The sequence below is a fragment of the Homarus americanus genome, unplaced genomic scaffold, assembly GCF_018991925.1.
Source record: "Homarus americanus isolate GMGI-L3 unplaced genomic scaffold, GMGI_Hamer_2.0 scaffold16007, whole genome shotgun sequence".
Taxonomy (NCBI): domain Eukaryota; kingdom Metazoa; phylum Arthropoda; class Malacostraca; order Decapoda; family Nephropidae; genus Homarus; species Homarus americanus.
The window spans coordinates 174,389-246,477 of NW_024751249.1; the positions used below are offsets into that span (position 1 = coordinate 174,389).

Below are 72,089 nucleotides of genomic sequence, written 5' to 3' on the forward strand. Positions count from 1 at the left end.
CTGTGCTGTAATACTGTACTGTAATACTGTAGCGTAATACTGTGCTGTAATACTGTGTAATACTGTACTGTAATACTGTGCTGTAATACTGTACTGTAATACTGCGCTGTAATACTGTGCTGTAATACTGTACTGTAATACTGTACTGTAATACTGTGCTGTAATATTGTGCTGTAATAACTGTACTGTAATACTGTGCTGTATACAGTACTGTAATACTGTACTGTAATACTGTGTATATACACAGTAATACTGTACTGTAATACTGTACTGTAATACTGTGCTGTAATACTGTACTGTAATACTGTACTGTAATACTGTGCTGTAATACTGTGCTGTAATACTGTACTGTAATACTGTACTGTAATACTGTGTCTGTAATACTGTGCTGTAATACTGTGCTGTAATACTGTGCTGTAATACTGTACTGTAATACTGTACTGTAATACTGTGCTGTAATACTGTGCTGTAATACTGTACTGTAATACTGTACTGTAATACTGTGCCGTAATACTGTGCTGTAATACTGTACCGTAATACTGTGCTGTAATACTATGTAATATCAATACTGTAATACTGTGACTGTAATACTGTGCTGTAATACTGTGCTGTAATACTGTGCTGTAATACTGTACTGGCAATACTGTGCTGTAATACTGTGCTGTAATACTGTACCAATACTGTACTGTAATACTGTGCTGTAATACTGTACTGTAATACTGTGCTGTATCTGTGCTGTAATACTGTTACAATACTGTACTGTAATACTGTGCTGTAATACTGTGCTGTAATACTGTACTGTAATACTGTGCTGTAATACTGTACTGTAATACTGTATACTGTAATACTGTACTGTAATACTGTGCTGTAATACTGTGCTGTAATACTGTGCTGTAATACTGTACTGTAATACTGTGCTGTAATACTGTAGCAATACTGCGCTGTAATACTGTACTGTAATACTGTGCTGTAATACTGTGCTGTAATACTGTACTGTAATACTGTACTGTAATACTGAACTGTAATACTGTGCTGTAATACTGTACTGTAATACTGTGCTGTAATACTGTGCTGTAATATTTACTGTAATACTGTACTGTAATACTGTACTGTAATACTGTGCTGTAATACTGTACTGTAATACTGTGCTGTAATACTGTGCTAATACTGTACTGTAATACTGTACTGTAATACTGTACTGTAATACAGTACCGTAATACTGTGCTGTAATACTGTACTGTAATACTGTACTAATGCTGTGCTGTAATACTGTACTGTAATACTGTACTGTAATACTGTGCTGTAATACTGTACTGTAATACTGTACTGTAATACTGTGCTGTAATACTGTGCTGTAATACTGTGCTGTAATACTGTACTGTAATACTGTACTGTAATACTGTGTCTTAATACTGTACTGTAATACTGTACTGTAATACTGTGCTGTAATACTGTACTGTAATACTGTGCTGTAATACTGCTGTAATACTGTACTGTAATACTGTGCTGTAACTGTGCTGTAATACTGTGCTGTAATACTGTACTGTAATACTGTACTGTAATACTGTGCTGTAATACTGTGCTGTAATACTGTACTGTAATACTGTACTGTAATACTGTATAATACTGTACTGTAATACTGTGCTGTAATACTGTACTGTAATACTGTGCTGTAATACTGTACTGTAATACTGTACTGTAATACTGTACTGTAATACTGTACTGTAATACTGTGCTGTACAATACTGTACTATGTCGTACTGTAATACTGTGCTGTAATACTGTACTAATACTGTACTGTAATACTGTGCTGTAATACTGTACTGTAATACTGTACTGTAATACTGTACTGTAATACTGTGCTGTAATACTGTACTGTAATACTGTACAACCAATACTGTACTGTAATACTGTGCTGTAATACTGTACTGTAATACTGTGCTGTAATACTGTGCTGTAATACTGTACTGTAATACTGTACTGTAATACTGTACTGTAATACTGTGCTGTAATACTGTACCGTAATACTGTGCTGTAATACTGTGCTGTAATACTGTACTGTAATACTGTGCTGTAATACTGTACTGTAATACTGTGCTGTAATACTTATCGCAATACTGTACTGTAATACTGTACTGTAATACTGTACTGTAATACTGTGCTGTAATACTGTACTGTAATACTGTGCTGTAATACTGTGCTGTAATACTGTACTGTAATACGTGCTGTAATACTAACGAAAGTTTTTAATAACTTCTGGAGGTGTTATTTAACCTCAGGTTATATGGAGGAGAGGGGTGGGGGGGGGGTGAGGTGGGGTGGGGGTGAGGTGAGGGTGGGGTGAGGGGGGGGGGTGAGGTGAGGTGAGGGGAGGGTGGGGTGAGGTGGGGGTGAGGCGAGGGGAGGAGGGAAGGGGATGGTGTGAGGGGAGGGAGATGGTGGAAGGGGTGAGTGAAGGAAGGGGATGGTGTGAGGGAGGGGAGGTGGGGAAGGGTGGTGAAGGAAGGGATGGTGTGAGGGAGGGGAGGTGGTGGGAAGGGTAGTGAAGGAAGGGGCAGGTGGAGGGGAGGAGGTGGTGGAAGGGTAGTGAAGGAAGGATGGTGTGAGGGAGGGAGGTGGTGGAAGGGTAGTGAAGGGGGATGGTGTGAGGGAGGGGAGGTGGTGGGGAAGGGTAGGAAGGAAGGGGGATGGTGTGTGAGGGAGGGAGATGGTGGAAGGTAGTGAAGGAAGGGGATGGTGTGAGGGAGGGGAGGTGGTGGAAGGTGTGGGGGTGTGGGGGGGGGGGTGGGGGTGTGGGGGGGGGGGGGGGTGGTGGGGGTGGGGGGTGTGTGGGGGGGGGGGGTGGTGGGGGTAGTGAAGGAAGAGGAGGGGGGGTGAGGGTCGCTGTTATAATGGGAGTGAGGAGAAATAAAGATTGTTATCGTTCTTCGTATAGTTGTCCTCTTTCTTTCTCTTCTTCTCTTCTTCTCCTCTTATCCCTCTCTTCTTCTCGTTCCACCATCATCCCTTCTTCCTTATTATTCCCTTCTCCTTTCCCGTATCGTCCTTCCTACATCTTCCTGTTCAATTCTTCTCCTTTCTAACCTCCTTTTCCTTCTCCTCTCTTATCCTCCTCCTCCTCCATTAGTTCGGGGAGGTTAAGGCAGTGGATGAGACGGAAGCGGCTTTAGCTTGACTGTTGCCTCTAGGTGTACTTGTTCGTGTGACCCCTGTATAAAGGATCTGATGTAAGAGGTTTCATTGCTTCAGTGATTCTGTTGCTTCAGTGGTTCGTTGCTTCAGTGATTCGTTGTTTAAGTGGTTCGTTGCTTCGGTGGTTCGTTGCTTCAGTGGTTCGTTGCTTGTGATTCGGTTGCTTAAGTGGTTCGTTGTCGGTGGTTCGTTGCTTCAGTGGTTCGTTGCTTCAGTGATTCGTTGCTTAAGTGATTCGTTGCTTCGGTGGTTCGTTGCTTCAGTGGTTCGTTGCCTGTGATTCGTTGCTTAAGTGGTTCGTTGTCAGTGGTTTGTTGCTTCAGTGGTTTGTTGCTTCAGTGGTTGTTGCTTCAGTGATTCGTGCTCCAGCTGTCCATTGTTGTGATCAGTTAGGTGGTTAAATTAGGTCCTTGGTTAGGTTAGGTTAGGTTAGATTAGGTCCTTCTTTAGGTTAGGTTAGATTAGGTCCTTCTTATTAGGTTAGGTTAGATTAGGTCTTTGTTTAGGTTAGGTTAAGTTTCAGGCCGGATTCGGGTACAAGGGCATAGTGTTGCTCATTAACCAGAAGAATTAGTTCCGTGTCATGCTGTCGTGCCACGCCCCAAACATGCCTGGGAGAGTGTGAAGAGAAACGAAAAGAGAAGAAGAAGAAAGAATGATAGGGGGTGGAAGAAAGGTGAGAAAAAGGTGCATAAAGATAGGGGATTAAGGGGGAGGTAAGGGAAGAGATAAGGTGATAGTGAATAATTACTAGAATGAGGATAAATAATAAAGGCAGGAAGAGAGAGAGAGAGAGAGAGAGAGGGGGGTAAGATAATTAGGGTGAGAGAGAGAGGGGGTGGGCTGAGGGTGGGTCAGGGTGGGCTAGGGGTAAGGGTGGGTATCTGGGCACTGGGTATGACCGCTGAAAGACCTTGAGGCCCCAAATATGCTATTATTGGATCTCGGACTTGCTGCCAGGCACTTAGTTGTGTTGCTGCAGGTAGTAGTGGTAGGTGTTGCAGTAATTGTGGGTAGTGGTGGTTGTAATAGTGGTGGTGGTGGTGGGTGTTGGGGGTGTTGCAGGTAGTAGTGGTGGTGGTAGCAGGTGTTAGTGGTGTTGTAGGTGAATTGTGTGGTGATTGTAATAGTGGTGTGTGGGTGGTGGGGTGTTAGAGGGTGTTGCAGGTAGTAGTGTGGTGGTGGGGTGTTAGAGGGTGTTTCAGATAGTAGTGGTGGTGGTGGTAGCAGGTGTTAGTGGGTGTTGTAGGTTGTATGAGGTAGTAGTAGATGGCCTTAAAGGAACAAACCCAAATACTACCACTACCACCCTCCTATAACCACAACCACCCCTACCACCATCACCACCACACCACTACCACCCTCCATCACCACCAACCCTCTACCACCATCATCACCACCACCACTCTACCACCATAAACCCCTACCACAACCACTCCCAACCACCACCACAACCACTCCCCACCACAACCACCACCATACACAACATGAACCAGACACTCTAATAAGCTTATAGAAACCAACCATTAGCGAAGAACCAGACCAGGAAACGCCCCCCATCTTACGCCTTATAATTGTCTAATACCCTATGCATGTTTTAAAGACGACGATTAGCGCAGAATTACGTCCCGGGTTCAAGCATTTTAATCTTAATAGCAACAACACATAAGTTTGGTAAAGATAACATCGAGAAAAAATTTACTTCAAAGATATTCCAGAGACTTTAAGTTGGTTGGGTTGTGGTTGGGTTTTGCTGGGTTGGGTTGCGTATGATTAGGTTAGGTTAGGTTAAGTTGGTTAGATTAAATTGGGGTTAAGGTAGGTTAGGTTTAGATTAAGGCAGAATCGCTTACTGCCGGATGCAAAGTTGTATTTACGGGTGTGAAGTGGACGGCCGGCCGGAGTAGCCAGGTAGCCGGCAGGTCATTCTGATGTAAGGCGTTGGAATTGTGAGAGGTGTGGGTTTATTGACATCCGGCTTCAGTGACGAGCCGGATTTTTGTCTGTGTGTTGGTAGGGTCGTCCTCAAACAGTAGCAGGCACGACGAGTATTAGTAAGGTCGTCCTCAAGCAGAACACCCAAGCAGAAGTAGGCACAAAGCTCGAGTATTAAGGAGATCACCAGCAGAAGTAGGCAAGAAACTCAAGTATTAGTAGGGTCGTTCTCAAGCAGTAGCAGGCACGACGCTCGAATATTAGTAGGGTCGTCCTACAGTAGCAGCAGGTGCGCAGGAGAAGCAGGTGACAGAAAGTAGAGTGGTGATGCAGCGGAGAGTGAAGCCCCGACATTACCCAGACGACGCTGGGAATGTGAACAGGTTTGCAGGACGCTGGTGTGACCTGCCCCCGGCCTGCAGGTTAAGCTGGGCTACCTGGCCAAGTCTCCAGGTTATTTTTGGGTTACCTGGCCAAGTTTTCAGGGTAAGCTGGAGTACCTGGACAATACAGATTAAGCTGAGGTACCTAGACAATACGGATTAAGCTGAGGTGAACAATACAGATTAAGCTGAGGTACCTAGACAATGCAAATCAAGCTGGGGTATACCTGTCCAAGCCTTGAGGTCATTAAGAGAGTAAACACCCGGATGTTCCCTGTACTACCACGACACCTTAACGCCTCAACTATCTGTAATCACCTCATTGTAGTGTAATTTGCGGGTAGTTTACTTATCGATTCGAGATTACTTTACTATTTTGTTGTTGTTGTTGTTGTTTTACTGTGTTTTGTTTGTCCGTGACCGTCTTTTCTGACCTGACTGGTAATGTGTTTAGCGTGAGGGAGGTTTTATTATTATTTTTGTTTTTATTTATTTGGGTGGATTGGGTTAGATTAGGTTATATTAGTTAGGTCAGGGTTTGGCTTGGGTTAGGTTAAGGTTAGATTAGGTCAAGGTTTGGTTAGGTTAGGTTATACTCGTGTGTGGCTCAGTTACAAATAGGTTAAGGTCAGTGGTAATTGTTTGGGCGTTTCCCTTATTGTATTGGTTATAATGTGAAGGAGGGAAAACAGGGAAGAAGGGGAGAGAAAGAGAGGGAAGAGGGAGGAGGAAGAAGAGAAAGGAGGAGAGGGAGAGGAGGAAGGAAGAGAAAAACATGGAAGAGGACGAGGAAGAAGAGGAAGAGGAGGAAGCAAGAGGAGGAAGCAGGAGGAGGAAGAGGAGGAAGCCACCTAACGAGTAACAAGATATTTATAATTACATTCAAACGGCATAAAATAGTTTAACCTGATCAGGAAGGTAAGATTAGATTAGATAAACATTTAGACAGATTAAGTTAAGTTAGGTTGGCGTTAGGACAGGTTAAGTTTAGTTACGTTATCTTTACAGTAGGTCCGAGTAAGGTTAGGTTAGGTTAGGTTAGGTTAGGTTAGGTTAGGTTAGGTTAGGTTAGGTTAGGTTAGATAATGTATGGTTAGGTTAGGTAATGTATGGTTAGGTTAGGTTAGGTTAGGTTAGGTTAGGTTAGGTTAGGTAATGTATGGTTAGGAGGTACCCTGAGGTCATAGCATCTCTCACCTGTAGTGAAGATAGTGACAATATAATCATCTCGGTGAGGCAATTTTCGTGATGTTTTCCTCACCTGTTCGTTGTTATGGTAACCCCAGGTGATTATAAATTGAATGAACTGTCGGATACCTGGTGAAACTGTCCTTGTGTGTGTGTGTGTGTGTGTGTGTGTGTGTGTGTGTGTGTGTGTGTGTGTGTGTGTGTGTGTGTGTGTGTGTGTGTGTGTGTGTGTGTGTGTGTGTGTGTTTGTCGTGTCGCCTCCTGATCATTTCACCTCTTTCACCTGTTTAATACTCACCTGTTGTCTCTACCTTGATCACCTCTTTCACCTGTTTAATACTCACCTGTTGTCTCTACCTTGATCACCACCTAATACTAACACGTCTTTACCTGGTGACGTCATTCTACCTGGTGACGTCATTCTACCTGGTGAGGTCATTCTACCTGGTGACGTCATTCTACCTGGTGACGTCATTCTACTTGGTGAAGTGTTTGTTACCTGGTGAGTATGAGAGAGAGAGAGAGAGAGATTTTAATTTGAAAGAAGGAAAGAAATGTGACAGACAGACAGACAGACACAGACAGACAGACAGACAGACACAATACAATTTAATTCAATAATTGCGAAAATCAATTAATGGTAATACAAGTCCAGTATAACTCGCTGGCTGGACTCACAATACAATATGGATACAATTTGATTGTATTTTATCAATTTAATTTGCATAATTTATTGCAATTTGACTAAGTGATAATATATTCAGGACTTAATAGGTATTTGGTGTCAGTTCATTTTATTGTTTTTTTACTCACACACACACACACACACACACACACACACACACACACACACACACACACACACACACACACCAGAAGAGCAAGAAAATACAGAAAAACATTACATATATTAAGATGAAAAGGATAGAGAGAGAGAGAGAGAGAGAGAGAGAGAGAGAGAGAGAGAGAGAGAGACGTGTTTGAGAAGGCCTCAGGAACGCTTACAGTAAAAGCAATTAGGAGCCAGTGTGATGGAGAGCTGCCAGCCACAGTACTTTGTTGCTTCTCTGGGGTGGGGAGGTGTAATAGGAAAAATAGGGTAGACTTAAGGTCGTGTAATAGGGAAAATAGGGTAACACATGATAAATGTAATAGGGTAATATAATGGACGAAATAGGGTGAAATACCTGGAGAAAGTAATCCTGACGAGAATTTGGATGTAATAGAATAAACGAGTGTTAAATAAGGGTAATTGGGATAGATATGAGATGTAATAGGTAGGATAGGAAGATACGGTAGGTGTAATGGGGGAGGAATTGGGTTGGAAACGAGGAAAATGAAATAGGGGAAATGCCTGAGGTGGGCCATGTCCACTTTAATCTCTGGGGAATGTGAAGGAGGAAGGGGAGGGAGGGAGGGAATGTGGTAGAGGAGGCAAGGGTGTGAGAGAGTAAGAATGGAGAGAGAAGAGAGAAAGGGGGAAGGAGGAGGAGAGGGGAAGGGAGAGGGAGGGAGGGAAGGAGGAGGAGAGAGGGAGAGGGAGGGAGGGGAAGGAGGAGGAGAGGGAAGGGGAGAGAGGGAGGGAGGGGGAAGGAGGAGGAGGGAAAGGAGAGAGACAGGAGGGGCATCTAAGTAGCAGTGAGAGGTTAGATTTAATTGATCCTCTATTCCATAGGTCCCAGTCTAAATCTCCCCAACCCCCCACCTAACCTAACCTAACCTAACAAACCATCTAATCATCCCCAGTTTTAGGGATCATCGTCTTTAAAAGGTTAAACCAATAATCTTCAAGGGTTAAACCACAATCCTCAAAATATTCAATAACATTACACATAAACAGTCCCAGTTAAACCCACCTGAAAAACAAACAAAAACAAGAACATAATTGTATACACCTGCGAATAACAAGGACTCTTAATTAACTCCTTACACCTGTACTTAACTCAGTCTACTAGTAACAGTCAATTGATGATGAATCTTTAGTTAATACCTTGATGTAATTACTCAGGTGTTTGTAATTTATTGAAGATTAACCTAACCATGTTAACTAACCCCCCTGTGTACCGTAATCTAAAACCCCCAGCACCGTAATCTAACCCCTGTACCGTAATCTAAAACCACTGTGTACCATGATCCAAATCCCTAGGTAACGTGATTCAAACCCTTGTGTACCGTGATTCAAACCCCGTGTACCGTGATCTAAACCTCTGCGTACCGTGATCCAAACTCGTGTACCGTGAGATTCAAAACCCTGTGTACCGTAATCCAAACCCCCAGTACCGTGATCTAAACCCCTGTGTACCATGATCTAAAACCCCTGTGTACTGTGATCTGGAAATCCCTGTGTATCAGATCTAAAACCCTGTGTACCGTGATCCAACCTTGTGTACCTCGTGATCTAAACCCCAGTACCGAATTCAAACCCCTGTGTACCGTGATTCAAACCCTGTGTACCGTAATCTAAACCCCTGTGTACTGTGATCTAAACCGTACCGTGATTCAAACCCCCTGTACCGTGATCTAACCCCAGGCACTGTGATTCAAACCCTGTACCGTGATCTAAACCCTGTGTACCATGATCTAAACCCCGTGTACCATGATCTAAAACCCCTGTGTACCATGATCTAAACCCCTAGGTACCGTAATTCAAACCCCCAAAACAGATTAAACCCCTGTACTGTGATCTAAAACCTCTGTGTACCAGATCTAAACTTCAAATGTAATCTAACCCCAAAATGTGATCTAAACTCTGTGTACCGTGATTCAAACCCCCCCTGTGTACCGTGATCTAAACCCCTGTGTACCGTGATCTAAAACCCCTGTGTACCGTGATTCAAACCCCCTGTGCACCGTGATCCAAACTCTGTACCATGATCTAAACCCCTGTGTACATGATTCAAAACCCTGTGTACCGTGATTCAAACCCCTGTGTACCGTGATTCAAACTCTGTGTACCGTGATCTAAACCCCGCGGTACCGTGATCTAAACCCCCGTGTACCGTATCCACAAATCCCTTGTGTACCAGATCTAGAACCCTGTGTACCGTGATCTAAAACCCCGTGTACCGTGATCTAAACCCCTGAGTACCGTGATTCAAAACCCCCGTGTACTGCAGATCTAAACCCCAAATGTGATCTAAACCCCTGTGTACCGTAACTAAACCCCTGTGTACCGTGATTCACCCTGTGTACCGTGAGATTCAAACCCCTGCACTGTGATTCAAACCCCTGTGTACCGTGATCTAAACCCCTGTACCATGATTCAAACCCTGTGTAACGTGATCTAAACCCTGTAAATTATGATCTAAACCCTGTGTACCGTGATTTAAAACCCCTTGTGTACCGTGATCTAAACCCCTGTGTGTACTGTGATTCAAACCTCTGTGTACCGTGATTCAAACTCTTTGTGTACCGTGATCTGAAAACTCCCCCAGGTACCGTGATCTTAAACCCTGTGTACCGTGATTCAAACCCCTGTGTACCGTGATCTAAACCCTGTGCACTGTGATCTAAACCCAAAATTTGATCTAAACCCTGTGTACCGTGATCTAAACCTTGTGTACCGTGATCTAAATCCCCTGTAAAATGTGATTCAAACCCTGTGTACCGTGATCTAAACCCTTGAAACAGATTCAAACCCCCTGTGTACCATGATCCAAACTCTGTGTACCGTGATTCAAACCCTGTGTACTGTGATTCAAACCCCTGTGCACCATGATCCAAATCCTTTGTGTACCGTGATCTAAACCCTGTGTACCGTGATCCAAATCCCCAGGCACCGTGATCTAAACCCTGTACCGTGATCTAAACCCCCACCGTGATCTAAACCCCTGTGTACCGTGATTCAAACTGTGTACCGTGATCTAAACTCTGTGTACCTCAGATCTAAACCCTGTGTACCGTGATCTAAACCCCTCAGGTACCGTGATCTAAACCCCCTGTGTACCGTGATCTAAACCCCTGTACCGTGATCTAAACCCTGTGTACCGTGATCTAAAACCCCTGTACCGTGATCTAAACCCCTGTGTACCATGATTCAAACCCCACCAGACTAAACCTTTGTGTACTGTGATTCAAACCCTTGTGTACCGTGATCTAAACCCTGTGTACCATGATCTAAACTCCTGTGTACCGTGACCAAACCCTCAGTATCAAAAGATCTAAAACCTCTTGTGTACCGTGATTCAAACCCCGTACCGTCAGATCTAAACCCTTGTGTACCGTGATCTAAACCCCTGTGTACCGTGATCTAAACCCTCAGTACTGTGATCCAAACCTCTGTGTATCAGATCTAAACCCCTGTGTACCGTGATCTAAACTTGTACCATGATCTAACCCCCTGTGTACCGTGATTCAAACCCTTAGGTACTGTGATCTAACCCTTGTATCAGGATCTAAACCCCTGTGTACCATGATCCAAATCCCTGTGTACCGATTCAAAACCCCAGGTACTGTGATCTAAAACCCCTCAGGTAATGATTCAAACTCTTGTGGCCTGTGATTCAAACCTCAGGCATCAAGATTCAAACCCTTGTGTACTGTGATCTAAACTCCTTTGTGTACTGTGATTCAAACCCCTGTGTACTGTGATCTAAACCCCTGTGTACCGTGATCAAACCCCTGTGTACCGTAATCTAAACCCCTGTGTACCGTGATTCAACCTCAGTACTGTAATCTAAAACCCTGGGGTACCGTGATCTAAAACCCCTGTGTACCACATGATCCAAACCGTACCGTGATCTAAACCCCTGTACCGTGATCTAAACCCCTCAGTACTGTGATCTAAACCCTGTACTGTGATCTAAACCCTTGTGTACCGTGATCTAAACTTGTGTACTGTGATTCAAACCTTGTGTACTGTGATCAAAACCCCTGTGCACCATGATCCAAATCCTGTGTACCGTGATTCAAACCCCTGTGTACCGTGATCTAAAACCCCTGTACCGTGATCTAAACCCCTGTGTACCGTGATCTAACCCTTGTGTGTACCGTGATCTAAACCCCTGTGTACCGTGATCTAAACCTTGTGTACTGTGATTCAAACCCCTGTGTACCATGATCCAAACTCCCTGTGTACCGTGATTCAAACCCCTGTGTACCGTGATCTAAACCCCTGTGTACCGTGATTCAAACCCTTGTGTACCGTGATCTAAAACCCCTGTGGCAACGTGATCTAAACCCCTTGTGTACTGTGATTCAAAACCCTTGTGTAACGATCTAAAACCCTGTGTACCGTGATCTAAACCCCCCTGTGTACCGTGATTCAAAACCCTTGTGTACTGTGATCTAAACCCTGTGTACCATGATCCAAATCCCTTGTGTACCGTGATCTAAAACCCCTGTGTACCGTGATCTAAAACCCCTGTGTACCGTGATCTAAAACCCCTGTGTACCGTGATTCAAACCCTGTGTACCATGATCTAAACTCCCCTGTACCGTGATCTAAACTTGCATCAGATTCAAACCCCTGTGTACCGTGATCTAAACCCCTGTGTACCGTGATCTAAACCCTGTGTACCGTGATTCAAACCCTGTGTACCGTGATCCAAATCCCTAAACAGATCTAACCTGTACCAGATCCAAACCTTTGTACCATGATCTAAACCCTGTGTACCATGATCTAAACCCCAAAATGTGATCCAACCTCAAATGTGATCTAAACCCCTGTACCGTGATTCAAACCCCTGTGTACCAAGAACCCCTGTGTACCGTGGATCCAAATCCCTTGTGTACCAAGTGACTCCAAACCCGTACTATGATCTAAACCCTGTGTACCGTGATCCAAACTCGTGTACCGTGACTAAAACCCTCGTAGATCTAAACCCCAGTACTGTGATCTAAAACCCCCTGTGTACCGTGATCTAAACTTCTGTGTACCGTGATCCAAATCCCTTGTGTAACGTGATTCAAACCCCTGTGTACCGTGATCCAAATCCCTTGTGTACCATGAGATCTAAACCTCAAACCATGATCTAAACTCTGTGTACCGTGATCCAACCTTGTGTACCGTGATCTAAAACCTCAGGTACTGTGATCTAAACTCTGTGTACCAGATCCAAACTCTTTGTGTACTGCATCCAAACTCAGTAATCAGATCTGGGAACCCCTGTGTACCATGATCTAAACCTGTGCAATGATCTAAAACCCTGTGTATCGTGATCCAACTTTGTGCAATTGTGATCTAAACCCCTGTGTACCATGATTCAAACCCCTGTGTACCGTGATCTAAAACCTGTGCACCATGATCCAAACTTTGTGTGTACCGTAATCTAAACCCCTGCACCATGATCCAAATCCCTTGTGTACTGTGATCTAAACCCCTGTGGTACCGTGATTCAAAAACCCCTGTGTATCGTGATCTAAACCCCTGTGTACCGTGATCCAAATCCCTGTGTACCGTGATCCAAACCCCTTGTGCACTGTGATCTAAAACCCCGTGTACCATGATCCAAATCCCTTGTGTACTGTGATTCCAAACTCTGTGTACTGTGATCCAACCCCTCTGTGTACCGTGATCCAACTTTGTACTGTGATTCAAACCCCTGTGTACTCATGATCTAAAACCCCTGTGTACTGTGATCTAAACTCTCAGGTACCATGATCCAAATCCCTTGTGGTACTGTGATCTAAATCCCTTTGTGTAATGTGATCTAAAACCCCCTGTACCGTGATCTAAACCCTGTGTACCGTGATCCAAATCCCTTGTGTACCGTGGATTCAAAACCCCGTGTACCATGATCTAAAACCCCTTGTGTACTGTGATTCAACCCCTGTACCATGATCCAAACCCTGTGTACCATGGTCTAAAACCCTTGTGTACCGTGATTCAAACCCCTGTACCATGATTCAAACCCCTGTACTGTGACCCAAACCCCTGTGTACCATGATCCAAATCCTTGTGTACCGTGGGACCAACTTTAGGTCAGATCTAAACCCCTGTACCATGATCTAAACCCCTGTGTAACGATCAAACCCTGTAAAATTATGATCCAAATCCCTGTGTACCGTGATTCAACCGTGTACTGTGGATCTAAACCCCAGGTACCGTGATTCAAACCCTGTGTACCACGATCCAAACTCTTGTGTACCGTGATCCAAACCCCGTGTACCATCCAAATCCCTTGTGTACCGTAATTCAAACCCCGTACCACAAGATCCAACCTTGTGTACCGTAATCTGAAAACCCTGTACTGTAAATTAAACCCCTGTGTACCATGATCCAAATCTGTGTACCGTAATCTAAACCTCAGGTACCATGATCCAACCCTTGTGTACTGTAGATCTAAACCCTGTGTACCATGATCCAAATCCTTGTGTGTACCGTGATCTAAACCCCTGTGTACCATGATCCAAATCCTCGTACTATGATCTAAAAACCCCTGTGTACCATGGGATCCAAATCCCTTTGTGTAACGATTCAAACCTTGTGTACTGTGATCTAAACCCCGTACCGTGATCTAAACCCCTTGTGTACCGTGATCTAACCCTCAGGTACTGTGATCTAAACCCTGTGTAACGATTCAAACCCTAGGTACCGTGATCTAAACCCCGTGTACCGTGATCTAAAACCCTGTGTACCGTGATTCAAACCCCTGTACCGTGATCTAAACCCTCAGGTACCAGATTCAAAACCCTGTGTGTACCATGATCTAAAACCCCTGTGTACCGTGATTCAAACTTTGTGTACCGAGATCTAAACCTTTGTGTACCGTGATCTAAACCCCTGTACCGTGATTCAAACCCCCTGTGTACCATGATTCAAAACCCCTGTGTACCATGATCTAAACCCTGTACCGTGATCTAAACCCTTTGTGTACTGTGATTCAAACCCTCTTGTGTACCATGATCTAAACTCCCCAGTACCGTGATCTAAACCCCTGGTAATCGTGATCTAAAAACTTGTGTACCATGATTCAAACCCCTGTGTACCGTGATTCAAACCCTGTGTACCATGATCTAAACCCTGTGTACTGTGATTCAAACTCTGTGTACCGTGATCTAAACCCCTGTGTACCATGATCAAACCCTCAGGTACCGTGATCTAAACCCTGTGTACTGTGATCTAAACCCCTGTACTGTGATCTAAACCCCCAGGTACTGTGATCTAAAACCCGTACTGTGATTCTAACCCTGTGTACCATATCTAAACCCTGTGTACCATGATCTAAACCCCCTGTGTACCGTGATCTAAAACCCCCTGTGTACCGTGATCTAAACCCCTGTGTACTGTGATTCAAACCCCTGTACCGTGATCTAAACCCCTGCGTACCGTGATCTAAACCCCCTGTAGCCCAGATCTAAACCCCTGTACCGATCTAAACCCTGTGGCACTGTGATCTAAACCCCTGTACCGTGATCTAAACCCCTGTGTACCGTGATCTAAACCCCTGTGTACCATGATCTAAAACTCTGTGTACCGTGATTCAAACTCTGTGTACTGTGATCTAAACCCCTGTGTACCGTGATCTAAACCCTGTGTACCGATCTAAAACCCCTGTGTACTGTGATCTAAACCCTGTGTACCGTGATCTAAAACTCTGTGTACTGCGGATCTAAACCCCCCTGTGTACCGTGATTTAAAACCCCTGTGTACCAAAGATCTAAACCCCTGTGTACCGTGATTCCAAACCCTGTGTACCGTAATCTAAAACCCTGTGTACCATGATCTAAACCCCTGTGTACTGTGATCTAAACCCTGTACCGTGATCTACACCCTGTACCATGATCTAAACCCCTGTACCGTGATTCACACCCCTGCACCGTGATCTAAACCCCTGTGTACTGTGATCTAAACCCCTGTGTACCGTGATTCAAACCCCTGTGTACCGTGATCTAAAACCCTGTGTACCACATGATCTAAACCCCTGTGTACCGTGATCTAAACCCCTGTGTACCATGATTCAAACCCTGTGTACCATGATTCAACCCTGTGTACCGTGATCTAAACCCCTGTGTACCGTGATCTAAACCCTGTGTACCAGATCTAAACTTCGTGTACCGTGATCTAAACCCTGTGTAATCAGACTGAACCCCAGGTACTGTGATTCAAACACCTGTGTACTGTGATCTAAACTCAGTACTGTGATTCTGAAACCTCTGTGTACCGTGATCTAAAACCCCCCAAACCGTGGATTTAAACCCCGTACCGTGATCTAAACCCCTGTGCACTGTGATCTAAACCCCCTGTGTACTGTGATTCAAAACCCTGTGTACCGTGATTCAAACCCCAGTACCGTAATTCAAACCCTGTGTACCGTGATTCAAACCCCTCAGGCACCGTGATTCACACCCTGTGTACCGTGATCTAAATCCCTGTACCAGATCTAAACCCTGTGTGTACCATGATTCAAACCCTGTGTACCGGTGATCAAACCCCTGTGTACTGTGATCAAAACCCCTGTGTACCATGATCTAAAACCCCTGTGTACCATGATTCAAACCCTGTGTACCTGTGATCTAAAACCCCCTGTGTACTGTGATCTAACCCCTGTACTGTGATCTAAACCCCTGTGTACCTCGTGATCTAAACCCTGTACCGTGATCTAAACCTGTGTACCCAGACTCAAAACCCTGTGTACCGTGATTCAAACCCCAGGTACCGTGATCAAAACCCTGTGTACCGTGATTCACACCCCTGTGTACCGTGATTCAAACCCTGCAACAATCTAAACCCTGTGTACTGTGATTCAAACCCTGTGTACTGTAATCTAAACCCCGTACCGATCTAAATCCCTCAGGTACCGTGATTCAAACCCCGTGTACCGTGATCTAAACCTCTGTGTACCGTGATTCAAACCTCAGGTACTGTGATCTAAACTCTGTACCGTAATCTAAACCCCAGCCTGTGATTTCAAACCCCTGTGTACTGTGATTCACACTCCCCTGCAGTATCAGATCTAAACCTGTGTACTGTGATCTAAACCCCCTGTGTACTGTGATCTACACCCTGTGTACCGTGATCACCCTGTACCGTGATTCACACCTGTGTACCGTGATTCAAAACTTGTACCCGTATCCCTTGTGTATTAAAGTTAAACAAACAAGTGTGCTAGTTAATTATTCGGTAACTACTAGACGACTTCATGTACGGCAGTGGCTGGTGGGTTACTAGTGGTGGCTGTTAAGGTTAGTGGCTGGTGGGTTACTAGTGGTGGCTGTTAAGGTCAGTGGCTGGTGGGTTACTAGTGGTGGCTGTTAAGGTCAGTGGCTGGTGGGTTACTAGTGGTGGCTGTTAAGGTCAGTGGCTGGTGGGTTACTAGTGGTGGCTGTTAAGGTCAGTGGCTGGTGGGTTACTAGTGGTGGCTGTTAAGGTCAGTGGCTGGTGGGTTACTAGTGGTGGCTGTTAGGTCAGTGGCTGGTGGGTTACTAGTGGTGGCTATGAGTCAGTGGCTGGTGGGTTACTAGTGGTGGCTGTTAAGGTCAGTGGCTGGTGGGTTACTAGTGGTGGCTGTTAAGGTCAGTGGCTGGTGGGTTACTAGTGGTGGCTGTTAGGTCAGTGGCTGGTGGGTTACTAGTGGTGGCTGTTAAGGTCAGTGGCTGGTGGGTTACTAGTGGTGGCTGAAGGTCAGTGGCTGGTGGGTTACTAGTGGTGGCTGTTAGGTCAGTGGCTGGTGGGTTACTAGTGGTGGCTGTTAAGGTCAGTGGCTGGTGGTTACTAGTGGTGGCTGTTAAGGTCAGTGGCTGGTGGGTTACTAGTGGTGGCTGTTAAGGTCAGTGGCTGGTGGGTTACTAGTGGTGGCTGTTAAGGTCAGTGGCTGGTGGGTTACTAGTGGTGGCTGTTAAGGTGTTCGTTGATCGTGACTTCTTTATTCTAACATTTTTATTATTATTATTATTTTTATTATTTTTTATTTTTTTGTTGTTGTTATTGTTATTATCATTATTATTATTGTTATTATTACTCACTTACGTTACAGGTTACACGAAGGGCTAATTTAACCTCACCTGTTCTCACCTGAGGGATTTAAATATAGTATCTGGAGCTTGTTTTGTAGGGATTTTTTTTGATTTTGTGATTTATTGTTGTATTTTGCTGATATTTTGTGATTTATTGTTGTATTTTGCTGTGATTTTGTGGTTGTTGTATTTTGCTGTGATTTTGTGATTTATTGTTGTATTTTGCTGTGATTTTGTGGTTGTTGTATTTTGCTGTGATTTTGTGATTTATTGTTGTATTTTGCTGGGATTTTGTAGCTTGTTATATTTTACTGTATTTACAACTGTAACCTAAACTCCCGGGATTACTTCTTATAGTAATCCCCCCTAGACCTGTTATTATTACATACGGATTTATCATATACAAAAATCTCCCATTATTATAATTACCTTCAAATGTAATCCCCTTCTGATTACAAATGGTCGACAAATGAAGAAAAAAAAATCCCGTTTTATACAAGAGTAAAAGTCATGCAATCTCCGTTCGTGTAATAAGTGGATTTATGGCTTAGTCGACCGGGGATTAATTGGGGGAAATGAAAAGTCACTGTATGTGTTGCGTTTAACCGAACCCAACAGAACCGAACCGAACCGAACCGAACCGAACCGAACCGAACCGAACCGAACCGAACCGAACCGAACTGAACCCAACAGAACTGAACCGAACCGATTTTTTTTATATTCTGGTTAAGTTCAGATATATTAAAGGTCTTTGATGTTGGAGAGAGAGAGATAGAAGTGGAAATGGGTGAAGAGAGAGATAAACAAAAGAAAAGAAGAGGAGATGAAGAAAAGAGAATTTAGCCCAAGGGAAGAAAAGACTCAGAAACAACAGAAACAGACCAAAGAGAAAGGGGCCACACACACACACACACACACACACACACACACACACACACACACACACACACACACACACACACACACACACACACACACACACACACCATCATATGTATGTATATAACAAGCACACAGGGTCAAAGGTTACTGTGACAACTCATGCACCAACTAACTATAAGTGAAACGACATGCCGACATAACGTGACCCTCCCGGGGCTGTGTAGTGCGGTACTGATCAGAAAGAACACACTCCTCTCTCTCTCTCTCTCTCTCTCTCTCTCTCTCTCTCTCTCTCTCTCATGACCTCTCAACTCACCGCACTCAACTATTGGGGTATTAATGAGTGTGTTGGATTGTGTCTGTCTCAAGTGAAAGGGCGGCGTCTAGGAGTGATTTTTTTTTCCTTTATTTATCTCTGTTTTATTTTCTTTGTCTGTGTCTGTGTGTGTGTGTGTGTGTGTGTGTGTATGTGTGTGTGTGTGTCTCTCACTGGTAATTAGCGCAACCTATAGTTAAATACACAACATTAATTAAGTATTATACCTGTTATTAAAACTTGATACATTTAATTTAGAATGATACTTTTATTTAAGCGTAACTACACACACACACACACACACACACACACACACACACACACACACACACACACACATACACACACACACACACACACACACACACACACACACACACACACACACACACACACACACACACACACACACACTCTCTTCTCAGTAACACTAATTAATATCCTCAGGTAAGGAAGGAATATAACCGTTCTGGCACTAGTTATTTAAGGTGATATTGGCTTGAATTAAAGATCAAACTTCCTCCTTTCTCCCTCCAAAATAAAAATAAATTATATTAAAAAAATACAACAGGTAAGACTATTTACCTGTATTAAATGAAGAAAATATATTCCTTCAAACTACTAATACAAAATAATACAAGTTTATCCTTTATCATACACAATGTATCATAATTTATCATCATTTTAATTACGTGTCATCGTATCCAAGGGACCACTTTTAGCCACTGCGACAAAGTTCAAGAGTAAAAAATAATTTATGATAGTTTATGCTGCAAGGATCAGGTTGTGGCATTTCCGTTTTCTTTCATTGAACGTCAGGGTGATGGTGGATAATGTAAGGGTTTTGACGGAGTGGTGTGTAATTATCTCTCTCTCTCTCTCTCTCTCTCTCTCTCTCTCTCTCTCTCTCTCTCTCTCTCTCTCTCTCTTTCTTTCTTTCTTTCTTTCTTTCCACTACTTGTCGTTAGCAATTGTATAATGTGAAAGAGGGGGGAATGGAATGTGAGAAATATTGGTTTGGGTAGGTCAGGTCAGGTCAGGCTAGGTCAGGTTAGATCAGGTTAGGTTAGGTTAGGTCAGGTTAGGTTAGGTTAGGTCAGGTCAGGTCAGGCTAGGTCAGGTTAAGTCAGGTTAGGTCAGGTTAGGTCAGGTTAGGTTAGGTTAGGTTACTGTTATTATTTTTCCATGGCAAAATATCTGTTTAGGGAAAAACGCCAACTTGACCCTTAAGGCGGAGGTCCTGGCCAGTTGGAATAGGATGTGACCTTCCCGTAGAGTTGGTAGGACTCCCAGTAGGATTCTCCACTATAGAATTCTCTAAATAGGACCCCCTCATCCCTCATTCACTCCTTCTGGCAACACGTCAACCACTTCTGCCTCTCTCTCTCTCTCTCTCTCTCTCTCTCTCTCTCTCTCTCTCTCTCTCTCTCTCTCTCTCTCTCTCTCTCTCTCCAGCCTCTGCATCATCAGAATTGTGTCCACTCTCAGCCAAGACCTTACCTGCCTTGGGACCTTTTTCTCATACCTTCTCTCTCCCAATACCTGAGAGGGCGGCCACGTACAGTATCTCACCTGCTGAGCGTATATGGGCTCAGTCACTTACACCCCCTCTCCATCCCCCCACCCCCCACCCCCCACCCCCACCACCCCCTCTGCGTGCATGTTCCTCCCCAGTTTCTCCAATGCCTACAACTGCTTGCTTGCCTTGTGCTGGGCCGGAACTCTTCATTTTACCAAGTGACAGGTCAATGTTGAGGGGTGTTGAGGGAGGAAGGGAGTAGGGAGGAGGAGAGAGGGGTAAAGAAGTAGGGGGTGTTTAAAATTACGACTGTTCTAAAAGATGTTGACGTTTCTGTTTACCTGTGTTGGTTGTTACTCACCTGTTATTACCTGCCGTTATGGTTCACGATTGGTCAGGTGTTGTGAGTGTGTGTTATTTTTTTTTGGGGGGGGGGTTTTATCTTCCTTGTCTTTTCTCCTTCTATATATTCCTCTTCTCCTCTTCTCCCCTTTCTTTCTTGTCCCCTCTCCTCCTCTTGTTGTCATTCCCTTCTTCTCCCCACTTGTCCTCCTCCTCTCCCCATTACTCTCCCCTCCTGACGACACCCATCATTACTAAACTCATCCCTTCGTCGTGTATACTTCTTCAGGTTATGTTGTTTATGTCGTTCGTTGTACCTTCAGTAGCAAGTTCCTTCAGATTGAGGTGATACAACTCTTACCTTCATAACGTCTTTGATAATTTTAATACACTAAAAGAAAATAAATAAATACCAGTTTTTTTTTTCAGTGTTTGGGATCACACACACACACACACACACACACACACATACACACACACACACTATTTATCACCGTTATTATTTCCCCATTTGCTCCCATTATCCTCCCAATTTCTCCCCATTACCGTAATATATTCCTCTATTTCTCTTCATTAATTATCCGAGTTTATCTTAATTGGTTTTTGTCATTTTATTATGATATTTTTTTCAACATTTTTATTCAAGAGAGAGAGAGAGAGAGAGAGAGAGAGAGAGAGAGAGAGAGAGAGAGAGAGAGAGAGACGTGAGAAACAATAATATAACTTAGTTCCTGTAACTCTGGTTGTTGTTGTTGTTGTTGTTGTTGGGTTCGTTAAGGCCAATTACCTCGTTGTATTGAGAGCTACTTTGTGTCTCTTGGGAGGATTTGGTGGTGAAGGGTGTGGTGAGTGGTGATGATGGTGGTGGAGGGTGTGGAGAGTGGTGGTGATGGTGGTGGAGGGTGTGGAGAGTGGTGGAGGGTGTGGAGAGTGGTGGAGGGTGGTGGTGGTGATGGTGAAAACGGTGGAGAGTGGTGGTGATGATGGTGGTGGTGGGTGGTGATGTAGGATAAGGGTGACGGGGGTGATAGTGAATGATGGTGATGAGTGTTATTGGTGGGCTGTGGTGATGTGGTGGTGGAGGGTGTGTTGGGTCATGAAGGGTGTGGTGGTGGTGTGGTGAAGGGTGTGGTGAAGGGTGTGGTGATGGGTGTGGTGATGTGGTGGTGGAGGAGGTGTGGGGGGGTCATAGAAGGTGGTGGTGGGTGTGGTGGTGGGTGTGGTGAAGGGTGTGGTGGTGGGTGTGGTGAAGGTGTGGTGGTGGGTGTGTGGAAGGGGTGTGGTGAAGGGTGTGTGGTGAAGGGTGTGGTGAAGGGTGTGGTGGTGGGTGTGGTGAAGGGTGTGGTGAGGTGGTGTGGTGAGGGTGTGGTGAGAGGGTGTGTGATGGTTGTGGTGATGGTTGTGGTGAGTCATGAAGGGTGTGGTGATGGTTGTGGTGGTGAAGGGTGTGGTGGTGATGGTTGTGGTGATGGTTGTGGTGGGTCATGAAGGGTGTGGTGATGGGTGTGGTGATGGGTGTGGTGAAGGGTGTGGTGGTGATGGTGTAATAATCATCTCATAACCTTCCTGAGTTCCTTATGTCCATCACTGTTACCTATACTGTTGTTACTGTTGTTCCTCTTACTGTTACTGCTACTTTCTTCAACATAGGTCACAGGAAAACGGCGTTAACCTAACCTAATCTACCACTAACCATACTTAACCTAACCTAACCTTACCGCTAACCATACTTAACCTAACCTAACCTACCGCTAACTTAACCTAATCATACTTTACCTTACCTAACCTTACCTTACCTTGCCTTACCTTACCTTACCTTAGCTAACCTTACCTTACCTTACCTTACCTTACCTTAGCTAACCTTACCTTACCTTACCTTACCTTAGCTAACCTTACCTTACCTTACCTTACCTTACCTAATCCCTACAGGTATCGCTAGGATATTTAATCAACAGGTACAAATAACAGTGAGTTAATCTTCAAATAATCCTAAAAAAAAAAATAATAATAATTAAAAGATGAATATAATTTTTTATCCCAATGTCTACCTAGATTATCTCGCTCGACAGGTGAGGCAGGTGAACATGGACAGGTGTAGACAATTGACTGACATAATCAACAGGTGACGGAATGAGCAGGTATCGTGCTTTGGGTGACAGGGAGAGTGACAGACAGTGTGTGTGTGTGTGTAAAAAAAATCTGGGTTTACGACTTTCTATATCCGGCTCGACAAACTACATATAACTGGCCTACTCAAACCATCGCCTATTCATGACGGGTAGCCGGATCACCGCCCTGGCCCGCTCCTCTATACGGCCGAGCCAGCCAGCCAGCCAGGTCCACATTCTTGCCCCCCCCGACACATGCATATTCACCAACGCACCTGGCCTGTTGGTTGAGGCCCTCGAGTGAGAGAATGCGTCAGTGTGCTGCTTGTGTGTTGTAGTGTGTGTGTGTGTGTGTGTGTGTGTGTGTGTGTGTGTGTGTGTGTGTGTGTGTGTGTGTGTGTGTGTGTGTGAGAGAGAGGAGAAGGTGTACATAAGGCGGATGAATGAAGGATCAATGTTATGTATAGACTGGTGGAGAGAGAGAGAGAGAGAGAGAGAGAGAGAGAGAGAGAGAGAGAGAGAGAGAGAGAGAGATTAGCATTCTTCACCTGCCAGACAAAACATATATGGAGAAAAGTTACGACCTACCTTCGTTTTACTAACTACTACTACTACTACTACTACTACTACTACTACTACTACTACTACTACTACAGTGATTGAGTATAATGAGTACGGTTTCTTTACCCCATGAGTACGTTACCAACCCCCTTGAGTACAATTAGTAAGATATCTTAACTCCTTGAGCATCCATTCACCCTTTGAGTACGATGCGGGTTAACCCTTTCAATCCGATGAGCTACTCCCCTTGACATAAGTTGACATTGTACTCGGAAAGTTTTGTAATTCGAGTCCTACCTTTGGATTTAGAGTCCCAGGTGTACCGTTGATGAACCGTGTTAGGTGTACCGTTGGATGGATGAACCTGTGGCGTGTACCGTTGGATGGATGAACCGTGTTAGATGTACCATTGGATGGATGAACCGTGTTAGGTGTACAGTTGGATGGATGAACCGTGTTAGGTGTACCATTGGATGGATGAACCGTGTTAGGTGTACCATTGGATGGATGAACCGTGTTAGGTGTACCACTGGATGGATGAACCGTGCTAGGTGCACCGTTGGATGGATGAACCTGTGCCGTGTACCGTTGGATGGATGAACCGTGTTGCCCGTGTGCCGTTGGATGGATGAACCGTGTTAGGTGTGCCATTGGATGGATGAACCTGTGGCGTGTACCCGTTGGATGGATGAACCTGTGCCGTGTACCGTTGAATTGGAGGAACCGTGTTAGGTGTACCGTTGGATGGATGAACCGTGTTAGGTGTACCGTTGGATGGATGAACCGTGTTAGGTGTACCGTTGGATGGATGAACCGTGTTAGATGTACCGTTGGATGGATGAACCGTGTTAGGTGTACCGTTGGATGGATGAACCGTGTTAGGTGTACCGTTGGATGGATGAACCGTGCTAGATGTACCGTTGTAAGGTGTACCATCCCCAGCCTGCACCCTGGTGAGTCAGCCTGTAGCCCCGGGCAGTGGTCAAGTAACCTACTGCCATTGCCTCCTTCCCTCCCTCTTTTTCTTCCTCCCTCTCTTCCTGTTCCCTCTCCTTCCTCCTTCCTCTCTTTTCCTCTCCCTCTTTTCCTCCCTCCCCATCCTCCTTCATCCCTCTCTCGCCCTCTCTTCTTCCCCTCCCTCCCTCCCTCCCTCCTCCTTCTCCCTCCTTCACCCCCTCCCCCTCCCCTCACCCGCCCCCCCTCTCCCTCCATCCCCTCCCCACCCCCTTCTTCCCTCCCTCCCTCCCCTCCCTCCCTCCCCCTCCTCCTCCCCCCTCCCTCCCTCCCCTCCTTCCCTCCCTTCACCCCTTCCTTCCTCCCTCCATCCCTCCTTCCTCCCATCCCTCCCTCCTTCACCCTCCCTCCTTCACCCTTCCTTCCTCCCTCCATGACTTGCCTGTGCTTTAGCAGGCGAAGTGTTGCTTCCTCCATGACCTTTGTGTGTTGCTTCCCGTTATTAATTTCTCTCTCTCTCTCTCTCTCTCTCTCTCTCTCTCTCTCTCTCTCTCTCATGTGACCCCACCCCTAGGCCAGTATTGTCCTTCAGTCTCCCTTAAGACTAAACCTCCCCTCCTTCTCTCCTCCCTCTCTCCCTCCCCTCCCTCTCTCCCCCCACCACTCCCTCTCTCCCCCCCACCACTCTCTCTCCCCCCCCTCCCTCCCCTCACTCCCTCGAGCCAACTTTGTGCCCGTAAATAAATCAAGTCAGTCTTTCAATCTATGTTCTTGAAACTTCCTCCCTCTCCCTCTCTCCCCGTCACCTCCTCCCTCTCCCCCCTCTCTCCTCTCCCTCCCTCCCTCCCTCCCTCTCCCTCGTCTTAAATCACCCCGCCAGGCCCGTCCTGCTACCAGTTGTTCGTACCATCTTAATGACCTTTATAACCTCAGTACATTAAGGTCAGTACCAGGTAACGAGGGAGGGTGTGGGTTACGTGTGTTTGGTCACTGTCTTGAGGCAGTGGCGTGAAGATGACGATTGGACGCGACGGACAATGAGGTGGAGGTTTAAATGTTACGTGTGTCTGTACCTCCGACCTCCTGACCTCCTCTGTACCTCCTTCCCTCTTCTATACCTCCTCTGCCCTCCATAACCCCCCCCCCTCCAGCTCTCCCCCCCACCAGCTCTCCCCCCCCCTCACCATACCTCCGTCTTTCCTTCCTTTATGAAATCGAAATATTCCTCGCCTCATCCGGCCACGGTGAGGGAGGAGGGAGGGAAGGGGGAGAGGGAGGGGAGAGGGGGGAACAGGGGAGGGAGAGGGAGGGAACATGAGAGGAGAGTGGAGAAGGCCAAGGGGGAGGGAGAGGGAGGGAACAAGGCCAGTGGAGGGAGGGAAAAAAACCAGGGAGGAGGGAGAGAGAGCGAACAATGCTAGGGGAGGGAGAGGGAGGGAACAAAGCCAGGGAGAAGAGCCAAAGGAGGGAGAGAGAGGGAAGAAGGCCAAGGGAGAGGGGAGGGAGGAAACAGGGCCAGAGGGGAGGGAAGGGAGAGGGGAGAAAAAAGAACAGGCAAGGGAATAAAACGACAGAGGATTGGATGGAAGCTCCCCAGCCTATGTTTTGATCATTGAATCTGTCGCACTCACTTGGCCTCTCTCTCTCTCTCTCTCTCTCTCTCTCTCTCTCTCTCTCTCTCTCTTGTGACATCAGTTGCCCCCCCCCCACCCTCCTCCCAGGTGATCGAAAAGTCACTGTTCACCTGTAATACTCAACCAGTACAGTTATTTACCTCGATAATTATAACAGGTTGCACAGAGACTTTTCAATCACCTTGCAATACCACCTTTACTTAAAATACCCTATGAATATATCTCTATCTCTCTCTATATATATATCTATCTCTCTCTATATATCTATATCTCTCTATATATATATATATATATCTCTATCTCTCTATATATATATCTCTATCTATATATGTTTTATTTATATATGTTTCATGGTTTTTTTTTACCTGGGTTAATTAAGTTAGAGTGAGGGAGAGTACCTGAACAATGGCACCATCCCGCCGGTCCTTACAAAGGTATTCCAAAGGTATAAATGGAACCTATTATAACCTGAACCTATTGAAACTGAACCTTCCCCTCTCTCCCCTCACCCCCTCCTCTCACCCTCTCCCCCCTCCTCTCTCACCCTCACCCCTCTCTCTCACCCCTCACCCCCCTCCTCTCTCACCCTCACCCCCCTCCTCTCACCCCTCACCCCCCCTCCTCTCTCACCCCTCACCCCCCCTCCTCTCTCACCCTCACCCCTCCTCTCACCCTCACCCCCCCCTCCTCTCTCCCCTCACCCCTCCTCTCTCACCCTCACCCCCCTCCTCTCTCACCCTCACCCCCTCCTCTCTCCCCCCTCCCCCCTCCCTCTTTCCCCTCACCCCCCTCCTCTCTCACCCTCACCCCCTCCTCTCTCCACCACCTCTTTCTCCCTCTCGCCCTTTCCTCTAACCTCTGTCAACCCACTATTCCTCCACGCTCCTTCCTCTCACCCCACCCCCCTCTCACCCCTCCCCTCTCACCCCTATCCCACTCCCTCCACTCCCTCTCCCACCCCTACCCCTCCTGACCCCACCTCCCTCTCACCCCCTCCCCTACCCCCTCTCACCCACCACTCCCTCTCACCCCCTACCCCTCTCTCACCACTCCCTCTCACCCCTACCCCTTTCACCCCCTCCCCTCTCACCCCTACCCCCTTCTCACCCCCCCTCCTCTCACCCACCCTCTCTCACCCCCTCTCACCCCCCCACCCCCTCTCTCACCCCTCCCCCTCTCACCCCTCCCTTTCTCACCCCACCCCCTCTCACCCCCACTCGCTCGTCGCCTTCCCTAAAAGCCCTTTGAAATAATCTGCTTCTTTGTAAGTTATCTTGGCTTATGTCACCCCCTCCCTCAGCTTCTGTCAGTCTGTCTGCCTGTCTAATCTGTCTGTCTGTCTCTCTGTTTGTCTGTCTGCCTGTCTCTCTTCGTTGGTTGGTTCCTTATTATGTCTGTTGGTTAGTTGCATTCTGTTTGTGTTGCTTTTCTGTCTGTCTGTCTGTCTGTCTGTCTGTCTGTCTGTACGTTGGTTAGCTCATTATTTATGCTTGTTGATTGGTTGCATTCTGTCTGTCTCTCTGTCTGTCTGTCTGTCTCTCTGTCTGTCTGTCTGTCTGTCTGTCTGTACGTTGGTTAGCTCATTATTTATGCTTGTTGATTGGTTGCATTCTGTCTGTCTGTCTGTCTGTCTGTCTGTCTCTGTCTGTGTCTTTCTGTCTGTCAGTGTTGCTGTTCTGTGTGTCTGACTGTTTTTTAGCTGCTCACTGTCAGTCGTGTTTTTGTTCAAGTTTCACCATTTTCACTCGTTTATTTTGCTCAATTGTGTTTGTTTTTACGTGTGTTTTTTGTTCCTGTGTGTTTGTTTTTTGTTCAAGTGTTTGTTTTTTTGTCCAAATTTCTCCATTTTCACTCGTTTTTCTTTGCTCAATTCTGTTTGGTCTTGACGAGTGTTTTGTTTTGTGTGGTTTGCTTTTAACGTGTTTGTTTTTGTTTGAGTGTGTTTGTTCTACTGTCAACACCACACACACCAAACTCACTTTCTCTCTCGCTAGGAAAGTTGAGGGAGAGTTAAACAGAAAGAAAGTTGACTTGTGTTACTTTTTAATGCTTCAGATAGTGGTACTGGTAGTGGTGATAGTGGTGGTGGTAGTAGTGATGGTAGTAATAGTAGTGGTGGTTGTAGTAGTGATAGTAGTTGTTATAATAGTAGTAGTAGATGTAGTAGTGATGGTAGTTTTAATAAGTATTTTTTTCCTATACTAAATAAGGTTAATGAACTGCACCGTGTCAGCCATACTGGGTTTAAAATGAATCCCAAATATAAATAATCATAAATTACCTCTTAAATAACTCAACAAAATCACCACGTACCGATTAATGTCAACATAATTAATGACGTCATATCACCCCTAACACCTGTGCAGTCAATCTCTCCGCCCACCACAGGTAGTAGGTATAACCCAAACACACCTGATAATATGAGAAAAAGTCACGTGTGTGTGTGTGTGTGTGTGTGTGTGTGTGTGTGTGTGTGTGTGTGTGTGTGTGTGTGTGTGTGTGTGTGTGTGTGTGTGTGTGTGTGTGTGTGTGTGTTTTACCTGCGTACACCTGACAGAGAACACAATACTAGAAACAATTTAGTTATGTTTTCTAAAAAGCTCACCTGCCTGTGTTGTGAGCTGAGGGAAAAGTAGGGTTTGTGTGTGTGTGTGTGTGTGTGTGTGTGTGTGTGTGTCTGTCTCTGTCTGTCTGTCTGTCTGTCTGTCCTCAAGTATTTAAACCATCGTCCTCAAAGATTAAACAGTTAAACCACCGTCTTCGAAGGTTAACCAACATCCTAAAGGGTTAAACCATCATCCTAAGTTAAACCATCATCCTCAAATGTTTAAACCATCATCCTCAAGAGGTTAAACCAACATCCTGGGGTTGATACCGAGGTTAAACCATCATCCTCAAGGGTTAACCCATCATCCTCAAAGGGGTTAAACCATCATTCTCAAGGGGTTAAACAACACTAAACATACACACATCAAAACTTAACCAAGATTTAAATAGTTTTAACTCTTACTCAGGTGTGTGGACCGTAGGGGAGGGTTGACTACATAGAGAAGAACCTGTTGGACCATTTAAAGAACGTCCACTCCTACCTTGTTGTTCTTTGGTGGGCGTCTGCTAACTGCTGAGTGTCACCCCACCTTCTAGGATCATGTTGGGTTATGGGTGAGAAAAGAGAGAGAGAAGAGAGAGAGAGAGAGAGAGACAGAAGAAAAGAGAGAGATAGATCGACTGAAATCTTTAAAGTCAATGGGGATATTATGGGCAGCACCCTATCTTGAGACTGTCATTATCCACCTGCCCACCCACCCACTAGCCCACCCACCCACAAGCCTACTCACCCACTATCCCACCCACAAGCCACCCACTTTTATTACGCTCCTACCACCTGACAACTTGCCCACCCACCCACCCACTGACTGTCAATGTCATGCCTCACCTTCTCACCTTGTCTGACTAATACCCCTCCACCCTCTCCTCCTCCTCCTCTCCCTCCTCTCCTCTCCTCCTCCTCCTTCTCCTCCTCCCCCTCACAACCACAACCACCACCACTTCCTCACAACCACAACTTCCTCCAACCCCATCCCCTCCTCCACCTCTCCCACCCCCTCCCACCTCCCACCCCCCCTCCACCCCTCCCCCTCTCCCACAAATTACCAACTAAACTCAAATGAATTTATCACTCATCAGTTTTGGACATTTTCTATGCAGGGTGTTTTGTTGTTGTTGTTGTTTTGTTTTGTTTTTGTTTAGCTGTGGAATATTTATGGAGTTCAGTCAGGATGTGGAGGAGGAGAGATACAGTGGATGAGGGTGGAAGGAAAACTATATGTATGGGGGGTGTGTGTGTGTGTGTGTGTGTGTGTGTGTGTGTGTGTGTGTGTGTTTACAAGTGTTTTATGTTTTCTATATTTACAAAGTTTTTAGATTATTTCATTGAAGTCTTGGAGTCGTCAGGTAACACCACCACTAATCAGCTTCTTTCATCTGACACAGGTGCTGAAGAGTCTTAACCCACCTTCAGGAGTTAACACCATGCTTACCTGTCACTCTCAGCACCTAATTAACTTCACCTACACACCTGGTGGCCGTAGTGTCTCCTCCCGTTATTACGAGCTACTTTACCTGTGCTCCCTCACGTGTGTTGTATCGTACAGGTGTCTTAATTAGTCCTCAAGGGAGAAGTATTTGAGTTACCTGAGGAATTGCTTTTGATTTTTTTTTTAATGTTTTGGGGTAAAAGATGAAAAAGAAAAAATAGGTCTTTAATCTTTTTTTTTTCTCAAGTTCCTTCTCCTGAGGTGGTCGTTGGCTGCTGGTCTGGGGAAGAACAAAAGGAAGGTTGTTTTGTCATTGTTTAGTGAGCTAACCGCAACTCACAGAGAGAGGTGGTCAGGGAGGAAAAAAAGAAAAAGATGAATCGTTTTCTACTTGTGTGTTTCTGTGTGTTTTACTTCTGCAGACACAGTTGGGGGAGGGTTGTTTGTGTTGTTTGTGTTGTTGTTGCTGCTTGTGATGTTGCCACTGTAAAGCCTGCCGTGTTTGTACCTTGATGACGTCAGAGTTTGTGTTTACATTCGTCGTGGTAGAGAATAACTTGGTTGGCCGAGGAGTTATGTGGGACAGATTACCTAACCTAACCTAACCTAACCTAACCTAACCTAACCTAACCTAACCTAACCTAACCAAACCTCACCTTACCCCAACTGACCTATCGCCATCTAACCTAACTCAAACCAAACCTTCCTGACCTAACTGATGGATGTATTTCTCTAGCTCGTTAAGGAGGGTTTGTTTGTAGTTTACCGCCACCTAGGACCAATTCTCTGTGTTTGTTTGTGTTTGTTTGATTGTTTTGTTTGTTTTAGCATAGAAGGAAGACAAAGAAGAGGAGGAGGAGGAGGAGGGGAAGATGTTAACACTGTGAGGAGTCCTTGTCTTCCTCGTGATAGTGTATAGGTCAGGAATGTGTTTGTTTTTTGCTGGGTGTAGAATGAGGGTTAAGTGAGAGAGAGAGAAGACAGAGAGAGAGAGAGAGAAATTGAGAAAGAAATAAAAAGAAAGAGAAACAAATGAAGAGAGAGAAAACCGCCAGCAGGGTTCCCGTTATTTTCGTACTTGTGATGTTGTATTGGCGTGACCTACCAGTTCTCTCTCTCTCTCTCTCTCTCTCTCTCTCTCTCTCTCTCTCTCTCTCTCACCTTTCATCCACCCACCCACCTTCCTGCCACCCACCCTCCCCGCTTCCTCCTTCCACCACCCTCCCTCATCCCCTCCCCTCCCTTCTTCCTTCCTTCCTTCTTATTTCCCTCCCTTCTTTCCTTCCTTCCTTCCTTCCTTCTTATTTCCCTCCCTTCTTTCCTTCCTTCCTTCCTTCCTTCCTTCCTTCCTTCCTTCTCATCCATCCATCCACTCATCCTTCCTTCCTTCCCTCTCTCTACACATCATCATCACTAGCACACTCTACTAGCCCTGCCACACACTATTGCATACTCTACGGGCCACTACACACGGACCCGGGAGAGCTAGTGGTCAGAATCCACGCTGATGAGGGCGTGACCTGTGTTAGTGGTCAGGGCCCACCAAAGCGCTCTCTGATTGGTCATTAATACACTCCATAACGTACAGAGGCTGGTTCAATTTGGTTGGTTATTTAGTAATGTCGTTTAGTAGTATAAATAATAGTATATAATTCTTGATCATTATTTTGGAGACAGACAGAAAACAGACAGAGATAAACAGATAGACGGAGAGTTAAATAGATAGAAAAGTGGATAGATAGATAAACAGACAGACAGACAGACAGACAGACAGACAGAGACTCCCCCTGGGTATAATTAATTAGGTAGACTCAACCATTGGTATATAATGAGACTTCTGTTCCTACTGATAATCATTAACTTTTTCTGCTGCAAGAGGAGGAGGAGGAGGAGGAGGAGGAGGAGGAGGAAGGAGGAGGAAAAAGAGGAAAGAAGAGAAGGAGATCGAAAAGAAGAAGAAAGAAGTAGAAGAGGAGGAAGAGGAGGAGGCGGCAGCTTACTCGAGGAGGAGGTGGAGAAAGAGAAGGAAGGCATAAATGGAAGAGAAGAAGAAGAAGAAGAAGAAGAAGAAGAAGAAGAAGAAAAGAAGAAAGAAAGAAGAAGAAGAAGAAAGAAAAGAAGAAGAAGAAGAAGAAGAAGAAGAAGAAGAAGAAGACTCACACTACTCCTACTCCCTACTCCACCTTCGTCTCATTTAATTATTTACAAATTAATTTTTCTTTTTCGTTTCTTATTTTGGTGTGTGTGTGTGTGTGTGTGTGTGTGTGTGTGTGTGTGTGTGTGTGTGTGTGTGTAACTGAAATATCTCTAAAAATATTATAGACAAAATCGAAAATCAGCTGTCTCCTGTTAAAATTGTAGCAGTAGTAGTAGTAGTAATAGTAGTAGTAAGTAGTAGTAGAAATAGTAGTGGTAGTGAGGAGAGGGAGAGACAACTCCTCTCTCTCTCTCTCTCTCTCTCTCTCTCTCTCTCTTTTCTTTCTCTCACCTGGACGCTAATACACCCTAACGCGATTGTCGTTAGAAGCGACATTTAATCCCCTTCTTAGGCCGGGGACACGATGCTCCCTTAACCTTGGCAGCAAGGAGGAAGATCAAGGGAGATAAGGGAGAAAGGAAGATCAAGGGAGAGATGGCCAGTGTGTATTAAGAACCATTAAATGATTTCTAGATTTAATGGGTAGCCTTTCCTCACTGACTTCCTGGTGGATAAATTTCCCCATTTGTTTTGTCTTGTTCGTGTGCGGTGTTGCCAGACGTATGGTTTTGTTTTTGTTCTGTATATATCTTACGTAATTGAAGCTATCCAGTGTATTCGAGTTAATGATGATATTTGGTAACTTGTTCCACTAGTCCACTACTCTATTTCCAAACCAATGTTACGAGTTACGAGTTCGCTCCTGGTTGGATAGTTTGAGTACCTTGGTAATGTCCCCTTTGTAAGCCCTGACTTCCATTTATACACCTCTATCATGTCGCCCCTCACTCTACGTCTCTCGAGGGAATGCAAATTAAGATGCTTTAACCCGTCTCTGTACTCAAGGTTCCTAATGCCCGGGATAAGTCTCGTGAGGATGTTAGGATGATACCAAGAACAGTGACCATCTTGAAGGGTCTGGTCATAATGTTGTCACAGTCCACCCATTCATAATCCCATCCCCATTGCCATCATCCGTCATTATCCCCATCATCCGTCATCATCCCCATCATCCGCCATCATCCCCATCATCCCCATCATCCCCATCATCCGTCAATCCCCATCATCCGCCATCATCCCCATCATCCGTCATCATCCCGCCATCATCCCCATCATCCGTCATCATCCCCATCATCGCCATCATCCCCATCATCCCCCATCATCCGTCATCATCCGCCATCATCCCCATCATCCGTCATCACCCCCCATCATCCTCCATCATCCCTGACACGCCCATATTTATAAGCTTAACCACTATATAATTTTATGTTTTGTGTATGACTAAATAGGTCTTTCTTTCTCCCCGTCAGGTAAGTCCCGAGGCGGCCTTTCCCTGCTGTTTTGCTCCCTCCTTTCCCGACAGGTGAGTCCCGAGGCGGCCCTTACCGGCTCCCTCCTTCCCTTCCCGACAGGTAAGTCCCGAGGCGACATTTACCTGCTACTTTCCTTCCTCCCTTCCCGACAGGTGAGTCCCGAGGCGGCCCTTCCCTCCCTCCCTATACAAACAACCCCTAACTAAGGACCTTCACCATAGCTGTGTATGTATGTATGTTTGTATGTATGTGGTATAATGGTCAGCATCCTCGCTTCGCAAGCGAGTGGACCTTTCGATCCCCGGGCAGAGTGAAACTATGGACAAGTTTCTTTACGCCATTTGCCTCTGTCTACCCAGCAGTAGTGGGGACCTGGATGTTAATCAATTTGTGGATCGTGTTCCAGGGTAATGGTTAGCCAGTGCAGTTGGCTAGTTGTCCGGTCTTCTCGGACTATTCCTTAACACTGGTTCATGCAGCTCGTTAACTCAGGGTGTGGTTGTTGTGTTGGCGACAGCTTCTACACCTTAAACAAATTCACGCCATCCTCGTTACACGGAGGGCAACCATTATGTATGTATGTATGTATGTATGTATGTATGTATGTATGTGCTCGAATCTAAACACACACACACGCACATACGTTAATCCTCTCACCCTTACTTGATTTACCTCACATAAACCCGACCATAAAACACCTGGAGTTGATAAATAAAACTGGTTTATATTCACCTGTTTACAGAAGATCCGTCAAGGTGTTTTTGGTTTTAATTCGGTTTAATATACTTTCGCCATACTGTATTTTTGTAGAGGTTAATTGCATCATTGTATTGTATTATTTGTATCGTTATCTTATTGTATTTTGTGTAGCATTGTAGTGTTGTATTTGGTCATTGTATTTTTGTGGTGTATTTATCATTGTATTTTTGTGTTGTATTACTATGTTGTATTACTGCATTTTCATTGTATTACTGTGTCGTATTACCATTGTATTATCACCATTGTATCATTGTATCTCGTGAAGGGAAAGCGCATCATAAAGGGGTCGGGGTCATAAGCCATAAGAACACATTAACACGAGGGGTGAAAATTGTGTAAATAAAGAGAGGATGATCGACCATGAGGAGGTAGTGGGTTACCTTATTCTGCAGTCTTCAGTATCAGGGGGAGGGAGGGAGGGAGGAGGATTATGCTCAAATATGGGTGAAAGTCTCTCTCTCTCTCTCTCTCTCTCTCTCTCTCTCTCTCTCTCTCTCTCTCTCTCTCTCTCTCTCTCTCTCTCTCTCTCTCTCTCTCTCTCTCTCTCTTTATTGTCTTTTCGTTTGCTCCTCCTTTTCTCTCCCCTCCTCCTACACACACCACTCCTCCCTCTCTCTCTCTCTCTCTCCTCTCTCTTCCCCCCTCTCTCCTCCCCTCTCTCTTCTCCCCTCTCCTTTCCTCCTCCCCTCTCTCCCCCTCTCCTCCTCCCCTTCCCCTCCCCGTATATGGATAAATTCTATTACTAGTGAATTAGAGGCTGCAGTCACCCCCCCCTAGATGAGCTGACCCTGGGTGTGGTTAGGGTGTAGTTGGTGTATTACGACTCTGGGTGTAGTTGGTGTATTGTACGACCCTGGGTGTAGTTAGGGTGTGGTTGGGTGTATTGTACGACCCTGGGTGTAGATGGGGTGTGTTGTATGACCGTGGGTGTAGATGGGTGTGTGTAGGTTCTTATGCGATAGAGACCCACGGACACTAGGGCCTCTTCGGGCCACTAGGGGACCTCAGGGCCACTAGGGAGCCGCTCAGGGCCACTAGAGCCGCTCGGGGAGCCACTAGGAGCCGCTCGGGCACTAGAGACCGCTCAGGGCCACTAGAGACCGCTCAGGGGCCACTACTGCTCAGGGGCCACTAGAGACCGCTCAGGGGCCACTAGAGGAGCCGCTCGGGGCCACTAGGGGACCGCTCAGGGCCACTAGAGGCACTCAGGGGCCACTAGAGACTGCTCAGGGCACTGAGAGACTCCGGCCACTAGAGACTGCTCAGGGGCCACTAGAGACTGCTCAGGGGCCACTAGAGACCGCTCGGGGCCACTAGAGACTGCTCGGGGCCACTAGAGACCGCTCGGGGCCACTAGAGACTGCTCAGGGCCACTAGAGACTGCTCGGGACTAGAGACCGCTCAGGGCCACTAGAGACCGCTCAGCCACTAGAGACTGCTCAGGGGCCACTAGAGACCGCTCGGGTCACTGGAGACCGCTCGGGGCCTAGAGACCGCTCGGGGCCACTAGGGACTGCTCGGGCACTAGAGACCGCTCAGGGGCACTAGAGACTGCTCCAGGGCCACTAGAGACTGCTCGGGGCCACTAGAGACTGCTCAGGGTCCACTAGAGACCCTCAGGGTCACTAGAGACCGCTCGGGGTCACTAGAGACCGCTCGGGACCACTAGAGACCGCTCGGGGCCACTAGATACCGCTCGGGGCCACCCACCCGTATTCCGCCGACAACAATAACAACTTCCGATCAATAAAAGCCGACTTGATCCCCAACTGACATCTGGTCCGATTTATCAGCCGAGATTAGAGCCGTGGAGCGAGGAGGAGGCCCCCCTCTCTCTCTCTCTCTCTCTCTCTCTCTCTCACCTTACCTTAATCTTCCCTATCTTTACCTTGCTTACTACCTACCCACCCTAACCTACCCCTACCCCTACCCTACCCTACCACCCTACCCCTCACCTACCCTACCCCTACCCCTACCCTCACCCTACCCTCACCTACCCTACCCCACCCCTACACCTCACCTACTACCCCACCTAACCCTAACCTAACCTCCCCTACCTACCTAACCTAACCTAACCTAACCTAACAAGACAAGACCCCATTATCACTGAACCATCCTGAACTATTAAAGAGTTAGAAGAGACTAGAGGTTTTATACAGCTAGGAGCTAATTGCACCTGTCGTTCTATACACTAAAGCTAATCTATTTTACATAATATTTGTATTTTGATGTTTCTATTTGGATTAAGGTGTAGCTGTGGTAGTGAGCTTAGTTGTGGCAGTGAGCTTAGCTGTGGCAGTGAGCTTAGCTGTGTTTGCTTTTTACTGTGTTAGCTTTTACTGTTATTTTTTTTATATTTGTTGGTGAATGTGTATAGCTGTGTTAAGAAGCTAATGTATATTAGTCTTTGCTGTGTTTTGAGCTGTGGGCAGATTTTATGTTAGTTTTAGCTGTGTTTTAAGTGAGAAACTGTGGTAGAAGCTAATTTATGATAGTTTAGTGTTAGTTTATGTTAGTTTTAGCTGTGTTTTTAAAATGGAGAGCTGTAGTATTGAATTTACCAGTGTTTTAGCTTTTGTTGCTGTGTTATTTAGCGTTTAGCCTTCGTCAGGGACACACCAAAGCTATAATTATCTCCTCCTCGTTATTGTCGTGTTTCTACCCTGTTATTATCTCTGTTCCTTACTGTTCCTTCGTTGCTGTGTTTGTCAGTTTCTCTTTCCTGGTGACTTTTATGGTTCTGGCGTCTCTACCTGGTGTCTCTTCCATCTCTCCTCCCTCCCTTCCTTCTTCCTTTCTCCCCTTTCCTTCTTTCCTTTCATCCTTCCTTCTTCCCCGTTCATTCTCTCTTTCCTCTTCCTCTCTCCTCTTCTTCTATCTCCCCTTTCCTGTTTCCAGGCTCCTTCTTCCTCTCCCCTTTTCTCTTCCCTCACCCATTCCTTCTTCCCTCTCCCATTCCTACTTCCATCTTTCCCTTCCACCTCCACGTTCCCCACCTTCCTCCACCCCCTCAATAGGCCCCTTCCTCCACCCCCCCATTAAAGTCATCAGGTACCCTCACCTCCTCACCCCTTTCCCTCACCACCTCCTTCCTCCTTTATCACCCTTCACCGCATCTGGTAAGGTAGAATGTCGTGTTAACTGTTAATTTATATCTTAGTTAACATTCTCTGTTAACATTTGTGTGGCAGATGGCATTCTTTAGTGTGTGTGTGTGTGTGTGTGTGTGTGTGTGTGTGTGTGTGTGTGTGTGTGTGTGTGTGTGTGTGTGTGTGTGTGTGTGTATTTTGACTACATGCCAACGACAGATTGAGGGAGGGGGTGCACGTTGGGGATTTAAGGGTCAAGGTCAGGCGCCTCTGGGTATTGGTGGCACTTGAGGGGGAGGTGCCACCTGCGTGACCTCCAACAGTGACCATCTTGATCCACTTGAGGGCCAGCTACGTCTTATATTCATCCTCACTGCCCCTGTCACTCACCGTCACTGTCATTCACTGTCACTCACCATCACTGTCATTTACCCTCACTGTTGCTTTCACTCCTGTCACTTACCCTCTCTGCCACTGTCACTCACCCTCACTGTCACTCGCCCACTCTGTCACTCACTCACCCTCACTGTCTCTCGCCCACTCTTTCACTGTCACTCACTCACCCCTCACTATTTGGTACTCCCGTGGTATCTTGTACCTGGTGTCATATATCCGGTATTGTGATATCTGGTTTCATTGTATATTCACCCTTATGACACCTCTGACACGCCTTTAATAACACCTGACACAACTTTATGACACCTGACGTACCCCTATGACACCTGACACACTTATAACACCTGGCACCCCCCTTAATGACACCGTACGTACCATTATGACACCTGACACGCTTCTATGGCACCTGGCACTACTATTTTGGCCCTAATCGCAGAAACAAAACACCATCATCTGTTCCTGGTGTGTGATTATCGACTATCTGAACCCGAGGAGGAGAGCCGTAGCTGCTAATCACTCAGGTTGTATTACAAAAATCTCCCTCAAGTCGTGTAATATGTAACGTCAGAGCTCCTCCTTCTTCAGTAGAGACTCGACTTCTCCCCCCCCACCCCACCTCCTCCTCCTGCCCAATCGTCAGGTACTTCACTACGCAGAGCAGGGCACTCAAGAGCCCTTTGGCGTTCGAGAATCCCCCTTCAGAATGAGGACACCTTCTGCAGGAGATGACAATTATTCCTCACTAACTCTCTCAGTGGGCTTCCTATAGACCAGGAGTGGAGAAATAGGTGGTGAGGAGTGGAGGGGTAGGTGTGGAGGGGTGGGAGTGGAGGGGTAGGAGGGTTGAAGGGCCCCCTGGTGACTTCTCTTGGGGGGGGGACCTCCTGTGGTAGGGATGAAGGGCCTTGTTGTCTCCTCTTGCAGGGTGCTGGAGAAACTGTTGCCTCAGCGGCTCTCAAGTGAACACTATAGCTTACCTGTCACCTGCATCCTCACGCACACTAAACGCCCTAACCTGAGTGTCTCTCTCTCTCTCTCTCTCTCTCTCTCTCTCTCTCTCTCTCTCTCTCTCTCTCTCTCTCTCTCTCTCTCTCTCTCTCTCTCTCTCCACCTCTTTTTCTCAATCATCAAACAGATCAGAAGACATTGAAGTCACCTTACTCGAGGGTCAGGTTGGAGGGTTGGACTCGAGCCCCCCAAACTCCAGGTTAACCTTCACTTAAGCCTCTAATGGACATCTGCCATAAATCTTCAAGTCCGTCTCGCCTCTGACCGTAACCCAGAAGAGAGAGAGAGAGAACTTTAAAAAGATATCTGTCTGTGGTAAATGTTTGAGTTGATCTATCTATCTATCTATCTATCTATCTATCTTATCTATCTATCTATCTAAGTTAAAGACTCAACGTTTCTTTGGCTCTAGACAGCTCAGTCGACCTACCTCCAAGCCCGACCTACCCTCAGCTCGACCTACCTCAGTCCGACCTACCTCAGCTCGACCTACCTCAGTCCAGACCTACCTTAGCCTGACTACCCTCAGCTCGACCTACCTCAGTCCGACCTACCCTCAGTCCGCTCACCTCAGCCCGACCTACCCTCAGCTCATTCCTCAGCCGGCCCTCCCTCAGCTCGACCTACCTCAGTCCGACCTACCTCCGGCCGACCTACCTCAGCTCGACCTACCTCAGCCCGACCACCCTCAGCTCGACCTGCCTCAGTCCGACCTACCTCAGCCTGACCTACCCCGGTTCTGTGTTGGATGAAATTACATCTCCTGTTGGTGGGTTTTAAAGGCCTCTCTGCCCCCCCACACATTAACCCCCGCGACTAAGCCTCCTTTCCTCATCTCGAGTAACTCTTCTCTCCTCCCCGACTAACCCTCCTCTCCTCCCCCGACTAACCCTCCTCTCCTCCCCGACTAACCCTCCTCTCCTCCCCGACTAACCCTCTTCTCCTCCCCCGACTAACCCTCCTCTCCTCCCCTCTCCTCCTCCCCACTAACCCTCCTCTCCTCCCCCGACTAACCCTCCTCTCCTCCCGACTAACCCTCCTCTCCTCCCCGACTAACCTCCCTCCTCTCCCCGACCAACCCTCCTCTCCTCCCCATTCTTCCTCCTATCCTCCCCCGACAACACTTCGACACACAATATATTTAAATCCCCGAAATACCTAACCCTTTAAAAATCTAACACAGCAACACCCAACACAGCAACACCCAACACAGCACTACCCAACACAGCAACACCCAACACAGCAACACCCAACACAGCAACACCCAACACAGCAACACCCAACACAGCAACACCCAACACAGCAACACCCAACACAGCAACATAACACAGCAACACCCAACAGCACCTAGTTTGTTACTTGTTGTCCACACCTGAACATAAACGTATTCTGATCCTCTTGTAAGGTAATTTAACTCTCTCTCTCTCTTTCTCTCTCTCTCTCTCTCTCTCTCTCTCTCTCTCTCTCTCTCTCTCTCTCTCTCTCTCTCCTCCACGGACTTAATTATCCTTGGAGGTGTTGTTTCTCCTCCATGGTAGACAGACTATACTATAATTACTTCTACCTCCTCCAATACCTCCTACATCTCCTCCATTCCTTCTACCTTTTCTCCAATGATTGTCTCTCTTCCTCACCTCCCCACTCTTTAAATACACCCCCTCCACTCCCTCCCCTCCCTCCCTCCGTAAGAAGACCCTCACCTGTCCTCACTCCCTCCTCCACCTTTTTCCCCAAGCATTCTCACCTTGCCACCAAGAGGGCCAACACCCCGTGAAAATGCCTTCGTCTCCTTCCCCCTCCTTCCCCCTCCTTCCCCCCTCCTTCGTCCAAATATCCTATCTATCCTTCAGATATCCTTACTACTATTTCAAGGACTCCCAGACACTTTTATCTTCCTATCAAGCATTCCATCCTCCAAATACTCCCAGACCACCCACCTCCTCCTCCAAGAACCTCTCCACACTCCCAGACCACCCATACCTCCCTCCTCCAAGAACCTCTCAACACTCCCAGACCACCCACACACCTCCCCTCCTCCAGAACCTCTCAACACTCCCAGACCACCCCACCTCCTCCTCCAAGAACCTCTCAACACTCCCCAGACCACCCACCTCCCTCCTCCAGAACCTCTCCAACACTCCCAGACCACCACACTCCCTCCTCCAAGAACCTCTCAACACTCTGGACCACCCACACCTCCCTCCTCCAAGAACCTCTCAACACTCCCAGACCACCCATACCTCCCTACTCCAAGAAACCACCCAGAACATTATCACCTCAGCAGCCTCCACGCCTCCCCTCCAAGCACCCTCATCCTGCCAATCACCTAGAAGGGCGCCAACACCCCAGCGAGGAATGTAAGAGGCTCCAACTCCTCCTCACGCTACAAACCCCTAAGCAGTCAGCCTCTCGCCTCATCACCCTCCCGTATATGGCCGGACAGTCCACCTAGACCTGGCCTGATATTTACAACCGCTGGCGGGTAGGTGAGGGTGTTGTCCCGACCACCACACACACACCCACACCGAGGGACACGCCCGCCCGTACCCTCGCCATTTGCCTTCCTACCCTTTGCTTGCCTTTTTCCTGCACCCCCTTTCCTCTCTCTCTCTCTCTCTCTCTCTCTCTCTCTCTCTCTCTCTCTCTCTCTCCCTCTCCCTCTCCCTCTCCCTTTCCCTTTCCCTTCCTCCCTAGATCTCCCTCCCTCCGTTTTCCTTTCATTACTCCATCCTCTCTTCCTTGTCCCATTTCTCCCCCACCCTCCTTCACTTTTCCTCGTTTCCTCAATTCCTCCCTCATCTTCCTCAATTCCTCCTCCTCTCCATCTTCTTAGCCTCCTCCTACTTCCTCTTCCTCTCTTAGTACTCACGCCCCTACTCACCCTCACCTAGGGAAGGAATGTGACTTTTTCCATATAATTGTGTGTGTGTGTGTGTGTGTGTGTGTGTGTGTGTGGGTGTGTGGGTGGGTGTGTGTGTGTGTGTGTGTGTGTGTGTGTGTAATAATAATAATAATAATAATTAACGGTTTATTGAAAAAGTTCTGCAGCCCGAACCTGAAAATATACATTGGACAAAAATGACTTATTACATGCAAAGACATGGGGTGGGTGGGTCGTTTAACGAAAGCTTTCATTACTAAAAGAAGAAGGAACATGAATGGAACATACTAATTATTATAGTTTACAGTTGATGGCCCGGACCTCACGTGGTCAGGGAGACATCAGGTGGTGTGGTGTTCACGTGGTGTAGTAACTCGTCCTCAGGTGTTGATATTGAAGGACCTCACGTGGTCAGGGAGACATCGTGTGTGTGTGTGTGTGTGTCCCCGTTATGAGGTGCCGGTGGCGTTTTTTGGATAAGGTGAGGTGTTGGGTATTGGTTATTGGCAGGATTTGGAGGACTTGTTTGTCTCTTGTTTTTTGTAAGTGTGTGTGTGTGTGTTTGTAAGTGTGTGTGTGTGTTTGTGTGTTTGTGTGTGTGTGTGTGTGTGTGTGTGTGGGTGCCTGTAATAAAGGGGTGTTATATTATTAAGGAGTTTGTTCAGTAAGTACCTAGTGGTCACCTGTCCTCACCACACCTGTCAGGAGGCCAAGGTGTGGTAACTCATTCCTCACCTTCCTCACACCTTCCCTCTCCCATCGTCACCCCTCCCTTCCTACCATACCTTCCTCACACCCCTTCACTCTCCCCCCTCCCTCCCTCCCTCCCTCCACTCTCCTCCCTCCCCCCTCCTCCTCTCCCTCCCTCCACTCTCCCTCCCTCTCCCTCCCTCCCTCCCCCCCTCCTCTCCCTCCCTCCCTCCCTCCCTCCTCTCCCTCCCTCCTCCCCTCCCCTCCCTCCTCCCTCCCTCCCTCCCCTCAATACATCCTACGTCCTCCAACATTTAATAAAACTAGACTTTAGTTAAATAAAATCCAATCACACAACTTACTTAACATTACAAAGTTAATGACTCACTCAGACAACAGAGCACAATGACGGAAACAGTGAAGAGATACAGTTACAGTGACAGATACAGTGAAGAGATACAGTTACAGTGACGGATACAGCGAAGCGATACAGTTACAGTGACGGATACAGCGAAGCGATACAGTTACAGTGAAGAGAGACAGTTACAGTGACGGATACAGCGAAGAGATACAGTTACAGTGACGGATACAGCGAAGAGATGAACCCAGTTACAAAAGATACTGAAAGAAGCCTTATTTACAGTCACTCCTGTAATAGGTTACCTGTAGTGTTTGATGAGGATGGGGGGGGGGGTGTTTGTTATGTTCGTGGATGCAACCGATGTAGTGATGTTTTACGATGTTTGGTGTGAGAGATAATGATGTTTGGTGAGAGATAATGATGTTTGATGTGAGAGATAATGATGTTTGGTGAGAGATAGAGATGTTTGGTGAGAGATAAAAAGATGTTTGGTGAGAGATAATGATGTTTGGTGTGAGATAATGATGTTTGGTGTGAGATAATGATGTTTGGTGAGAGATAATGATGTTTGGTGTGAGATAATGATGTTTGGTGAGAGATAATGATGTTTGGTGTGAGATAATGATGTTTGGTGTGAGATAATGATGTTTGGTGTGAGATAATGATGTTTGGTGTGAGATAATGATGTTTGGTGAGATAATGATGTTTGGTGTGAGATAATGATGTTTGGTGTGAGATAATGATGTTTGAGTGTAGAGATAATGATGTTTGGTGTGAGATAATGATGTTTGGTGATAATGATGTTTGGTGTGAGATAATGATGTTTGGTGTGAGATAATGATGTTTGGTGTGAGATAATGATGTTTGGTGAGAGATAATGATGTTTGGTGTGAGATAATGATGTTTGGTGTGAGATAATGATGTTTGGTGTGAGATAATGATGTTTGGTAATGTTTGGTGTGAGATAATGATGTTTGGTGAGATGATGTTTGGTGTGAGATAATGATGTTTGGTGTGAGATAATGATGTTTGTTGTGAGATAATGATGTTTGGTGTGAGATAATGATGTTTGGTGTGAGATAATGATGTTTGGTGTGAGATAATGATGTTTGGTGTGAGATAATGATGTTTGGTGAGAGATAATGATGTTTGGTGAGAGATAATGATGTTTGGTGTGAGATAATGATGTTTGGTGAGAGATAATGATGTTTGGTGTGAGATAATGATGTTTGGTGTGAGATAATGATGTTTGGTGAGAGATAATGATGTTTGGTGAGAGATAATGATGTTTGGTGTGAGATAATGATGTTTGGTGTGAGATAATGATGTTTGGTGAGAGATAATGATGTTTGGTGAGAGATAATGATGTTTGGTGAGGGGTAGAGATGTTTGGTGAGAGAGGACTCATTACCTACCCCGTCTCTCTCCCACTACCTTCCCACTAAGCTTATGTGGTGATGTTTGGTGATGTTTCCTAAAGCTTGACGCTAATATAATAACATCCTCATGCTGACACCTTCACACCTTCTCCTCCTTCTTCTTCTTCCTCTTCCTCCCCTTCCTCTTCCTCCTCCTCCCTCTTCCTCCTCCTCCCTCTTCTTCCTCCTCCTCCTCTTCTTCTCCTCCCAAGCACTTCTTCTACCTCTTCCTCCTCCATATTCCTTCCCTCCCCATCACCCCCATCACCCCATAGGTCCAGGAAGGGAGGGGAGGGGGGGTCATCGTCCAGGTGTCATCCTTCCCCCATATTGTCTTCCTCGCCCCATTGATTAATTCATGATGGTATTTATGACAGTCGTATTACCTCACGTATTGACGTATTTTATGGTGCCCTTCCTCCCTGTCCTCTTGTTCAACCTTATTACTGTAGAACCCATGTCGTGCTGCTCCCCCATTATACTTATGTTTTTCAATTCCACTGTAATTTATGTATATACTTATAATAAAAAAACAAAAATTAACAAAAAATAAATAAATAAATAAAATAAATAAATATTGAAGTGATAACCTTGGTAACATTATGAGATGTTCTTATTACCACCATGCTATTGTACTATTCCAGATGATACTAAATGTTACATAATACTTCCTTGAGATAAATGTATAGTATATATCAGATGCCTCAAAGAGAGCTCAGGTTCTCAACTGGCTCAGCCATGTTAATATTGTTATTATTATCCACTCTGTATCTGTGTTTTTCTGGTTAAATAAACTGTTTCCATCCATTCCTCCCTTTCTTCCCTCCCTTCATTCATCTTTCCCTCCCTCCTCCTATCCATTCCTCCCTTCCTTTCTTCCCTCCCCCCTCCCTCCATCTCCCTTCCATCTATTCCCTTCTTTTTCCCCTCCTTCCACCTCCCTTCTCTGTCTCTTCCTTTCCTTCCTCCTTCCACTGTCATTCTATTCCATTTCCTCCCTGCGTTCCTCCCTTCATCCATTCTTCCCTCTCTACGTTCCTCCCTTCATCCATCCTTCCCTCCCTACGTTCCTCCCCTCATCCTTCCCTCCCTCCCTCCCTACGTTCCTCCCTTCATCCATCCATCCATCCCTCCCTCCCTTCCTGTGTTCTAAACCGTGGGACTTTATCCGTTTAAGAGTCCACTTGATTGAACGTCGTTGTGGCGCAGCTGACAGCAAGTTAAAGTGTCGTGTACTACAGAAGTATTAAGACTTTTTGTAATACTTATACTTTTATTGTTAGAAATCTTATTATTTATACTTTTACTGTTAGAAATCTTATACTTTTATACTTTTACTGTTAGAAACCTTATACTTTTGAACTGTACCATTAAAAACTTTTGATACTGTCACGTTGATAGAAATTATACCATAACAATGATTATATATTTTGCCGTCACATAATCCTGACTGTCTGTTCCTTGGTGTGTGTGTGTGTGTGTGTGTGTGTGTGTGTGTGTATGTGTGTGTGTGTGTGTGTGTCATTGTGGAGCAGACACCTATTAATTACGGGCATTATGGTAACCAACACTACCACCACACCTGTAGCGCCACTATCAAACAGGTGTGTAAGGGACCCGTTGTTACCTGTTCTACACCTGTAATTAATTCCTTCTGTTGATTATTGATTCATGGCTCAATCCCCTATAATCCCAGGGTAGATAGATAGATAGATAGATAGATAGATAGATAGATGGATAGATAGATAGATAGAGAGAAATGGGTGGCGTGGGTGAGAGAGAAGGAAAAGAGAGGAGAAGGAGGAGGAGGAGGAGGGCTATAGGTGGTCAGGGTATTGGAAGGAGGGGGAGAGGGAGGGTCGAGGGAGAGAGGGAGGGTCGAGGGAGAGAGGGAGGGTCGAGGGAGAGAGGGAGGGAATAGGGTGGTCAGGCAGGTGGTGGCAACGTGAAGGGAGGAGGAGAATAGGTCGGGAGGAAGACGAAGGGAGGAAAGGGGTGGAGGGGAGGGGAGGAGGTGCGTGTACCTCCTCACTTCTCTCCTCCTCACCCACCTCACCCCCCCCCTCACCCCCGATACTACGTCCAACGCTCGTGGTTTCTAACCCCGATATAGTGACCTCAACGCCCAAAATGGTTTCCACCTGCCCGGTTTTATTTATATATATATTTTTTTTTACACACATTTATTTGAACACCTGAACACGTCACACTGTTTAATATGGAGAAGATTGGAAAGGTTTAGGGTAGGGATTACAAAGTTTCCAATCCCTCTTCCCTCCCTGTCTCTCACCTCCCTCTTCCCTCCCTGTCTCTCACCTCCCTCTATAGTCCTCCCCGCTTCGCCCCCTCCATATGCCTCCACCCTCCCCCCTTTACCCCCCTCCCCCCATAACCACTCAGCCCGGGAACCACCGCACGAAACGACCCGCCAGAGCTCAGTCCAAATTGTTCCGTTGAAGCGAGCGGTCGGCTAGTGGTGCAGCGGCTTGGTGTTGGCAGAGTTTATTGGCCTTAATTGGTGTTAATGACTCAACTATAGTGGCGTTTAAACTAGACTCGTATGGTGTTGAGTCTACCATTGGCCAGGTGTGAGGGTGTAGAGACTCACAGGTGTGTGTTTATGTCGTCTATTGAAGGAATTCCATAAAGTTTTAAAAGAACTATACGACCCGTCTATACCACCCGTCTATACGACCCGTCTATACGACCCGTCTCAACTTGGTCTCAAAAGTGAACTCTCGAATTGAAAAAAAAATATCTTGATGGGAAAAACAAACTTGATTTTATACATAATATGAGATACATTTGAACACTGGATACTAATCGTGGTTCTTTTACCTTCAAATGTGTTAGAAAACCATACACGTTGTTATGACTTGAAGTGAAAATTTGTGTCAATAATCAGTTATGTTGTGAGGACCTACTTGTCGTTTTCTGTGAGGCCGTGACCCCAGTGAGATTCGGAGGAAGAGAGGTGGTGGTGGTCCTTGATGTGAGAAGATACTAACCTAACCAAACCAAAGACCAACTCACCGTAACACAGGATATTTGTGTGTGTTGACGTGTGCCGCTTGATCATTTGTCTCACTAGGGAAGTCTTGTTTAGGTCAACTCTTACCTGTACGAGTAAACGTTTGTCCTTTCTTGGCCATAATTAAGGTAATAGTGATGTTACCTGGTAGTTGAAGATGAGCCCTCGAGGGGTAGTGTACTGTGGCCAGGTAGGAAGCGTATGCCGTTTAGTGTGGCCAGGAAGCGTATAGTGTGTGGTGTGGCCGGAAGCGTATACTGCGTAGTGTGGCCAGGACATATATACTCTGTGTAGTGTGACCAGGAAATGTATTAAGAGTCTAACAAGCTTATGTCATACTCTTAAGTGCTTGAAGTTAGATGGAAATGAACCGTGAAGGTGTGTCGTACTGGGTGTAGTGTGACCAGAGTGGAGACAGACAGGCGATTACTATCTCACCTGTAGAGAATGAAGAAGATCTTTAGCAAAGTAATTACTCACCACACGGATGATTCAGGTAAGGTGGTGTTGTGTTATGTTATAGGAGTATTATTGTTGGATCACCTGATGATTAGACACCCCAGTTCACCTGAAGATCAGACACCCCCAGCTTATTTCACTTGAAGATTAGACACCCCAGCGTGTTTCACTTGAAGATTAGACACCCCAGCTTATTGTTCAAGTTGTCATTACATAAGACCATAAGAATGGAGGAAACTGCAGCGGGCCTATTGGCCCATACTGGGCAGTCCCATTTACACCCAACCCCTATCGCTCATATAAGCATCCAACCTATGTTTGAAGCTATCCAGCGCATTCGAGTTAATGATGATATTTGGTAACTTGTTCCATTCATCCACTACTCTGTTTCCAAACCAGTCTTTACCTAATTCACTCCTAAATCTAAATTTGTCTAATTTAAAACCATTGTTACGCGTTCGCTCCTGGTTGGATAGTTTGAGTACCTTTGTAATGTCCCCTTTGTTTAGCCCTGACTTCCATTTATACACCTCTATCATATCGCCCCTCACTCTACGTCTCTCGAGGGAGTGCAAATTAAGATGCTTTAACCTGTCTCTTTACTCAAGGTTCCTAATGCCAGGGATTAGTTCTTGTCATTCTCCTCAGGATTCTTTCCAAGGATTCTATATCCATTCTGTAATACGGTGACCAGAACTGAACTGCGTAATCCAGGTGAGGTCTCACAAGCGCAAGATATAATCTTAAGATGACCTCGCTAGTCTTGTAACTAACACTCCTTTGTATGAACCCAAGTACTTTATTAGCCTTGTTACGAGCAAAAACACATTGTTTACTTGGCTTGAGGTTCCTACTTATCATTACTCCTAAATCTCTCTCGCAGTCGGATTTCTCAATGGCATCGTTGTTCATCTGGTATCTGGTTTCCCTGTTTACATCTCCTATACTGAGTACTTTACATTTGTTCACGTTGAATTTCATCTGCCATTTTTCAGACCATTCGAAAAATTTGTTTAGATCTTCCTTTAGTTTTGCGGAGTCCTCGTCTGATTTAATTACACGTCCTAGTTTAGTGTCATCAGCAAATTTATTTATGTTGCTGTCTATGCCGATATCTATGTCGTTTATGTATATAATAAATAATAATGGTCCAAGTACTGAGCCTTGGGGAACTCCACTAGTGACGTTGCTCCAATGGGACTTAGTGCCGTTAATGCTCATTCGCTGTTTCCTGTCCTGTAACCACGCCCTAATCCATTTTAGAATGTCACATTTAATGCCATGTGCTTCTACCTTTCTTATTAGTCTTTCGTGGGGGACTCTGTCGAAGGCTTTGCTAAAGTCGAGATATACCACATTATAGTTGTGCCCCTCGTCCACCGATTCGAAAACTGATGAAAAGAATGTTAATAGATTAGTTAGGCAAGAACGTCCGCTTGTGAAGCCATGTTGGGAATCATTGATCAGTTTGTGCTTCTCTAGGTGGTTTCGAATAGAATTTGAAATGATTGCTTCCAGTAATTTGCCTACAATTGATGTTAGACGGATTGGACGGTAGTTAGAGGATAGTGATCTATCCCCCTTCTTGAAAATCGGTATTACATTCGCTATCCTCCAGAATTCTGGCACGACATCTGTTTTTAATGACATGTTAAACAACTTTGCTAAGGGCATACTAAGCTCTTCCTTACATTCCTTTAATACTCTGGCAAATATCTCATCGGGACCAGGTGACTTATTAGGTTTTAGTTTGTCTATTTGCTTACTAACCTCGTTACTAGTCACTACTATCTCACTTAATTTGTTTTCTTCACTATCTCTGAATAGAGTCGGTGCCTCGGGTACCATGAGTCGGTGCCTCGGGTACCATGAGTCGGTGCCTCGGGTACCATGTTTAAATTTTCGGTGGTGAAAACTGTTGGAGGTGTTTTAGGTGTTCTTCCCGTCCCTCCGTCCATCGTAAAATTGAACTCCCTCTACCCTCCGGTTCCCTCCCTCCACTTCTTCCACACCCCTCCCTCCATCACCCACCCCTCCCTCCAGACCACACGAAGCATCACTCACTCCATATATCACTTTAATACGACAACCCACTAACCAAAATGTTATCTATTCCTGGGAAGATTTCTATAACTAGCAAGATCACCCCTGATAACTTAGCCAAAATTACTACAATCAGCAACAATATTATAATAATGTGTTAATATATATACTGTATCTAGACAGGTTCATATATTCATTGTTGTTTTTTCAATAGATTTTTGTTAAGGATCAGATACTTTACAGAGGAGTGTTTAAATGGCTTCATCTCTTCCTCAATTCGGTTTAAGCAGCGCCATGATAAGACGGTTTGGTATATAAACACTGGTTGAGCAACTCTTCCTCTCCCCCCCCTGCCAGAGCTTCTTCCCTCACTCAGAAACAAACACTATACGTTGCGTGAGGTAATAGATTTCAGAAGATTAAATAAGTCTCGGTATTATTGGATTTTTTTTAGTTCGCGTGTTTTATTATTTTTTACGTGTTTTCTCTGTGATGTAGTGATAAGGATTTGGATTATCAGTATTTGAAGCCTGTTGTCTCTTTATTATAGGTTAAAAGGCTTCAGAGTGTGATATTTTATTTTTTTCCCCCATGCAAACAGAAATAAATGAATAACGAAACGCCATAATTTAGTCATTTATATTTTTTTTTAAATAGGGGAATAACGAAACGCCATATTTCTCTCATTTATATATTTTTTGAAACAAGCTAGTAACGAAACACCACAATTCAGCCATTTATAATTTTAGAAACTAGTGAATAACAAGTATATCATTTATATTTTTTGAAACAAGTGAATAACGAAGCGCCATAATTATATCATTTATATTTTTTGAAACAAGTGAATAACGAAGCGCCATAATTATATCACTTATATTTTTTGAAACAAGCGAGTAACGTAACACCACAATTCACTCGTTTATTTACTATTTATCCATTAATTTCGTCATTTAGTTGTTTGTGATGAGAATTATTTAGCAGACGAGCTGTGAAAAGCGTGTGTGGTGAGGTGGTGTTAGGGCAGCTATTGATGTGATGACGTGTTGCTGTAGTATTTTTCTGTGGTGATGACGCTTGCTGTGGTGATGCATAGTGCTGTGATAGTGTTCGATATAGTGCTGTGATAGACTGATAGTGATTGTTGATAGACTGATAGTGATTGTTGATGTGATGATTGTGTGCTATTATGATGATTGTTATATAATGCTGTGAGTCCCTGTGCTGCATTGACGTTGCTGTGGCTGCGGCAGGATGTTATGGTCCACACAGCAAACAAAAATGTTGTAACTATCTTTGTCACCCCGGACCATCCCTTCACTCCCCTTCCCCTTTTTTCCCCTCCCTTTACCCTTTCTCTACCTCACCTGTGAACCAAAGTGTAAATTACTCCCCATCTTTCCTCCCCTCTCTTCTCCATTCTTCTCTTTCACTTCTCCCCACTCCTTTTCTACCACACCTGCGAAACCAACTTGTAAATTACTCCTCACTCCGTTCTCACTCCCTCTTCTCTCACATTTTCACCCTCTCTCTTATCCCCACCCCTCTCTTCTCCCCACCCCACTCACCTCTCCACCCCACTCACCTCCCCACCCCTCTCACCTCCCCACCCCTCTCCCCCCTCCCCACCCCTCTCCACCTCCCCACCCCTCCCTCCCACCCCCTCTCACCTCCCCACCCCTCACCTCTCCCCCACTCCCTCCCACCCACCCCCCTCACCTCTCCACCCCACCCCTCCCACCTCTCCCACCCCACTCACCTCCCCCCCTCCACCACCCCACCCCTCACCTCCCCCTCTCCTCCCCACCTCCACCTCCCACCCCTCCCACCTCCCACCACCTCCTCTCACCTCCCCTCCCTCACCTCCCCACCCCTCTCACCTCCCCCCACTCACCTCCCCCCCCACTCACCTCCCCCCCCCTCACCTCCCCACCACCTCTCACCTCCTCCCCCTCTCTCACCTCCCCCACCCCCTCACCCCCTCCCTCCTCCACCTCCCCACCCCCTCTCACACCTCCCCACCCCTCTCACCTCCCCACCCCCTCACCTCCCCACCCCTCCCCACCCCTCCCCACCTCCCCACCCCTCCACCTCCCCACCCCCACTCACCTCCCCACCCCCTCCTCCCCACCCCTCCCCCTCCCCACCCCTCCCCACCTCCCCACCCCTCTCACCTCCCCCCACCCCTCTCACCTCTCCCACCCCACTCACCTCCCCACCCCTCCCTCCCCACCCCTCCCCACCTCCCCACCCCACCCTCCTCCCACCCCACCCCTCACCTCCCCACCCCTCTCACCTCCCACCCCTCTCCACCTCCCCACCTCCACCTCCACCCCTCTCCTCCCCACCCCTCCACCTCCCACCCCTCTCACCTCCTCCCCCACCCCTCCACCTCCCACCCCCCTCTCCCCACCACCTCCCCACCCCTCTCCCACCCCTCCTCACCTCCCACACACCTGTGAAACCCTTCAGAGTGGCGGCTGCGTTTCATCTCTCTCACCTCCCAACACACCTGTGAAACCCTTCAGAGTGGCGGCTGCGTTTCATCTCTGTTTCGCCTGTTTCACGTTTCCCGGCAGCGACCATTATGGCGGCGGGAGTGAATGGCTGCTATTGAATTCTGTCCACTTTGGCCCGTCCAGGATTCCCGTCTACGCCTCAATAGACTGGAAATTAGTTTGTTTTTTTGTGTGTTTGTTTTTTGTTATACCGCTATTCTCTCTCTCTCTCTCTCTCTCACACCTCAACCCACGCCCCCTGCCCACCCGCCCCCTCTCACACCTGAGCAATTACTGGGCTTCGTTAATAAAACCAGGTGTTGAGACCGGGGCTAAAACTTACGCGAAAACCGACAAGTGCCACTGTAGGCAGGAGACGAGCTAACGTTCGTCTGGCTAAGCTTACCATAAGTTTATCATTGAAGAGAGAGTGTGTGTGTGTGGGAACGTCAGGCGCTGATGATGGCTCGTGCTGGCGGTGTGTTGAGAGATACAGGTAAGGGTGTGTATGGTTGGTAGGGGGAAGGTGTGGCCCAGCAGGTGTGGTAGGCAGAGGGAGGTGTGGCCCAGCAGGTGTGGTAGTCCATCGTGGGAAGAACTACTCCTGTTAGAGATTTAGTGAGATACTGGGAGGGTGTAAATCACCGAGTGGGGGGGGAGAGGAAACCAAAGAATGAAAAGAAAATTAATAAGAAAGATAACTGAAGTGGGGAGAAAGAGAGTGTGGAAAAAACGGAGGAGGAGAAAGAAAGAAGAGAGAACTAGAAAGAAAGAAATGGAACAAAGAGATGGAGAGAGAAAGTTTTACTAGTTAAAATCCTAAATTATTAACTTTGTCGTAAAAAAAATTCACAAGTTATATATAATGGCATATACTAATCCGAAGTAGTTATATGTAGTGGTGATAGTAGTGTGGTGGGCGGGGCAAGATTGGTCGGGTCGGGTCAGGTAGGGGCGGAGTCGTGTAGGGGCGGAGTCGTGTAGGGGCAGGTAGACCAACAGGTAAGGTCATAACTCAGTCTAATGTCGTCTTTATCACTGAAGGTCCAGTTATCCATTACCTATACTCCTCCTCCTTCTCTTCTTGTTCCTCCTCCTCCTCTTCCTGTTCCTCCTTCTCCTCCAGTAAGCTCCTCCGTGTTAGTTGTAGCTTGAGATTTATCGTCCCCTGATTGGTGGTTTAGATACGCCTTGTGGTAGTGTTTACTGTGTGGTTACGTTACTGTGGAGGCGAGGTTATGTCTGTGCTGTGGAGGGGTGGGTCTTGGCTCTGTGATTGTCTTGTCTGCTGTGATGTGCTGTGGAGGTGTGGGTCTTGGCTCTGTGATTGTCTTGTCTGCTGTGATGTGCTGTGGAGGGGTGGATCTTGGCTCTGTGATTGTCTTGTATGCTGTGATGTGCTGTGGAGGGGTGGGTCTTGGCTCTGTGATTGGGAGTGAGTTGTATCAGTGTTGGAGGAAGTACTTTGGAAACTTAAATTTGTGATGAAGTGAAGGTGATGTGTTTCCTTGGTCTTATTATTAAATTCAATCTGATGGGCAAACGGATTATTGTTTTTCGTTGTGTGTGTGTGTGTGTGTGTGTGTGTGTGTGGACGGACATATTTTGATGGCACCATTAACATAGAACTCATCGTCAACCTCAACACCAGGGCGCCTCCAGGTTGCTCAGTAAACCAGGGAGGACGCTTCAACAATGTGACCGAGGCCTCGTCAGTGCTTTAGTTATGTCTGGTCATCACTGAGGTCATGACTCACCCACCGCTCTGCTCTACTGGGACGGGGGGAACAGTAGCACCCTGGGTCCCTCACCTTCACCTAGGGGAGGGTACAAGTTACTTACTATCTCCTGGTCACTCATCGTCGACAATTTCCTGGAGGTGTTTCGGTATGGCCTGTGTTGTTACTTAAAGTATTCCTTCCGGTCACTTCCCTACCGTAAGTTCGTACCTGTAAATTGGCCCCTCAGGTGTTTTTGTTGTGATTAGGTTGCCTCCGTTGGGCCCTGTCTGTTTGTCTGCTCCCCGGGGTCTGCCTGTGAGACGCCCCGGCCCCCTGGAGTGTTTGTGGTGGTCGGTTCGCCTACTTTAAGGTCTTGGCCGGGGGCGAGTAAACTGGTGGAGGTCCTCGTGTGTTGTGGTGTCATCCTCCGCCTTGTCCCCAGTGACGGCTGAGGTTTTAGCTGGGTCATCATCCTTGCTGGTGTACATGTGACCTACCTCCCTCCCTCCCTCCCCCGCCTGGATTATAGGCAGGGAGGGGGTGGGAAGGAGGGAGAGAGAGTGAGGGAGGATCTGACAGAGCAGGTGGTGTTGTCATCAGCAAACAAAGAACAAATGGCTGTTAGACCTCTTGGTCGCCTCGTGATGGTCTTGTACACACTTAGATTACAATTATGATCAAGTGTTGTTGAACGGCTTCAGGTAACACGACTCCTCAGATCTTATTTGTAAGACTTGGCTTAACACAACTTGTTACAGTTATTGTTATTGGTATAGGTCATAATTACAGGTGTTTGGTGTGGGTGGTGGTGATTGTGTTACTAGGGTGGGAACTTTTGTGCCAAGATGGTCCCCCCCTCCCCGCCACCACCGTCCCAGGAGCCGGCAACACCGCGGGAAGCCCGGCGAGTCATCACCTGCCCCAGGCCGCCTGCACCAGCCGCATGCTGCAGGCTGCAACCCCTTACCCCCCTCCCTCACCACACCACATGACTCCTCCCTCACCACACCACATGACTCCTCCCTCCTACCTCACCACACACCACATGACTCCTCCCTCCTACCTCACCACACCACATGACTCCTCCCTCCCACCACCACACACACCATGACTCCCACCACCACACCACATGACTCCTACTTCACCACACCACATGACCTCCCTCCCACCCCACCACACCATGACTCCTCCCTCCCCACCTCACCACACCACATGACTCCTACCCCACCACACCACGTGACTCCTCCCGCCCACCCCACCACACCACATGACTCCTCCCTCCCCACCTCACCGCACCACATGACTCCTCCCTCCCTACCTCACACCACATCACATGACTCCTCCTCCCCACCACCACACCACATGACTCCTCCCTACTCCCACCACGCCACATGACTCCCACACCACATGACTCCTCCCTCACCACACCCCCATGACTCCTCCTCCCTACCCTCACCACATGACTCCTCCCTCCCCACCTCACCACATGACTCCCTCCCTACCTCACCACACTGCAGGACCCCATTCTCCCTCCTCTCACCAGGGTGTCCTGCACCAGCACCAGCCGCGTGCTGCAGGACACCCCCCCCCCGTTCACACCACCTCTCATCTCACACCTGGTCGTCAGCATTCAATCTTCTGGCAACAAGAAAAATTGACTCCAGCTGTGGTTGGTTGTTCCAACCAGCCTAACCTAACCAGACAGCAGGATCCTTGGTGGTTGTACAGAGGCAGGTAGAGCCGCCCCGAGGTCCTGCCTGACCCACGTGAGGGCAGGACTCAGGTGTCGGTGTGGAGGCGGCCAGACTGCCTGCGGGGGGGCCGGCCAGGGGTCATGACCCAAGTCCTTACCGTAAAAATCGTGCGGCAGTACGGGCAAAGTCGGCAACGTCTGGCGTTTACCTCAACACCTCAAAATAACACTTATAGTGGCTTACTACACTGAAGACTAACAGACGTTCGCCAGCCTTCTGCCTCCACCTGGCGCTCGGTTTTTTTTGTGTTATGAGCGCCAGGGCGGGCAGTAGTGTACACAGGGTAGTCGACGCTACCACCTGAGACAGCCAGGCATTGTTCCCCAGCCTGGTTATCACGCCCCAGGTGGCCCCCCTCTCACCCCCTCCCACCCTATCTCATCCCACCTCACTCTCATCCCCTCCCACCTCCCTCTCATATCCCTCCCACCTCCCTCTCATCCCCTCCCACCTCCCTCTCCATCTCCCTCTCACCTGCCCACGGATTAGGTTGAACCTCCACCATCTGGGGCCTCTATCTCTCACCATCTGGGGCCTCTATTCCTCACCATCTAAATTCTCGGGTCATGTGAAACCCAGCACCTCCCTCCCTCTACCCCCTCCTCCTCCTTCACTCCTCCTCTGCCTCCCTCCTCCACCTCCTCCTCCACTCTCTCTTTCTCAGTGAACATTCTCAAAGGTTCGTAAGGTAAATATTTCTCGTAAGTAAACATGTTGAGAATACCCTTAACTGGTTGACCTAAGTTAACCTGACCCTAACCTAACCCTTAACTGGTTGACCTAAGTTAACCTGACCCTAACCTTACCTAACCCTTAACTGGTTGACCTAAGTTAACCTGACCCTAACCTAACCTAACCCCTAACTGGTTGACCTGGGTTAACCTGGACCCTAACCCAACCCTTCTTTAACTTCAAGGACCTAAGTTAACCTGACCCTAACCTAACCCTTAACTGGTTGACCTAAGTTAACCTGACCCTAACCTTACCTAACCCTTAACTGGTTGACCTAAGTTAACCTGACCCTAACCTAACCTAATTTATCTTAACCTGACCTGAGCTAACCTAATTTATCTTAAGCTGACCTAACTAACCTAACCCTAATCTAACTAGCCTAGTCTATCCTCACCTAAACTAGCCCTAACTAACTTAACCTAACCTAACCCAACCCACTTAATCTATCCTAACCTAATTAATCTAACCCATCCCTAACCTAACCAACCTATCCTAAACACCATAACTTAACCTAACCTAATCTAACCAACAATCCTAACCTAACTAGATGACTTAAACTAAACCACAAAAATTAACATCCAAAATGGCGAAAAAGTTTCACTGAGACTCGACATTGACTAATCTAGATACGTTAAATTTGGTTAGGTTAGTTTAGTTAGATTGGCATTCATCTTGAGTTGCATGACCACACCATCTTGAGTTGCATGACCACACCATCTTGAGTTGCATGAGCAGTCTGCCTTGTTAGTTGGTTTTTAGTGCAGAAGTGGCGCCTGGTTAGTGGTCAGTGCTTACAGACCTTTGCTTAGCGACCAGCTGTGTGTCTGTCTGTCTGTCTGTCTGTGTTTGTTTGTTTATGTATATGTGTGTGTGTGTGTGTGTGTGTGTCAGTCCACAGTCAGTCAAGTAGATTAGCCAGTATGTAAAAACTTTGTCGGCCAGTTTAGTCGATGAAGCGGGAGACAATTCTATCAGTCAGTGTATGTAGAGAGAGACAGTTAAGTTAGTCAGAGTGTAAAGAGACAGTCAGCCCCCACAGAAGCGAGGGGCTGATATGAAGATGCATGTCAGTATCTGCAGTGTGGATGGCGCGTCATAAACACCAGCTCTCTATTGGCGGTTTGTTGAAAGAGCATAGCAGCAGGATGACTGGAAACATACAGTTACATATTTTGGGAATGGGTCTCTTGATTGATATACTTGTAACGTAAGCGATACAAATATGATAACAAGGTGGGGAGAAGGTTATACTACAGGGCATTTCAACAGTGACTGCAAAATGTAAGAATGAGATTGGGTTGATTACGAGATGTTGATAATTTTTACAATGGTTGGGACTGGGCTGTTCTTATAGCGATCAGTTCGTGCTTGTATGGGCTGGATGCGGTTATGATGTCGAACAGTAATTCGCGGACGAGGGATCTCGGGTGGTAGTAGGAGCCGGTGTCGAGGATGGTGCAGAAACTTCTCACCAAATTTGCAGATGAGGTCGTGGTGATGGTCAGAGAGAGCTGAGAGGGTCAGTGTGTTGAGCGCTTCTTGATAATGTGGAGTAGGGAGGGGAGAGAATAATCTTGCATGCCCTCTTTTGCACTTTTTCTAGGTGTTTACGTTGTGTGGCATATAGGGAGGAAGACCAGGTAGGGGAGGCATAGGTGAGCTTGAGAAGTATAAATGTTGAGTAAACACTGAGGAGCTCGTGTGCAGGAACTCCGAGGGACTTGAGTCGGCGGAGGAGGTAGAGACGAAAACTGGAGGATTTGACAACTGAACTGACGTGTGTGTGTGTGTGTGTGTGTGTGTGTGTGTGTACAGTATGTTTGTATATATGTGTATCCAGTATATTTATATGAACGACCAGGAGTTATATTGGCTGCTATCATGCACGGGGTAGCCCATGTTAGGAGAGCCTACATAAGCTCCTCCAGGCGTCATGGGAGGCCTAGGCAGAGACGGGTCTTGTCTGTAAGCCCCTCACGCCCTCCCTCTATAACAATACCCATTTTGCCCGGCTGTGTGGTGAGTGACGGCCACTGCTAACGATTTCCTGTTCTTGTTTTTTATTCTCCCGGTTGGAATTTTGAGGGAGAATCAGGTTGAGTTTACTGTGAGATGTTGTAAATTCATGCAGGGGGGGAGAGGAGGAGGTGGTGGGATGTGTGAGAGTGCATGTTGTGGCAGGTTCTCAGTACGTTATATAGCTGAGGTACGCGCCACCACACACGTACACACTCACCACACACGTACACGTACATACACACACACATGACTTTAATATAGTTGTCTTTTTTTTTAACTCACATCCTCCTCCTCATCTGTTCTTTCACTTGATGTGTTCGTGGCACCAAACACAACATGAGGGTTGTGTTTGTGTTGATGTATGGTAACAGGTGTGTGGTGGTGACCGGGTTGTGTGGGGTGGTAATATAAACGCTTCACAGGCAGGTACCACAGGACGGTCTGTGGAACCTCGCGCTGACTGGCAAATTCTTGTGCCCACTCCAACATCTCTGCATTCCCGGCTTGTGTTTGCTCCTCCCCCCCTCTTCCCTCCTCACACCTCCTCTCTCCCCCTCCTCCTCGCTCTCCTCCTCCACTCCTCTGGTATGTCCGTCGGTTCGTGACCTTGCCCGGCGGGCTGTCCTTGGTGCCGGCAGACATGGTGGCGGCAGCGGCGGCCTCCCTCCCTCCCTCTCTCCTCCGTGCCCTCAGGCAGGCCCACTCACGGCTCTGCCCACCCAACCACCCTCTCTCCCTCCCGGACACTCCACTACACACACACACGCCGGCGGAGTTATTGCCAGGCCTCGTGGGCACACCGGCTCCATCATTATCCTCCACGTATGACACAACACCAACTGACCGTACCATCATTACAGAGGACAGGTTGAGGCGGCCAGCCAGGTGTGTTGTGGTCCAAGAGTCTATTAGGACACAAACTCCCAATCCTAGACGTTGGTTTATGTCCTGTGATGTACTGTAAAGGTCTCGGTGAATATATATGGTTTAATGTTGATTTAAATGAGTTTAGGTGGAGGGGAAGGGGAGGTGGGGGATTGGGTGGTTTTATAAGAGACAGACAGACAGAGGCGGGCGGGCGGTTTATGGTGGGTGGAGGAGGGAATCAACCACATGGATGGGTGGTGTAGGGATGGTACATATATGTGTGTGCTGGTAAGTTATGGTATTGATATTGAAACAGTTTATGTAGCCAGAAGAACACAGATAGAGAATCAATTAAAAATCCTAATATTAAAATGGCCGAGCCTGAGTTCTCTTGTAGGCACCTGATATATATACTGTACAGGGAGGTCAACCATGTGGGTGGGTGGGTGGGTGTTGGTAAAGACATAAGCACAAGCAGTGAAGGAGGGTGGGTGATACAACACTCCCTCACCACAACACCACCACCACATGACGCTCTACACCCACCCACCCACCCACCCACACACATCTTATTGTTGTGTTATCTGAGAACCTCCCCAAGGCAATAGCTTAAGACTGTGTGTGTGTGTAATAATATATCAGTAAAATAATACAAATATGATAACTAATAACACGGGTGGGGGGGGTCATCCAACAGGGTACAGTAGTTCAACACAGTAACGATACAAAGGTTAGGTTGGTCACGCGTTATACAGATCATGTGACTGTATTCTCTGGGGGATTTTTCGTGTTTTTATGGTGATATTTTGGAGTGTTTCATATTAGCTTTCAGGTGATGGGTGATGGTAGTGCTGGTAGTGGTGGTGTTGGTGGTGAAAGCAGCAGTGGTGGTGGTTGTGGTGGTGATGGTGGTAGTGCTGTTAGTAGTGGTGGTGTTGGTGGTAGTGCTGTTAGTAGTGGTGGTGGTAGTTGTGGTGGTGTTGGTGGTAGTGCTGTTAGTAGTGGTGGCGGTAGTTGTGGTGGTGTTGGTGAAGTAGGTGGTGTTGGTGGTATGTTAGTGGTGGTGGTAGTTAGGGTGGTGTTGGTGGTAGTGCTGTTAGTGGTGGTGGTAGTTGTGGTAGGTGTTGTGGGTAGTGCTGTTAGTGTGGTGGTGGGTGGTAGTTGTGGTGGTGATAGTAGTTGTGGTAGTGGTGGTCAGAGTTGTGGTGTTGACAGGGCTGGCGAGGTGTGGGGGGGGGGTCCTCTTCCTTCCTCCTCTTCCCTCCTCCTCCTCTTCCTTCTCCTTCCTCCTTGTTCCCCCTCCTCCTAGTTCTCGGGACCAGGCATGACAAGGCGGCCAGGCAGACATTATGCAGCTCGTAACTAATACAGTCAGCTGATTTCCCATGTGGGGCACACCACCACCGCCTCGCCCCCACCACCACACCTCTACCACCACTACTACTACCACCACTACCATTACCACCACCACTGACTCACCCTCCACCACCACTGACTCACCCTCCACCACCTCTGACTCACCCTCCACCATCACTGACTCACCCTCCACCACCACCACTGACTCACCACCACCTCCTGCAGATGCCCTCCCCTGAACTACTCGGAGACATGAGTCAGGATTCTCAGAGGCCCTCACAACAATGGATCCTCGTATGATGAGGTTAAAGATGCACTTAACTGACTGGTCTTAACTAAAGCTCACCCTTAACTTAACACTGAGACTCTGCCTTAACACTGAGACTCTACCTTAACACTGAGACTCTCCTCCTTCACAATAGTCAGTAGCTTCTATGTAGTGCACACCTCTTCCTCATCCTCTCTTCCTCCTTCCTTCTCTCCCTCCTTCTTCTTTCTTCCCTCCCATTTCCCTCTCTTTATCCTCTTTACCTTCTTCTCTTTCCCTTTCTTTCCTCTTTAGGTTAAATGCAAGCGGGGGTGGGGGTCGTCATCCATACAAGAGAGGTGGGTGGTCGTCATCCAAACAGGAGGGAGGTATTTATCCATAAAGTGGGGGGAGAGGTCGTTATCCAAACATGGGGGAGGGAGGTGGGAGAGGTCGTCCAGGTCGTCATACAAACAAGGTGAATGATTGATTCCAAACAACATAATGCGCCGTGGAAAAAATAACACCAAAACAAACATAGATTCGATAATCGTCTCCAAACAGCTCAATAATCTCACTCTCTAATGCAACCTGGATAAAACGAAAGACATTAAAGGCAGAGGTTGTGATCCAGACATAGAAGAACACATCCGGGTGATAAACGATGTGTGTGTGGGGGGGTGAGGAAGGGCTGGAGGGGGAGGGGGGAAGGGCTGGAGGGGGAGGTGGCCTTACATGGAGGGTGTGAGAGACGCTGATACACAGGAGACTGAGATCACAAACCCAAATATGGACGAGACTTTCCAAAATGACGTTATTCAGAGAGAGAGAGAGAGAAAGATCATCTCCAAATAGGGGGTTATGGGGGGATGATAACACGCGGTAGTGATCGATTCCAAAACATGGTTATCACTTTTGCAATCGACGTAATGCCCACTTGATCCACACACACACACACACACACACACACACACAATCACGTGCTTACCACTAGTGTTCAAGGGATTAGATGCTGTAGATAGAGTAACCCTTGGTGTGTGTGTGTGTGTGTGTGTGTGTGTGTGATTTAACAGTGTTTTAGCCGTAATCAACCTTGACGCGTCGTGCCAGTATCGTGGAATGGACCTGACTTAGTTCTGGGGATTACATTTCTATTCATTTGTTTGGCGTTTTTTTTTATTATTATTATCATTATTGTTCTTGTGATTTTTATTGTTATTGTTGTTATTGTTGTTGTTTATACCCATCCCATATCGTTCATATATCCGTCCAAAATGTCTCTGAAGCTGCCCAGGTGTTCCACTCACCCACTACTCTATTTTCAAACCATTGTTACGAGTTCGCTCCTGGTTGGATAGTTTGAGCACCTTTGTTATATCACTTTGTTTAGCCCTGCCTTCCATTTATACACCTCTATCATGTCGCCCCTCACTCTACGTCTCTCGAGGGAGTGCAAATTAAGGTGCTTTAACCTGTCTCTGTACTCAAGGTTCCTAATGTCCGGGATTAGTCTTGTCATTCTCCTCTGAATTCCTTCTAGGGATTCTGTATCCATTCTGTAGTACGGCTAGGTCTCACAAGCGCAAGATAATAGTTTTAGGATGACCTCGCTAGTCTTGTAACTAACACTCCTTTGTATGAACCCAAGTACTTTGTTAGCCTTGTTTTGAGCAAATACACATTGTTGACTTGGCTTAAGATTCCTACTTATCATTACTCCTAAATCTTTCTCAGTCAGATTTCTCCATAACAATATTGTTCATCTGATATCTGGTTTCTCTGTTTACATCTCCTAGACTAAGTTCTTTACATTTTCCACATTAAATTTCATTTGCCATTTTCAGACCATTCGAAAATTTTTTTAAAATCTTCCCGTAATTTTGCGGAGTCTACGCCGATATCTATGTCGTTTATGTATATAATAATGGTCCAAGTACTGAGCCTTGGGGTACTCCACTAGTGACGTTACCCTAATTGGATTTAGTGCCATGAGCCTCCACTTTTCACATTAGTGCTTCGTAGGAGACTCTGTCGAAGGCTTTGCGAAAGTCGAGGTATACCATATCATATTATCATAATCGTGTCCGCCTTTTACTGTTGGGGTTAAGTTATCATTCGTTATTTACGGTTGGTTGAAACTGTACATGGAATCATATCATATACCGTACGTAATATAATGTATGCTGACACCTGACCAACACGTGGTAACTAGTATATGAAATTCAGAACGATCTATCCCGGTACGTCAGGTAATTATATCCCAGTATACCAAGTTCCCGGTTCAGAATACTTGAAGCTTTTCCGGGTAAATATGATGTACTGTACCGGGAGTTTACCTTGGTTCACAGTCCACCGGTACAGTTAAAGAACCTTCCATCTCCTCCCCCAGTAAATATCACACCCAGTAACTTATCCACGGTACAGTTCTAATACCGGGAAAGACACAGAAAAAGCTCCCTCCCTTCCTCCCTCCCCCCCCCCCTTACCCACCCAGTGCCGTGTCCAGGTAAGTGTCAGGTGTTAACGGGAAGTGCGTGTGGGCGGAGGAGGGAGGAAGGAGGGTGAGTAACCTATAGCTTTACTGCAACCAACTTTACATCTCTCCTCTCCCTCCTTCCTTCCTTCCTCTCTTTTTTTCTCCCCCTCCTTCCTTTCATTCCTTTTCTCCTCCTTTCTACTCCTCCTTTTCTCTCTCTCCTCCTTCCCTCTTTCTGTCTATCACCCTCCTCACCCTTCCATTCTCCTTCCTCCATCCTTCGGGTTCCATTCCCCTTCTGCTCTCCCCCCCTTGTCTTTTCACGAACCGTCAATTGTGGTCAACCGCAGAATGTTCAGGGGTCGTTACTCAGGCTAAAATTCGTTTTGTGCAGTACGACGCCTCACTTGTTGGTCCGTTGCAACCAGGGTAAAATTGCAACGCCGCCCTCGGGATAATTTACGGCCTGCTATCGTCTCTTGGTTATCTACGAGTGCTTGGAGAGTTTGTCTTTTTTGAGGGTTATCTTTTTTGTGTTTTTATTCCGTTAGTTTCAGGGTTATGATGGCTATTATGTAATTCGTGCCTGCTTACCTGCCTGCCTGATATACCTGTATGTGATTTATGGCTCAAGGTGAGACAGGTGAGGTTAGAGATCGTGTTTTTTTTTTGTCTTGAAGATGGGGTGAGGTGAGGTGAGGTGGAGTGAGGTAGGGTGAGGTGAGTGAGGTGATGGGGTTGAGGAGGAGTTTTTTGCATTGTCTGTTTTGTTTATAGGGTATGTGAGAGATTCTTACTCTCTCTCCTCCTCTCTCTCTCTCTCAACACTTGCACCTCTCACCTCTCCCGACACTCACCTCCGCCATTCTCACCTCTCCCCGACCTCACCTCCCCCAACACTCACCACTCCCCGGCTCTCTCACCCCTCCCCATCTCACCCTCCCTGACTCTCCACCCTCCCCGACATCACCTCTCTCCGCCCTCCTCCTCCAGGTGCACACAAAGCACCCTCACATACTCCCCGGGTCACTACACCTACACACCCAGCTTCCGGCCATCTGTGTTAAGGCACCTGTGTTAAGGCACCTGTGTTAAGGCACCTACTGTTAAGTCACCTGTGTTGAGTCACCTGTATTCAAACTAGACTCATGTCAAGAACAACATCGCCAGCTCAGGCAACCACTGGCGCTCCCCACCACTAACCGATTATTCGTCTGCCTGCAGTGGCGAACATCTATTATATGAACGCAATAAACGCCAGGGTCACTGTCGTCAAGTGACTCGTCCACCGGCACAGTAAACCAATCTTAAGATAACTGGTCGTTTCTGCCGTGTAAAACTGTGATAACGAAGAAGGTGATTACGTTATCTTGTGGCGTGAAGGACCTAATGGCACCTTATGGCACTGAGTGGAGAGGTCGGGTCATTTGATGATTATCCCCAAAGTTTATTTCACCTAATGATTAAACACCTGGTCCCTAACTTACCTTCTAACCATATTCTTCTTATCTGACCACCTAACCTGCTTATTCACCTTATACCTAACTCAACCCTAAACTAACTTCTTACCTAACCTAACCTGCCACTCTGACCAACCAACCCACTAACCTTTTCTGACCCACCCAACCTAAACCCTAACTTACGACCTACCACTAACCTAACCCAACCTAAACCTAACCTTATCTGACCCACCCTAACCTAACCCAACCTAAACCTAACCTTATCATTACTCTGTAACCAGCAAACCTAACCATCTGACCACCTAACCCAACAACCTAACCTATTATCTGACCTGCCAACCCTAACCTCCATCACACCTGCCTACAACCTAACCTTATCTGACCTACCTAACCCAGCAAACCCTTATCTGTACAACCCTAGCAACTAACCTAACCTTATCTGACCCTAGCAACCTAACCTTATCCTGACCCACTATCTTGACCCAAACCTAACTTATCTGAGTATACCTAACCCTAAGCCTAACCTTATCTGGCCTGCCTAACCCAACCTTATCACGCCTGCCTAACCTAGCCTAAACCTAACCTTATCTGACCTACCTAGCAACCTAAGCCTGTATCTGACCTTACAACCTATATCTGACCTAACCTAGCAACCTAACCCTATCTGACCTGCCTACAACCCAAACCCTGCTTGTATCTGACCTAACCTAACCAAACCTAACAGTATCTGACCTACCTAACCCAACCTAAACCTAACCTTATCTGACCTACACCACAACTTCAACCTTGTCTGACCTGGCAACCTAAACCCTTATCTGACCTACCCTGACCTAAACCCTTATCTGATCACCCCAGCAGCCTATCTGACCCCCTAAACAGCTAACCTTATCTGACCTGCCTTGCAACCTAGCAACTATCTGACCTGCCTAGCAACCTGAAGCCTTATCCTGACCCTAGCAACCTAACGCTTATCACCTACCTGCAACCTAAACACAACCTCTGACCTGCCTAACAACCTAGCATTATCGGCCTGCCTAACACCTAAACACAACCTTATCTGTGACCCTACCTTAACCCTCAAACGCTTATCTGACACTGCACCTAACCAACCTAAACCTGCTTGTATCTGACCTGCCTAACCAACCCTAACCTGTATCTGACCTGCCTAACCAACCTAACTTGTATGTCATTACCTAACCCAACCTAAGCCTATGTATCTGACCTACTGTAGCTTATCTGACCTGCCTAGCACTAAACCTAACCTTATCTGACCTACCAGCAACCTAACATATCTGACCTGCCTAGCAACCCAACATCTGACCCACCCTAGCAACCTAAACCTAACCTTATCTTGCTAACCCAACCTAAGCCTATTATCTGACCTACTAAGCAACCTAACCTTATCTGCCTGCTAGCAACTATAAACCTGTATCACGAGCGCAGCAACCTTATCTGACACCACCAGCCCCTCGCCCTAGCAGCTCTGACCTGCCTGGCAGCCTAAGCCTGACCTTACGCCTGCCTGCAGCTTCAAGCCTAACATTATCGGCCTACCTGGCAACCTCTTCTGTATCTGACCTGCCTTAGCCATCCGAAACCCTAAACCCTGTATCTGCCTGCCTAGCCACTAAGCCCTTGCAACCATCTGACCTACCCTCAACTGTCAACCTGTCTGGCCTACAACCTAGCAACCTAACCTTATCTGACCTGCTAACCCAACCTAAACTTAACAGCTATCTGACCTAACCTTAGCAACCTAACCTTATCTGACCTACCTCAACCTAGCCTGGCATACTGCTGTACCACCCTGGCAACCTAAGCTAACCTCGACCTACCTAACCCAGCCTCAACCTTATCAGATTCTACCCTAGCAACCTCAACATCTGACCTGCCTGCAACCCACAAACCCTAACCATCTTACCGACCTCCTGCAACCTAACTTTATCTGGCCTGCCTCAACCTGCTTGTATCTGACCCACCCTGGCAACCTAAACCTAGCACATCACATTTCACCTAACCCAACCTAACCTTATCTGGTGACCTGCCCTAGCAACCTAAACCTAACTTGTATCTGACCTGCCTGCAACCCACCAACATCTGACCTACCTAACCAACTAAACCTAACCTTATCTGACCTACCCAACCTGTATCTTGACCTGCCTAGCAACCTAAGCCAAACCTTGTCTGACCTACCCTAGCAACCTAACATCATCTGCCTCCTAAACCTGTTATCTGTACCTAGCAACCTAAGCCTAACCTTATCTGACCTACCTAACCCAACCAAAGCCTAACATATCTGCCTGCCTAGCCAACCTAACCTTATCTGACCTACCTTAACCCCTAAACCTAACCTTATCTGATATAACAACCCCTAACATGTCTGACCTACCTAGCAACCTAAACCTAGCCTTATCTGACCTAACCCCAGCCTAAACCTGTAGCCATCACCGACCTGCCTAGCCAACCTAACCATATCTGACCTGCCTAGCCCAGCCTATGACTCAACATCACTGACCTGCCTAGCACCCATAACCCATCATTATGCCTAACCTAACCTTATCAGTACCTAGCAACCTAAACCCAACCTTGTCGACTACCTAGCAACCTAACCTTATCTGACCTACCTAGCAACCCAAAGCCCCTGCTTGTATCTGACCTGCCTAACTAACCCAAACCTTATCTGACCCACCCTAACCCAACCTAAACCTAACTCATCACGTACTGCCCACCGCAACCTAAACCTAACCTTGTCTGACATAGCAACCTAAGCCTGTATCTGACCTGCCTAGCAACCCCTATTGTATCTGGCCTGCCTAGCTAACCTAACCTTATCACTACCTGGCAACCTGCTTGTATCTTGACCTGCCTAACAGCCTAAGCCTAACCTTATCTGACCTGCCTAGCAACCTTGCATCCTGCCTACTGTAGCCTAGCAACATACGCCTGCACCTGGCAACCCAAGCCTAGCAACATCAGCCTGCCTAGCAACCTAACCTTATCTGACCTGCCACAGCAACCTGTATCTGACCTGCCTAGCAACCTGGCCTTGTCGACTGCCTAACCCAACCCTAACCTTATCTGACCACCTAGCAACATAACCTTATCTGACCTGCCTAGCAACTAAACCTAGCTTGTATCGACCTACCTAGCAACCTAAAGCCCTTGTATCTGCCCATACCTCAGCCTAACGCTATCTGACCTGGCAGCACAAGCCTAACTTGTATTCGCCACCTGGCAACCTAAACCTGGCGCAGTCTGACCCCTAGCAACCTAAGCCTAACCTTGTCTGACCTGCCTAGCCCAACCTAAGCCTTATCTCAGCTACCCTGGCAACCTAAACCTAACATCTGACCTGCCCTGCAACCTAGCCTTATCAGCCTGCCTAGCCCCAGCCTAAGCCTGCTTGTATCTGACCTGCCCTAGCCCAACCTAGCAGCTTGTCTGTGAGCCTCTAACGCCAGCTGCAGCCCACCTAAACCTAGCCTGTATCTCGACCTGCCTAGCAACCTAACCTTGTCTGACCTGCACCCTAGCAACTAAGCCCTGACCTTCACCTGCCCTCAACCTAACCTTATCTTACCTAGCCAACCAAACCTAGCTTTATCTTACCCAGCCTAGCTATCACGACCACCTAGCAACCTTGTCACAGTACCCTAACAGCAACCTAAACTGTATCTGGCCTGCCTAACCAACCAACATCTGACCCTGCCCTAACTAGCCTAAGCCAACATCTGACCTGCCTAACAACCTAACTGTATCTGACTACCTAACCCAACTAAGCCTAACCTTATCTGACCTACCCTGGCAACCTAAACCTAACCTTGTCTGACCTACCCTAGCAACCTAGCCTTATCTGACCTACCTAACCAACCCTAAACCTAACCTTGTCAGCCTGCCCTAGCAACCTAACCTTGTCTGACCTGCTAGCAACCTAAACCTAACCTTGTCTGACCTGCCTAGCAACCTAACCTATCTGGCCTGCCTAGCCAGCCTAAACCTAACAGCACTCTGACCCACCCTAGCCAACCTAAACCTAACCTTGTCATGCCTAACCAACCTAACCTATCTGACCTGCCTAGCCAACTAAACTGTATCTGGCCCTTTCCACCCCTGGCAACCTGTATCTGACCCTGGCAACCTAACATCTGACCTACCTGGCAACCTAAGCCTAACATCGGCCTGCCACCTAGCAACCTGTATCTTACCCTGTAACTAAACCCTGTATCATTCTAACCCAACCTAACTTATGTCTGACCTGCCTGTAACCCCTAAGCCTAGCTTGTATCTGACCTACCTAGCAACTAAACCCTAGCACATCTGACCACCCTAACCCAGCCTAAACCTAACATGCGGACCTGGCAACCCCTGGCAACTTGTCTGACCTGCCTGGCAACCCCTAAACCTAACCTTATCTCAGTACCAGCAACTAAGCCTAGCCTCGGCCTGCCTAGCAACACAACTGTATCTGACCTACCCTAGCAACCTAAACCTATATCAGGGCCTGCCCTAGCAACCTAACCCAACTTATCTGACCTGCCTAGCAACCCCTAACTGTCTGACCTGACCCTAGCAGCCTAACCAAACGTATCTGACCTACTAGCAACCTAGCTTTATGCTTAACCTGCCTAGCACAACCTTTACTCACCCTAGCCTTTCTGACTACCTAGCAGCCTAACCTTATCTGACCTGCCCTAGCAACCTAAAACCTTATCTGGCCTACCTGCAACTGTCTGACCTGCCCAACCTAAACCCTAACCTTATCTGACCTGCCTAGCAACCTACCTTCTTGTATCTGACCTGCCTAGCAACCTAACCTTATCTGTACCTCCCCTAGCAACCTAGCATCATCGCTACTCCTAACAACCTAAACCTCTGTATCTCAGCCTACCTAGCAACCTAGCTAATCATGTGACCTACCTAGCCCAACCTAAGCCTGACCTTATCCTGACACTGCCTAGCAGCCTAACCTAGCCTTATCTGCCTGCCCTAGCAACCTAAGCCTTCCCTCTGACCTAGCACCTAAGCTTCAACTTTATCTGACCTCCCCTGCTTAAGCTATGTATCTGGCCTACCTAGCCAACCTAAACCCAACCTTATCTGCCTGCCTTAACTAAGCCTAGCTTGTATCTCTGACCTGCCTAGCCCAACCTAAGCATACCTTACTGCCTACCTGCAGCCTTCAACCTAGCCTTATCGACCTACCTAGCAACCTAAACAACCTTATTCGGCCTACCTGCCTAGCAACCCCTAGCAATATCTCGGCCTGCCTAGCAACCCAACCTACATCTGACCTACCCAAAAGCCTAGCCACAACCTATCTGACCTGCCTAGCAACTTCTTGTCTCTGCCTACCCTGAACCCAGACGCCTAACCTTGTCTGCCTGCCTAACCCTGCAGCAACGCTTATCTGACCTACCCTAGCAACCTATTGTATCTGACCTGCCTAAGCCTAAGCCTGTGTGTCATGCACCTGAGCCTCAAGCCTGGAGCATCTGACCTGCACCCTGCCTAGAGCCTGTATCTGAGCAACCTAACCTTGTCTGACCTCCTAGCAACATAACCTTATCTGCCACCTAACCCAACTAAGCCTAACCTTGTCTGCCTCCACCTGAGCCACAACCTTATCTGACCTGCCACAACAGCAACTTTATCGACCTCCTAACAACCTAAAGCCTAACCTTATCTGACCTGCCTACAACCTAACCTTGTCTGACCTGCCCTGCCTAGCAGCAGCCTTATCTGACCTGCCTAAACCTCAACTGGCCTGCCTAACCCAGCCTAACCAACCTTATCACCTTACCTGTAACTAACTTTATCTGACCTACCTAGCAACCTGGCTAACCTACAGCCTACCTAGCAACTAACGTTATCTGACCTGCCCTAGCAACCCAACCTTATCTGACCTGCCTAGCCCTTCTTGTCAGCCTGCCTGGAACCTAAAACCTGCTTATCTGACCTCCTAACCCAACCTAACCTGTCCCGGCCTGCCTAGCAGCTAAACCTGCTTGTATGTGCCTAACCCAGCCTAAGCCCTAGTCTGACCTACACCTAGCCTTCTTGTATCACAGCCTGCCTAACCTAAAGCCTAACCTTATCTGACCTACCTAACCCTATAGCCTGCCTGGCAACTAAACTAGCGCTGCGCCTAACCCAGCCTAAGCCTGCTTGTATCTGTGCCTTAGCCCTTATTGACCTCCTGCAACCTAAAGCCTAGCCTTATCTGGCCCTCCCAAGCCAACCTAAACCCAACATCTGACCTGCCTAACAACTCAAAGCCTAAGCTTATCTGACCTGCCTAGCCCAGCCTAGCCTAGCCTTGTCTCGCCTGCCTAGCAACCTAACAGCAATAGGCCTGCCTGACAACCCTGCTGTATCAGGCCTACCTAGCCCAACTAAACCTAACCTTGCCCAGCCTGCCTAACCCAACCTAACATTTCTGAGCCACCTAGCAACCTAAGCCCTTGCTCCTGACCTACCTAACCCAGCTAAGCCCTTGTCTGCTACTCCTAACCCAACCTGTATCACATTGTCTAGCAACCCTGGCCCTAACTTGTCTGACCACCAACCTAAGCCTTTCAGCCTGCCTAACCTGCAGCCCATCTGACCCCACTAGCAACCTAAACCTGTGTATCTCGACCTACCCTAACCTAAAACCTTATCTGCCACCTAGCAACCTAAACTCTAGTATCTGGCCTTCCTAGCAACCTAACCTTATCTGACCTACCCTAGCAACCCAAACCTGCTTGTATCTGACCTACCTAGCAACTCTAAGCCTAACTGTCTGACCTACCTATTAACCTAGCCTTATCACATTACCTAGCCCCTAAACCCTAACCTTATCTGACCACCCCTAGCAACTAACGCTTATCTGGGCCTACCCTAGCCCTGCCTACCTTGTATCTGACCTGCCAACCAACTAACTGTCCATTTTCTGCCCAGCCTAACCTTATCTGGCCTGCCCTAATAAGCCTAACCTTATCTGACCTACCCTAGCCCAGCCTAAGCAGCATATCTGACCTACCTAGCAACATAAACCTGTGTATCTGACCTGCCTGTAGCCTAGCTAGCAACATGCCTGCCTAGCCAACCTTATCTGACCTACCCTAGCCCTAAACCTAACCTTATCTGCCTGCCTAACCAGCAACCTATCACATTGACCTGCCTAGCAACCTAACCTTATCTGACCTACCCTGTAACCTAACCTTGTCCTGACCTCACCCTAGCAACCCTAAGCCTGCTTGTCCTGGCCACCCCTAGCAGCCTGGCATCATCTGACCTGCCTGCTTATCCTAAGCACAACTGTCTGACCTCCTAGCAACTAAACCTAAGATCTGGCCTGCCCTAACCAACCTAAGCCTAGCCCTTATCTG

At 47.1% G+C, this 72,089-nt stretch overlaps 1 protein-coding gene across 1 annotated transcript; it reads left to right on the forward strand.

Moving 5' to 3' along the window:
• Positions 1-22,924: 22,924 nt before the first annotated feature.
• LOC121854563 (SR-related and CTD-associated factor 4-like) lies at positions 22,925-39,461 on the forward strand. Its single transcript, XM_042349239.1, has 2 exons — positions 22,925-23,061; positions 39,122-39,461. The coding sequence occupies exons 1-2, from the start codon at positions 22,925-22,927 to the stop codon at positions 39,459-39,461; spliced, it is 477 nt and encodes a 158-aa protein (XP_042205173.1).
• Positions 39,462-72,089: the final 32,628 nt, after the last annotated feature.

Excerpts from the sequence above, each read along its gene's own strand:
- LOC121854563 (XM_042349239.1), top strand. The coding sequence starts at position 22,925 with ATGACGGGTAGCCGGATCACCGCCCTGGCCCGCTCCTCTATACGGCCG. Across the intron at positions 23,062-39,121 it reads CTGTTGGTTGAGGCCCTCGA|ACAGCTCAGTCGACCTACCT; the intron begins GTGAGAGAATGC and ends CTTTGGCTCTAG.